Source organism: Salvia miltiorrhiza, chromosome 2 (assembly GCF_028751815.1).
Source record: "Salvia miltiorrhiza cultivar Shanhuang (shh) chromosome 2, IMPLAD_Smil_shh, whole genome shotgun sequence".
NCBI lineage: Eukaryota > Viridiplantae > Streptophyta > Magnoliopsida > Lamiales > Lamiaceae > Salvia > Salvia miltiorrhiza.
The window spans coordinates 65,175,628-65,240,539 of record NC_080388.1 but is presented as its reverse complement, the minus strand read 5'-3'; the positions used below and the strand labels follow the sequence as shown (position 1 = coordinate 65,240,539).

Below are 64,912 nucleotides of genomic sequence, written 5' to 3'. Positions count from 1 at the left end.
GTAAACGAAGTCCAAATGACTTGAAATTTTACCGATGTTCTCAAGACTCATGTAGAGACTTGGTATAAAATTTTCAAAGTTTTTTTTTTTAACATTGAAAAACCGTCGATCACAGTAGGTCAGTAAGCCTACGAAATTCACCAAAATCTCATCTCAAACTCTTAAAATACTCAACTCAACATTCCTTCAAGGAAACTCATTAAAGCTCATTTTAAACACATATAACACTCACAAACATTCAAGCACAATATAATGCTCATCATACTCAAATCTTGACTCTCTTCTTACATCATAACCTCAAATCTCTAGTAAAACGTTTCAATGAACGCATCATTAAAATTCTCTTTTCATTTTCATGCACAAAATTACTCAATTATTCAAACATGATCTCATTCATCATATAAATCATTATACACATATAGATTCCCTTTTATCATGTACTAAACTCTAATGAAACTTCATGTATCATCATAAAACTCTTAATAAAACATGACAAACTTTCACATAATGGTCATAAAGCAATTAGACCTCATTTTATCAATCATCGACTTCTCAAAATATGAAAACTCAAAAACTCATACAAACTAAACTAAGTCAAAAAAAAATTCTTAGCCAACAAAAGACTTACTCAAACATAATTATACACTAATATCATGTTCAAATACATATATCTTAAGCCAAAATAACTTAAATAACACATAGGCAAAAAGTCCTAATTTTTATTAAACTAAACTCTTTTGAAAATATCACTAATCATGTATAACTTATTGATCAAATCATAGTTCTAACATCCTAGGTTACCAATTAGCACAAATCAACATCATAAAACAAGATCACATATAGATACATATGTATGTCATCTTCTTCCTCAAACTAACACTTTTCATTTTTCATTTCTCAACCTCAAATTTTAATCTCATCCATCATTAATCATCTAGATCATCTCATAAACTCAAATCCATCATCAATACATCAATTGATTCATAGGATCTCAACATCCCAATTTTAGGTAAACTAACCTAATAGAAAAATCTATATCTCATGGCTAATCATCAAGATATTCATATATATTAACTCAATAATCATCAATCATCATATAAATCATCGACTCACAATTTCCCAATTTTTTTGTAAACTAAACTCAATCGACTTTCACATCTCAAAGCATATACTTTCACAACACACATCAATCATCAACAAACACCACATAGATCTCATTTTTTTTTCCCCCCAAATCAAGGAAAGAAAAAAAAAAAATTTTTTTTGAAGGGTAAAGACCCATTTTTTGAAAATTTTAAGAACAAGGGAGAGGTGATTTTCTTTCTTCATACAACATCATTCAAGCAAGATTTATGGAATACATGACCACTTACCCAAATTTCTCACCAAAACTCACATTTTCTCACTCTAGCTTGGAAGCCTTTCTTCAATGATTCTCTTGAATATAAGTAGCTAGGATGTGTTTATGGAAGATTTTAGAGTGGATTGAGGTGTTTTGTAAAATTTTTGGAAGCTCCGAAGGTCTCTTCAATGGAGGAAAATGGAGGAAAGTGAGAGAAAGAGGGAGAGAGGTGTTGGTCGAAAATGATGAGTGAGTAGTGAGAGAGGATTTTGCAAGATTGTAAATGATCTTGTGATCTTTAAAGAGGATTTTGTAATCTTAAGGAAATATTGGCAATTAATGCCTTGATCTCTCTCTCTCTAATCTCTACACTCTCTCAATAATCTCTACACTTGGCAAATTGTGGTATTTAGTCACATGGTAGGGAAATTAAAGTAATAGTGTGAGAAGGGTGATCAAAAATAAATCACAAAAACTATGGAAATGTACTAATTAATAAAATACCAATACATAATTATTCATGTGACCACATAAAATAATTATAGCACTAATATTAGTGCACTCACTCAATTATAATATTCCTCTCATAGGAAAAATAATTTTAAAATAAAATATATGCTTGGAAATATTTTCATTAACCGGCATTCTTTGATTTCTCGGTAAAAATAAACTGCACTTGCTTTAGAAACTTAATTAAAATTTCAAGTGCTAATATCCTCAAATAAAAATCATAATAACTTGCTCACAATGACATACGTAACAAAACTCACATAATCAATCAGTCACGTAATTTCACATAATATCACGTCAAAGCAGTCGGCAAACACAGACAAACTAGACGTCTCTCCGACCGATTTTTTTTTTTTTTTTTTATCAAGGTTTTTCACTCTTTCTTTCTCGACTCTATTTCCAACTCATTATTCCTATTTTCTTAATAGGACAGTCAATCTCTCTGACATCTCAGTACTCTCAATAGTGTTAAGACACTATCTCACAATATAGGGAAAAGTACGGGGTGTTACATGTACTATCAAATTTAGATAAAATTCATGACTTCATGCATAATTTAAAATTCATGTGGCTCATATAAATACACTTAACTCACCAATTATAACTTATGCACCACATTTATAAAAATTTCCTTTAACTAAGCACATTAAAACACATATATAACGATTAAATCACATCAGATAAATCAAACCAGTTTTTATTATTAATGGATGCCGAACCCTAATTATTAATAATTAAGCCCTTAATCAGGAATTAAAAGTCGAGGTATGACATACTATCCACTTTAAAAGAAATTTCGTCACGAAATTTGTACCACAGAAAATAATTCTGGGTACTTCTCATTCATGCTAGAATCGAGTTCCCACATCGCCTTTTCTTGATCATAGTGCTTCCAAAGAACTATTACTAAGGGTATCGACTTATTCCTTAGTACTTTAACTTTCCGATCTAGAATAGATTCGGGTCTCTCCTCATATCAATTGGATTCCTAATTCCAATTTATATACACGAGATTTACTTGAGAATAAGTTCCCTCGTCCTTTTGCGGCGGTTCATTACTCCTACCTCATTCCTAGGGCTCATCTACGGAGTATCCTATTTTCCAAAGACCAAAATGGTCATCAACCCATTTCTTGTTACCTATCACATGCATAACACTTTCTTATGAATCTATCTTAAAACTATCATAGACCAATTAACTTAAGTCCTCGTACTCGAACACTATATTACGGTCTTAGCTTGAACTCTGAATTTCTATCATAATGAGTGGTCGATATCATTTATAGGACAAAGACTAATAATCTCAACTAATTACAATGAGACACAATTATACGAAGCCATAATTTGGGTAGTATACTACATCGGTAGACTAACACTTCTTGGTCTTATCAAACAAGGGAATCTATTATGACAACTCACGAGTTGCAAGGCTCAAACTCAACACAACATCAAAGCAAGGTGTTGTAGAAATTGTTCAAGAGAATCAAAAGAATGACCAGAGGGTATGAAATGATTAACTACTAGGTCGAACAAAATGACCTCGAGTAAGAACCCATCTGGCTTTTCAACCGAAAGTTGAAACACATGGGTTTTCAACCCAAAAGACGTCTACTGAGATTTGGATCATGTGGACTGGCCAGGTCCAACATCATCACCTCCCAGTCACACGGGAAACATCGTCCCGAACTTGGAGGGCCATGAACATACTATACATAACAAAACATAAGTTCATTATGACAATTAAACTTATCTTAAGGTTACCTATCCTATTGATCTCAAACCCCAAACCTCTCTTAAGACATATACACACAGACATACGTACACAGGCAAAACACTCTATTCATAAAATCTATCCTGTAGCAAAAGTCGATTTGATATTCCGTCGTACTTGAACATTTGAACGTAGAGACTATGGTTCAACCTTTTATGCAACGTTTACCTTGAATTCGTCGTGTATCGTCATTCTGTGTTTTTCCTTTACCTCGTACATATCTTTCCATTCCTCTTTGTAGTTCAAAAGAATCATTGTTTTCTTGAGGGAGCTGAAATGCTCTAAGTTCTCTTTCATTCTTCTACATCATCACCTTAAGAATCTAGATTGTAGAGATATCCTACTAATCTAGTAGTCTATGTTCTTTTAAAATTGTGATCATGCTACTTATAGCAATCTATGTTCTCCGGGAAAACATATGTCAATTTTTTTTTTTCATTCGTCTGATCATAACATCATAGATTACGAAAATATGCCATGAAAGGCAAAACATTCAACATTTCATCATAACCTGCTCTTCACATAAACATATTCATGAAGCATTTTAGAACATTAACATCTTTAAAACATTGAAACTGCAGTTACCTTCTTTCCTTGATTGAGCACGATGCAATGGAGTGTTGAGCGGTGCCATATGAAGCCATGTAAGTATAAAGAATCAAACTAAACTCGACTCTTTAGAATAAGGTTTCTAGGGCCAGAGCGAACGAACCGCTCTGATACCACTCTGTCACAGCCCACTTCCCAATGACGGGTTAACAGGGGTTATGACTTGGGGTGAACAATAAGAAATGGAAATGGACAATTACTTAACATTAAAGTATATGAAAATATCACTTATAGATAAAAAGCTAGGATCATATATGATCATTTGGATACTTATAAAACATACACATAAAAGAGAACTGATTAAGGTGGGTTACCCAATAACACGTGTAACAACTTCATAACATAGAGTTATCCTAATCAAAGTGTTTTGCAGCGGAAAACGTGTGAGATATACATATGAAGATGTATACTCAAGGTTACATTTCTTGAAATGTCAAAGGAACACCCGCTCAACATCATTCCATTCCATCAACTGCTCAACCTGCACATTTAGAAATACATGCAGGGCTGAGTATAAAGATACTCAGTGGGCATAGCCGAAAATACAACATGCATACATATATAAATTGAACTGCCATAACAGTAACACACAGGGGTTTTCTTAAATGACCTGCGCTTACTAAAATATTTCTTTCATTTTCATAAAGTCGATCGGCCGATCATTTTCCTTCATATGATCCATATCTGTTCCTTTCTGTCACGCGCCGGGAAGGAGGCCTCCTTACCACGGACGCCAAGACCGGTCGCAAGCGACTCGCGGTCTCCATAAGTGTACACGTTAACCCTAGCTAGCGACCTTTGTCTAGCATAGGATCCCAATTGGATTTCCTTTAAAGTTGGCGAACCAACACAGATAGGATACATATAAAAACATAAACATTTTTGGCAGTCAATCATTTCATAAACATTTCATTTCATTTCATAAACATTTCATATCATTTCATAAAGAGCCATTTATCATTTGAACTTTTCATAAAACTGAAATTAACAGTTAAAACATATCATGCATATATATTCGTATATGAGGCCTACGTCACGCAGGGGATCTCTATATACGTAATAATAAAATAATGTCCACCTGATTAGGCAAAGCCTGTCGTTTATCCTTATCTCTGAATCGGAATAGCAATGCTAATCCTCCTGTTGCTCAAAGCCTACAAGAAATCTATTCTCAATAGGTCTCCTTGAATTCTAATCTTAAGTCATGGTGTAGTGCTTAATATTCTATGATTCACTTAGCCGGGTTTTCAAAATTTAATGAATAAATAATTGAAAACATTTTCTCTTGAGTTAAGAACACCAACAATATTCTTACTCATCTTTTAATAATTGGAATTATAAATAAAACCAATTAAATCATAAATATTCTTATTGCAAAATATAATGCAATTTCATGACATGCTTAGCATATAAGTAATTACTTAAAATATGCACTTCATAATAATAATATTATTATGCTAATTATCTTTAAAATAATTAATCAAACTTAATAAGTCTAATTAATTAAAATAGTGTATCTCCTTTAAATAAAAATCTGCATAAATCCAATTAAATAAATTAATAAAGGCCCAACAGATTTAAAAATTAAAAGCCCAGCTGAAACAAAAATAAATAAAATCTCGGCCCATGACTCGAGCCCACTACTAATTAAATCGGCCCACTCTCTAACAAAATTTTCAGCCCAACACTAATTAAAAACCCGGCCCAAATTTAAAACCCAACTCCTAACCCAAACCTAAAGCCCAACATCCCACCCCCTTTTCTTCCCTACTCCCTCTCTCGGTCACACTCACAACACAAACGCAGACACATCTAGCGGCTGCGCCGCCCAGCCTCCTTCTTCCTCGTTCTCTTTTCCGGCGTCGACGGATAAGCCGCCACCGCCGCCTGGACTCCCTCTGATCTCTCTCTAACTCACAACCATGGTCAAGACTCACACACCCACAAATCAGTCCGACTGCTCGCCTCTCTCGACTGATCCGCCGCCGCCTGCTCCAACCCCGGCGAATTCACGGCTGGAAGGCTGCCGTCTCTCTCTCTCCCTCGAATCTCCTCCGGTCTCCCCCTGCCGCTGTCAAGCCGCGGCCGCGTCTCCGGCGAAGGGCGTCATCTCTGGTCACTTCTCCCTTGAATCCCCCTTGGCGACGACGAGCGCCGCCGCCTCCCTCGGTCTCTCTCTCGGCGACAGCAGCAGCCGGAGCCACCGTCGCCGACACCCTCAGCAATACCCAGCCCAGACCACCTCTCTCTCTCCAGCTGTGGCCGGGCAGCAGCGGCACCACCATCGCCGCCCTCAAATTCCCAGCGAGTAGCAGCCACCAAGCTGCCACCACCGCCGCCCATTTCCCTTATGTTCTCCCTCGTCTCCGGCAGTGGCTAACCACCACCACCGACCGCATCTCCTTCCCCACTCTTCACCGTGGCTAGGCAGCAACGGCAGAGCCGCAGCGCCTAGCCTCCCTCTCGACTCCATTTTTCAAAAATACATCAAAATTGGCATGCTTCATATATGTATCTATATGCACATAAATTGTATGTCTGAACACTTGGTGATTTTAAGAAATTGTTGTTCTTTATGAATGTGTATACATATGCACCGAAATGATGAGATGAAAGTATGTGAAGGTTTGATGTGTTACAATTGCAGTGTCATAACTGAATGAGCAAGTATAAAATAGATAGAGAGATTCAAAGATGAAACCTCTGGTTTGAGTTGCTGAAATCTGAGTTTTGTGGCAATTTGATCCATTCGCAATATGGCTGAGCTCTGCACTTGGATTTCTTTGGGTTTGTTGGAACTAGAGAGTAACTTGAGGGAGAAATGAGATTGATCGAAGATGCTAAGTGAGGGAAAAGATAGATCCTTTATTGAAGTGAAATGACTTTGTAGAGAAAGGTATGGTGATGAATGAGGTGTATGGTATGATTGCAGAGAATGGTATGATTGAAAGGTATGGTGGTGAATGAGGTGTCTCAACAAAAAGCTATAAAGTTGTGGCATATGGTGGCTGATGGAGTAGGTGGGTGTAGGAGTAGATGGGAGTAATAAAATAAAATAAAATAAAAATCTTCCGGGTTGTACTATGAAAACTGTAATAATCGTTCAGTGTTCGTTAAATAAAATAGTTCGTGTAAATGATCGATGCTCAATTAAATAAATATGTAATGTATATAAATTTAATAACTAAATTTACAAATGTTTTTGTAAATCATTTGTGTTGGAATTAAAAATAAATTCTTTTTCTCATTCCGGCGTGAATCATCTTAAATCTAAGTTCAAAATAAATTCTAAATTTAACTCAGGGAAACGGGGTATTACACTACCATAATTTTTTTTTGAAACAGTTTCTTAACGGATTTTATCTGATTACCAGTTGCGCTATAAGAGGGGATATTAGATTCCAAAAGTATATGCTATTTATGAATCGTTCATTTGATTTTCAGTTTGGTCCTTCAACAAACTGAAAATCTATTTAGTGTATATTCACGTTAAATTTCACGATAATTTTTTTTTTGAGATCCTTAAATTTCACGATAATTATTGCTACTCTCTTAATCCAAAATCAAAATCACTAGACCACTCAATTGATTTGTCATAAAATAACAATGTATGTACATTTTTTTTTAAATTATTGGAATCAAATCGGATCCGAACCATTAAAATTATTTCGACTCCAAGTTAGAATCGACTCATTAATTATTGGAATCAAATTGAATCCAAACCTTGGTGAAAAAAGTAAAGAAGAGAATCGACAGTTGGAAGAACTCAAAGTTGTCTTTGGCTGGTAGAGCCACCTTGGTGAAGGCGGTACTGCAAGCTATCCCTATTTATCAGCTCTCCTTTTCGATTATTCCAAAATCCACGGTGAGAACTTTAAATTCCCTATTCTGTAAATTTCTTTGGGGCGGGAATGAGAACAATGGATACATTTCGTGGGTTAAATGGAGTGAGCTCTGTCTTAGTAAAAAATAGGGGAGGTTGGGCTTCAAGAATATTGAATGGGTTAATCTGGCTTTGGTGGTAAAATGGATATGGAGATATTGGGAGGGCAGAGGCTTATTGTGGGCTAGGGTGGTGAGATCCTTATATGGAGAAATTGAATGGGGGGGGGGGAGGTTTTAGTCTTAGGGGGAACAGAGGGATGAAGACTGGCTGGTGGTCAAAGATAATTACCGTGGGTGGGAGGGCCACAGAGAACTGGTTCTTGGAGAATCTCAAACGGAGGTTAGGAAACGGGCTAGATACTAAGTTTTGGGACCATACATGGGCAAGCTTGGAACCACTTAAACTTTCATTCCCTAGACTTTATCGACTAAGCGAAAATAGGGATGTTAGTGTCGGCGAGTGGGGGAGATGGGTCGATGGGACATGGGTGTGAGAGATGAAGTGGATGAGGGAGTTACTGGATAGGGAGGTGGAGGCGGTTAATCAATTAACGACGTTTATTTCCCATTGTGTCCCGTGTGCAGGTGTTGAAGATGGCTGGATTTGGAGTGCGTCCCCGGACGGCAGGTATGCCACAAAATCAGCATACGCAGCTATCAAATCAAAACGGTGTGAGAACCATAGTCAGAGTCCAGTCGCGGAGTCAATGACGTCGATGTGGAAAACTTTTGCGCCACAACTTGAGGAAGAAGAACATTAATCTGGGAGACGAGGAGCACGAGTGTGAAGATTGCCACTCTCACGATGAGTCGACAGACCATCTGTTCCTTTCTTGTTCAAAGGCGCAGAAGATATGGGACGAGATCCAGAAATGGACGGGAATTAGCATGGCTCGACCTCATTCGGCCGTTATGCACTGGAAGATGTTTAGCTACTATGGCAAAGAGAATTAGAAGATTAGGAACCTCCTCAAGGCAATTTGGGTTGGCTGTATTTGGTTACTGTGGAAGAAACGGAACGAGAAGAGATTCGAAGGAAAGGATTGGGAATTCAAAAACCTGGTCTTGGAGATAAAAGCTAGAATGTGGTGTTAGAGCGAAATTTTTGGAATCTTAGATAAAGAGATGGAGTTCACCATGTGATGCTTAGATGATTTAGTTATGCGAGTTCTGTAAGAACACTTTTACCTCTGGTACCTTGGATTAATGAATTTTGCTTGACCAAAAAAAAAAAAAATCGAATCCAAACCATTAAGTTATAAAATGAAATGGCTCGAGTGGATTAATTACCATGAGTATTATGTGGATAATATCCAAAAGCCAAAATTAAGCAACGGAGAAGTCAGAACACAAATGTTAAACCCTTCTTTAATTCAAAGCCCAAAATTTCATCGCCGCTGGCTCGCCTCAGCCGCTCATCGTTGACGCCGCTGCTGAGTCTCCTTCATTTTAGTTAATTCTCTGTAAATTAAAACCTTGCCCACGGGAGGGCTTGTTCTTTGATGTCAGGGTCTTGAATCAGCTTTTGGAATAATTTGAATGAACTACAAAAGTCAAAAAGAAGATTCATGAATGTAAAGAAATTGTTCGATTTATTTTCTAAATGTAGGCGTGTTTCATCATCGAAGATAAACATAATGACTATAGAAACAATATAGTTAACCTTGCAATAATGTTTTCAAGTGGGATAATTTCGAAAGAAGGTTATTTGAGGTTTTACAAATTACAAATTTAGCTGCATTTGTTTTGGTTTCCGAATTTAATAACAAATTAAAAAATTACCGATCAGGTGACCAGACCCAAAACAAGCGAGTCAGATCCAGTCTGGACCGGGCAAGTTTCGAGTCTAGACAGGTCGGATTTAGAATTAAAATCGTTACTTTTTTAGCTTAACGGATAATCAACTGTTTGTATCGATCCAACTAAAACCCATTAAGATACCTATATATATCCAAGTTTTTACCAAAACAAAAAAATACATGTTGTGCAGTGTAACTGTATAAGTAACACATCTTTCATTGAAATTAAGCGTGTGCATGGAAGTATCTGCACATTTATTATACAGCATACATGCTCAATTAATCAATTATTTCCGCTGGAGAAGATATTTGGGAAGTCGTGCAATATTTTACTTCAATTAATTTCGATACTTAGCACTAATTTATCTGTTGAGAAAGATTTCATTTCATTTTTCTAATGGATTTTCCAGGAATGAAAAGATTTGCTAACAAAGAGTTGACGTTAACCAGAATTGCAAATGTTATCACCCCAAAAATAAATTAGTTATTTAATATTTTAATTTATATTCGACATTTTGACTTTAATTAAAATAAGAATTATAATGCACTCACCGAGAACATTATCAGGTGACGGCGGATATATAGGAATAGAATTAGATGAAAATGAAATTGATTTAGGAATGAAATGGTGATGGAAATGAAATGAATGAAATATAGAATTCCTATGATTCGTAGATGCAAGGACTGAATGGATAAAAATGAAATACTCCCTCCGTCCACGAAATGAGTACCCATTTGTGGACGGCACGGGTTTTAAGAAATGTATGGAGTGTAGTATGAATAGTTTAAGGGTCTCACTTTTTTAGTGTATTAATTAAAGAGATGTGTGGGGTACACTTGCCAAAAAGGGAAATAGGTACTCATTTCGTGGACGAACGAAAAAGGAAATATGGATACTCATTTCATGGACAGAGGGAGTATAATAAATACAATAAAGTCCCCAAGGGGACACCAAGCGGTGCGGCCTCCTGTGTGTGAACAGTGAGGTCCCGGGTTCAAACCTCACTGCTCCCCCTCCCCAACTCCCCCAAGTCAAAAAAATAATAATAACAATAATAATAGATATTATTATTATTAAACTAAATAATTAGTATAATAACTAATTATCATTTATTATTATAATAAATATTAATAAAATAAAATAATAATAATAATATTATTATTAGTAATAAATTATTATTTTTTTTTTTTGTTTTTATTATTAATTATCATTTATTATATTATTTTACTATTAGTATTATTTATTTATTTATCATTATTATTACTTTTATTTTATTAATTTTTATATTATTATTACAATTATTTTTATACTATTTATTATTATTATTATTATTATTATTATTATTATTATTATTATTATTATTATTATGTGAGATTAAATTTGTCAAAATAAAAAGTAAATAAATAAAGCTTCATTAAAAAAGAAATGAAAATTTTATTTTTGAGTAATTCCATATACATGGTAATATACAATACTATGGGGGAGGGAATGAATGATTAATCTCATATTCATGGAAATAAGCATTCCATTGAGAGTGATGATTCTAGTTACAAAATCCGTATCAACCATAGGATTATGAATGAAAACAGGAACAATCATTCAATTCTCATTCCATTCTTACATACTAGACATACCCTTAATAGTGTGCGTGTGTTGGCCAAGTGGTAAGGGGTTATATGCCTAAGGCCAAAGGTCTTGGTTCGAGTCCCCTGTGGCACGGCTTATTTTTCTTTATTTAATATTGTAAGTTCATAAAAAAAAAAAGACATACCCTTAATATGTCATCTCCCAAAATAATTATTTATTGGTGTATATTTTTTTTTTTGACAAATTTTTTGTGTTTTTACTTGTTTGGACCCGGCAAGAATGCCCCATACAAATATGATTTGATTAAAAATATAGTATTAAAAAAAACTCTCGACTCCTTCAATCATTGACGAGCATTTTAATTTAGTCTATCGAGATTTGAAAATTTAATATAAATTCAAGTATTCAATAGTATAAGGGATGGATGCATTTTTTTTTCGCCTCGAGCCTATAGAATGTTACAAGCGAGTCTGTTTTCACACCTAACACCAGCACTAGAAATCTCAAGCCAAAAAGTAAAGACAAGGTCTTGGTGTGTATACTGCTGCCTCGCCTCTTTTTATTAATTAATTTTGATTAATGAATTTAATTGAAATTAGTAAGGTTTTATTGAAGATTAATAAATCGCAACCCATAAGTTATTAGCCTGTTTTTAAAAAAATTCTATATATTATGATTTATTAATTATTTCCATCATATATTCTTTCAGTTTGACACTTTTACTCTATTTAACTCACAATTCTTTTTATAGTTTATAAGCTCAACTATCCAAATATTTTAATAATTTATATAAACTTTTAAAATATTATATTTTATAAATTATTTAAACTTATAAACATAATGTTTACCCAAACACTCTTTAATTTGTAAACAACACCGTTTTCAACACAACTAGACAATGTGTTCGCATGGATCAATTACCACAATATACCTTTCGCTCTTGGATGAAAAGTACAATATCTAATTTGTTCTATATGCTAAGGTGGAATCTTAACTTTTCAAACTAGTATTTTGCCCGTGCGATGCACGGGTATTATATTTTTTTAGATATTATAATTTTTATATTTTTTATTTTATATTAGTATTAAATTATATATTATATAAAAATAATGTGATTGTGATGAATTAATATTATTTTTTGAAGTGGTATAAATTTAGGAATATATCTTTGTAAGTGACATGAAATCACCAATCATATACTATATCAATAGTTTGAAGTGAAATTAATTAAACGATGAGTTGCGATCATATTTATTAAGCTTCACTATTATGTACACATCATTTATTTTATACACTTATTTTAAAATTTAATAATAATTATGCAAACAATAATTTATTATTGAAATCCATAAAATTAAACATATTTTGTTGTTGATTTTATCATAGCCATTAAAAATAATGTATTTACAATTTTTTCAATGAACACATGATCTGCTTTTATATATAAATGTAGCTTTCTGATTAGACGGTTGCACTCGCGTTCAAACTCTGACCCGCACTCAAATACAAACCCGCTTCCTGATTCGAACCTTGTAAATGACACTATTCAGTTATACAAATGACACTGTCTGTAATTGACTCTATTCGATTATACAAATGACACCACGTATAATTGACATTATAATATTGTAAATGACACTTCCTGTCATTGACATCATAAAATTGTAAATGACACTATAATGTTTCAAAATGTTATAGTGTAATTTGTATAACTGAATAATGTCAATTATAGGCAGTGACATTTGTATAACTGAATAGTGTCATTTACATAATTTGAATCAAAATGCAGGTTAAAGTCTGAGTGCGGGTGTAACCCGATTCTACAGTGCACCCAATAGCACCTAAGTTTTTGTGTTCTGTTTAATTGTTTACCTATTTTTATAAACGAAAAATTAGTGTTGCTGATTATTTTGTTTCAAAATCTAAACAATTTAACAATTATCATCTAATTTCATGAAGAAAATGCATACTACCTAAAAAAATACTCTATCTTAACTATTTTTTTCCATGTCATCGTTTTCAATTTTAGGGTGAAATTGATTTTTTATTTTTTTAATCTTTTAACCTATATAAATAATTAAATATTTTTTAATTTTATTTATGTCTCAGTGAACATATTTTCAACTAACTTCCTATCCATATAATCATTTTACACAAAAACAATTTTTTATATATTTTGACGATAATTATTAAGTTTAGAATAAATTAATGTGGTTTAAGAACCTAATGTTATTAGTGTATTATATGAGAGATTATTTTTTACCAAAAAAATATCATTATACTTTTGTAGTATTGATTCTCATGAAATCCAATATTTAAAGATAAATATAAATGCTAATTCAATTGAGCATTTATATCGAAAATGAGAACAAATTATAGTCGCAATTTAATAGATCAGAAATAGAACTTGCTAGTATAAATAAAAATCAGCATTAATTATGTAAATAAATGTTGAAATTAATATTGAATTGTGTAAATTAATTAATTAGGGTTACAATTAATGCTACACTTTGGGCGGGAAAATAGTATAGGCATATTGGTTCCACTTTTATATATATATAGATTTGAATATCATGTAGAACCTTGCAACTATATTTAATATTAGTATATATGTTTTGTTTTTGAGAAGGAGATCGATGGAGTTTGAACCTTGGACATCGAGGTTTACAAACAAGAATTCACATTGTTTATATGTGTGAGTTGGCTTAGCGGTAGATGATTAATGCTCAATGCCTGAAGTCTACTGTGGTGCGATCGGTGTTTTATCAACAATTGCTTGTGTAGGCGGGGTCTTTAAAAAAAAGGTACGATTGAAAGGTCCCATGTATGAAGGGGAATATACTTTTAAACTTTTGCTGATATATCGAAATTTAATTTGAGAAAAAAATAAAACCATTCTCTATTTTCTAAAATTAAATTTGAGTTCCGCTCTTCCTCTAAAAAGAAAAACGAGGAGTGACCTGTATTAAGTAAGAAAGCGGCGAATCAATTGTGTTATATATTGGTATTGGTTCACTCCGAGTTGTCGCTTGACAAAATGGAACTTTGTTTCATTTATGTGTTTATGGATTGAATCATTTATGCCAACGAAATGAATGTGGAGCTCGTTCCGAAGGGCTTCTACGGGACTGGGTTTAAGTGTTGCTTTCCGGGGCTGAGGCACTTTCTTCGCTTGCTTCGCCACAAAGATCAAAGCAGAAATATAAGAGAGCAAACACGAGGATAAGAATAAGAAATTCGTTTTCTCTTATTTTGATAGAGGGGGAACAATGGACAACCCTCCTAAAACTAGGAATTGTTGAAACTTTAGACTCGTACTTTCAAGCACCTCCAAATTTTGGTAGATTGTGGTTAACCAATTTAGATTAAGTGGGTCGGCTTCAACCAATTGATCTAACAAAACCATAGTCGGCGTATTTTGGACTCTTGAAGGCCCCGTTGACTCACTTCCCGTATTAGTCGGGGTCTTGAAACTTTGTCAAATCTGCGGTTGGTTCAGTTTGTCTATTAGCTGAGTCATTTTACTAAGCTTGGCTGCGTCAACATAGGGCGCTTCTTATGCCTCGACGGTGGGGCCTTATGGGGAACCCAACATCAATATAGCAGAGTGTGGCCAACCAGGTTTTTAGGGTCACCATTACTTGACTTAGAAAGGCAAACACCTTTGACAAGGGGAAAACACGAAAGGACTAGAAATTGGATCTTGATCTATTTAAGATTCTTTCTTTTAACCGTAATAAATTATTGTCTCTTCTTTCTTTTCTGAACTTCCTGCCAGCAGCTGCAGTAAAATTGAGGAAGGGGAAGGCAAGTGTTCTTCAGAATTATCGGGTGTAAAGGGCATGTAATGTTGAAAGTGAAAGTCGTCATTCCAATAGGGATGGAGAAGGTCTTATAATGCTTCTAACCCTAGCCCAAGAATGAAGTTATCACGCTGGCTAACGAGCAATAGGGAAATCGAGCTAAATATTCGAAAATTAATAAATTTTCTTGTGTAATGTATATATATATATATATAAAAAAGAGTTCGCATCGTTTAGTTATTTTATTAGGTACATGTTTTGCTAATAATGAACCTTTTATAATATTGTTATTGTTACTTGTTAATTTATTAAAAAAAAAAAAAACGTTTATATAGATGGGTAATGGATGCACGCATGCATAGCGCGTGAGTGGTAGTGGAATTAATGAGGCACACGTGATGTCTAGGCTCCACACCCAACCCAACAGCTGTATTTATTCGCAGATCCCACCCCCCCTTCCCCTCCCCCTGCATAAATACACACCACACCACTCCATTCCTCAAACCAACATCTCCCTTTTCTCCATACCAAAACTAAAAAAAAAAAAAATATGGCACCGAAAATGGTGACCAGTTTTCGGCGCTCCCTTTCCTTCCCGAACCCGCCGTCCTCACACAATGCATCTAAACCCCGGAATGCCCTCCACGTGAGATCCACCAGTCTCCCGTGCCGCTCGCACCCCATTATTTCCCAGCTCCAAGACGAGATCTCCGAGCTGCACTCCTGGTCCGCCGCCTCCCGCACCTCCGCCTGGCTCTGCGACGGCCTCCGCCGCCTCAAGTCCGTCCACGAGTCCCTCGATGATCTCCTCCACCTCCCCCAGACGCGCGACTCCCTCCGCGGAGGGGACTACTCCAATCTCATCGACAAGCTTCTCGAAGACTTCCTCCGCTTCGTCGACGTCTACGGAACCTTCCAGACGCTTCTCCTCCGCCTCAAGGAGGAGCACTCGGCCTCGCAGATCGCCGTCCGGAGGAAGGACAACGCGGGAGTGGCCGCGCACTCCAAGAATCTCAACAAAATCGCCAAGGACATCAAAAAGCTCTCCTCCAATTTCGTCTCCGTTGGGAAATCAGCGGCCGCGGCGGCTCCGGCTCGGGCGCCGTACGATGAGGAGGCGGAGCTGGTGGACGTCATCCACGGCGTCGTAGAGGCGACGGTGACGGTATCCAACGCGCTGTTCGGCGGGATTTCGAGCTCGGCGGCGTTCCGGAAGCCGTCGTGCATGGGGCTGAGTTTTGGGAGGAAAACGAAAAACGTGAAAGTTGAGGGGGGGATTCGCGAATTCCAAGAGTTGAATTTGGAGAATTTGAGGAAGAAGGCGGAGGAAGAGGTGAAGAGTGCGTTCAAGAAAATGCATGAAATGGAAGATCGGATTTTGGAGATTGAAGAATGTGGGGAGAGGGCATTTCGGAGCTTGATTAACACTAGGGTTTCATTGCTTAATGTACTCACACAATAACCTAAACTTTTTAGAAAAAGAAAAAAGAAAACAACAGGAAACCAAAATTTACAGTTCTATTTATTGTTTTCATATATATTTTTTATTTTGATATTTTGAAGTTTGATATTTACACTGTATAGTTACGATTTACACAGATGGTGATTCAGATTTTGCCTAATTACTTTAGTACAAAGAATTATTTAATTTATTCAATATTTACGTACCTGTTCTTACGTCACTGTTAATTAATGATGATTGCATCTACTTTGTTCAGTTAAAACACATTTGGTTGAAGATTCGATCTTCAATATAAAAACAATATGTTTAGTCCTGAGCCCTAATCGGCGTATCAGAGTCCAAATTTCTACTTGCGTCGATTAGACTAGAATTGCATATACACGTGTAATCAAACAAAGAATTAATTACGAGTATTCATTTTCGGTGGATTATTTAATGAAAATTCTATATATAGAACATGTACATGACTACATGTAGTGCACTCCCTCTCATATAATAATATTTTATTAATTTAACTAATAAACAATCATGTGACTATATAGAATTTTTTGAATTTAATATATATATATATATATATATATATATATATATATCAAAAAGTAATTTAAAAAGATTCTATCTTATATCAAAATAAATAAAATTTATATATATGTAATTACTAATTATATTCATAAAATTTCTTGCGGAAAAAAAAAATAATTATTGGAAAATTAATGGTCGATGACGTTGACAAATGGCGTAGTTATAATGTTGAACCAATTAGTCATTAAAAGTTTGTACCCACTTGATTCAAAAATTTAAATTCTTGGGGCGCTAGCTAATGCAAATTAAATGAGGCAACCCCAACTGCAAGTAAAATGTACAGCTAATATGCTAGAGCTACATTTATTCAGTCTAGTACTAATATTAATTTAAAGTAACCAATATTTATTTATATACTCCTATATATGTTTTTTTTAAAGAAGAAGAAGAAGAGGCGGTTGTTACGATTATTAAAAGATCCCATGGCCATATCATATATAATGCAAGTGGACGCGTTAGGGAAATATTTGGGGCAAGAGGTATATAATTCCAACTTCCACGTTAAAAAACACGGTCTGAACATGTGAACTGGATTGGTGAGGAGCAGCAATAATAAAAGAAAAGGGGAAAAACAAAAAGTGATTAAGATGAACGTGCATATGATTAGATTCAAATAATTGAAGAAAATACCAATACTAACACAGATGGATTTGCAGGAAAATGTTGTAATGAAGCAATCATTCCAGCATTGCAATGTCGATAATGCTTTCTCAAAAGGGGTCACGATGAACTGGAGTTTTGGATTCTAGGGTAAGCAAACTTGCAAGTTGCAAGATTAACTTATTTTGAGGGTTAGTGCTTATCCTGTTTTTGGTTAATTAAACAGAACTCAATAATTTGGGAATGTATTCCTTATTCTTCAAGTGTGTTTGTATTTCTGTATGGAGATGGACGGAATAATACTAGTTGTATATGTTTCGCATACCAATATTTACTGGTTTTGTTTTCATTTACAGAGATCTGGATGTGTTTTACCATACACTCCTAATGTTATGAGCTCAAATGGCAGGAGCTCTTCGAGTGAGCTCTGACTCCAAGATCAGAGGGATAAAAGCATAAAGAGAGAGAGAGATAGGAGGGTATCACTGAATATTCATTTCATAATCCCAAGGAAAACAAGGTAACGTCCTATATATGGCCAACGGCCTTCTGGTAAAAAGCAACTAGGATACTGAAAGAGGAGACAACATACTCAGGTTTCTAACAAACTAGGGACCACTGAAATATCTTAATCTAACCAACCACATAGTCTTTCAACCTAATGGGCTGGTGCAGCGTTCGTTTGGGCCTCCCCTCTTCTTGGCGCTCCTCTTGTTGGGCTGTCGGGTCAGGTCCAGCATTCGTAACACTCCCTCCCGCTTCAGTAATCACCTTGTCCTCAAGGTGAAATTGAGGGTAAGCACTGCAGAAGTCTTCCAAGTCCTCCCAAGTGGCGCTCTCCGGCGGTTCTCCCACCCATTGGACTAGAACTTGAGTGCACGGTCCCTTCTTGCCCAAGAGCTGACGGTGAGAGCAGATGGCCAATGGGGCAGCAATCGGTTGAGAGTTATGTGACTCTGGGGGAAGATCACAAACGATCTCAGAGCTGTCACCTTTGAATGGCTTGAGTGCGGAGACGTGAAACACAGGGTGGATACGGCTGGTGGGGGGCAGCTCAAGGCGGTACGCCACTGGACCAACTTGTTCCGAGATGGTGAAGGGTCCATAGTATCGACGGCCTAGCTTCGGCGATACACGCCCTGATACAGAGACTTGCCGGTATGGCTGGAGACGCACCAGGACCTCGTCGCCGACATTAAACTCCAATTCACGTCGCTTACGATCACTGTTCTGCTTCATCCGATATTGTGACTGGTGCAGCGTGAGTTTCAATTGTTTCAAGAGCTGATCGCGCTCGATAAGAAGGTCTTCTACAGCCTGAATCTTCGACGCTCCCCTGACATACGGCGGAATAGAGGGTGGTAGGCGACCATACAACGCTTGAAATGGCGTCATGCGGATGCTGGAACAATAAGATGTGTTGTAGGAAAACTCTGTCCAACTCAAGTAGTTGGCCCAAGTCGTTGGCTTCAAGTGAGCGAAGGCTCGAAGATACTGCTCCAGGCCCCTGTTAATCACCTCCGTCTGCCCATCCGTCTGAGGATGATAGGCGGAACTGTGGTGCAGTGAAGTACCCGATAGTTGGAACAGCTTGTGCCAAAACTTACTCAAGAATAGAGGGTCACGATCGGAGATAATGGACGCTGGAAACCCGTGGTGCTTGACGACCATTTCCATAAAGACGGCTGCCACGGAGGCAGCTGTGAAGTGAGCTGGTAGCGGACTGAAATGGGCCGACTTGGTGAGACGATCAACCACGACGAAAATGGCCGTGTAGTGGCGGCTTGGAGGCAACCCCGTTATGAAGTCCATAGTGAGATCTTCCCATACTTGGTTTGGTGCCGGAAGAGGTTGGAGTAGCCCGGCTGGCGGTTGGGTGGAGTATTTAGTCTGTTGGCATGTGAGACACGCCGCGACATAGGTCTCTACTGCTGCGCGCATTCGGGGCCAAAAAAATGTAGTGGCTAAACGAACAAGCGTGCGTTTAACACCGCCATGTCCAGCTGTGGGCGTGGCATGTGCTTCATAGAGGAGACGAGGAATGAGGGCAGAATCCTGGCTGATGCAGAGGCGGTTGCGGAACAGTAGCAGGCCATTTCTAACAGCATAATTAGAGTTCAGTTTCTGGGCCACAAATTGTTGGTGAAGTGAGATGAGGTCCGGTTTGGTAGAGTTCTCTTGGCGAAGGATGTCACTAAGCTCCGCTATGGGCATACTTGCAATAGTCAGCGCAAGTAGCTGCGGGGCAGAGCCGTTTTGCTCCTCTGGTAGTCGCGAAAGGGCATCGGCAGCGCGATTGGAGGCGCCCGAGCGATATTCAATTCGGAAATGAAAACCCAGCAATTTACTTACATAGTGTTGTTGCTCCGGGGTTTGAATTGTTTGCTGCAGGAGCTCCCTAATACTCTTGTGGTCAGTCCGAACCACAAAGAACCGCCCCAGCAAGTATTGCCTCCACTTTCTCACGGATTCGGTGATGGCGTAGAGCTCTTTCGTGTATGTAGATGCGGCTTGCAACCGAGGGCCCAATTTCTTGCTGAAGAAAGCAATAGGGTGCTCTGCTTGCATGAGCACGGCTCCAATGCCCACATTGGAAGCGTCAGTTTCCACGATGAATTCCAAGTCAAAATTCGGAAGGTGAAGGACCGGTACAGAGGTCATTGCCGCTTTAAGAGACTCAAATGCCGCCTGCGCCATAGAAGACCAAAGGAAGGTATCCTTACGAAGGAGATCCGTGAGAGGAGCTGCAATCCCGGCATAGCCTCGCACAAAACGCCGGTAATACCCCGTTAGCCCAAGGAATGCTCGGAGTTGTCTCACCGTAGTGGGTGTAGGCCACGATTCCATAGCTGAAAGTTTGCTAGGATCAGCCTTTACACACCCTGCTGTCAAAACATGTCCCATGTAGTCTACGGAGGATTGGCCGAATATACATTTAGAGAGCTTCAAACAATACTGATTGGTGGTCAAACAGTTAAAAACCACTTGAAGATGTAAGAGGTGAGTCTCCATAGATGCACTATAAACCAAGATATCATCGAAGAACACGACAACAAAGCGGTGAAGGTAAGGAGCAAAAATCTGATTCATAACAGATTGAAAGGTAGAAGGAGCATTACATAGGCCGAAAGGCATTACCAGAAATTCGTAATGGCCGTCGGCCGTGCGGAACGCTGTCTTATGAATGTCCTTACTGTAAACACGAATTTGATGGTAGCCGGAATGCAAATCCAATTTAGAGAAGACCCGAGCACTGCCCAAGTCATCAAATAGTTCAGGGCGCGGTAATCGACGCAAAAACGATAGGTACCGTCCTTCTTGCGAACGAGAAGCACCGGCGAGGAGAATGGGCTACGGCTTGGACGAATGGTGCCTTGAGCAAGCATATCCCCAACCAACTTTGCCATTTCCAGTTTTTGGAATTGCGGGTACCTGTAGGGCCGCACGTTGACCGGTGCCGAGTTGGGCAAAAGATGGATTCGGTGGTCAATGGAGCGGTGGGGGGGTAACCCTGTTGGCGGCAGAAACAATTTCTGATATTGTTGCAAGAGATGGTGGAGCTCTTTTGGGCTGGAAGATGGGGGAAAGGTTGGATCTGGGCTGCTGTCCGTAGCATTGTTGGGCTTGGGCTCCATGCCTAACATTGTGTGGGCCTCCTCATCACAAGAATTGGGCCTTATACAGATTTCAAAAATCTGGTCGACGTGTCCTTCAGCCACAAGGGTTTGCAACTGAGCAAAAGAAACTACCGGGGTTTCCGGCGCCGGGTCGCCGCGAAGCAGCACTCGTTGCCCTTCATAATCAAACTCCATAAATTGCTCGACATAATGATGCGTAACCGGTCCCAGATGTTGTAGCCACTGAATCCCCAAAACGATAGCTGGGCCCTTAACGTCGAGGAGGTGGAGATCGATTATGAACGTGTGGCCTTGAATTCGGAGTGGCACTGCTGGGCAAATATGTCGACACACCAAGAAATCGCCATTGCCAACATAGACTCGGAAGGGCGGAACGTCACGGATTGGCAATTTAAAGGAAGTTGCAATGGATGGTTGGAGGAAATTGTGGGTACTTCCACTATCCACGAGCACCCGAAGTTGATTGCCGTTTATGGATCCGGTGAGTTGCAGGGATCTGGGGGAAGAAGTCCCGGAGAGGGAGTGCAGACTAGAAACGTCAGCCACTGTGGTGTCGTCATTCACTTCATAGAGAGGGGTCTCCAGCGGGTCCATCTCACATTCGTCCTCTGTGCCGACAAGGAGGAGAAATTTGCTGCGACAACGGTGGCCAGAGGACCATTTCTGGTCGCAGTTGTAACAGAGGCCGCGATCCCGTTTGTCTTTGATTTCCGAAGGGCTCAAACGTTTGATGGGAAGCTGTGGGGGAGGTAATGGTAGCAGTGGTGGGCGAGGTGGGCGAGTGGTTGAGGTGGTGGCAGAGTGTGGTGTGGTGGAAGGTGGGGTCGAGAGGGGTGGTGGGCTTGAGGCCGGTGGGGTAGAGTTTAGAGGAGTAACTTTAATGGGCCACCGAGAGGGTGGTCGAGAGTCGAGCCTGGCTTCCTCGATGCGAGCCTCAAACGCTCGGGCAAGCGCAAAAGCTTCCATGAGGGACGTGGGTTTAGAGATGCTGAGCTCACGACGTATCTCTGCCTTCAATCCCGTGACAAAGAAGCTGATTAAGAGATGTTCTGGGATACCACAAACTTGGTTCATCAGATCTTCAAACTCAGTCTGAAAATCAGCCACAGAACTAGACTGTGTGAGCTTGGAGAGGGCTCCTTGTGGGTCTGCAAATAGCGAAGAGCTGAAGCGCTCCTTGAGAGCCGAGAGAAATGCCGGCCAAGTCGACAAAAGATTATTGGCTTTGGCCCACTGAAACCATGCCGCTGCTTTACCCTCCATATGGAAGGAGACGATGCGGAGGCGAATCTCGTCGGGAGTACCATGGAAATCAAAGAATTCCTCAATGCGGAAGATCCACCCATGGGGTCAGATCCATCGAACCGTGGAATATCCATCTTCATGGAGCGTAACAGTGGTGAGATATCAGTGAAATGTGGGGGAGGATCGGTGGTTGGGGGTGGCCGTTGGATTTTGAGCGCTGCAAAGCGAGTGTCAACAGAAGACATGAATTCCTTGACCTGGGCATTGGTAGCGAGGATTTGACTCTCGAGGTGAGCACGTAGAGAGTCGATGGCTGAGAGGATATCAGAACCAGACATGGTAAAGACTCAATGAAAGCACCAGTTGTTATGAGCTCAAATGGCAGGAGCTCTTCGAGTGAGCTCTGACTCCAAGATCAGAGGGATAAAAGCATAAAGAGAGAGAGAGATAGGAGGGTATCACTGAATATTCATTTCATAATCCCAAGGAAAACAAGGTAACGTCCTATATATGGCCAACGGCCTTCTGGTAAAAAGCAACTAGGATACTGAAAGAGGAGACAACATACTCAGGTTTCTAACAAACTAGGGACCACTGAAATATCTTAATCTAACCAACCACATAGTCTTTCAACCTAATGGGCTGGTGCAACGTTCGTTTGGGCCTCCCCTCTTCTTGGCGCTCCTCTTGTTGGGCTGTCGGGTCAGGTCCAGCATTCGTAACACCTAACTCCTTGGAGGATATTTTTATTTATTAAATGTATAAATATCTACGGAACCTATTGACAATCAAATGAGAACCTCCGTAATATGAGTATCTTGTTGTAATTATGAATATGTTGGATTATTTTGTGAAAAGTCTAATAATAATAATAATACGGGTTGATGATACATGAATAAAATTATTTGTGTTTAATTTAATCTGTTTCTAAGTTTTTTTTGGGCATATATATATATATATATATATATATATATATATTGAATTACAATTAAATATCTTCAGTCGATAAAATCCAGGGTTATCAATCTTAATGGGCTGTCTTTTCTGCAAGGGTTAACGTTATGTTTATTGGTATGTTATTTCTATCTTGGGACCCTTTGTTTATTTTTTAAAAAGTCGTTGAAACGTAAGTCTCTTTATCTCTCTCTATAAGGAGAATCATGCATTCAAATTATAATTTTCACGCTTAAATTTCAACATTAATTTTTATTAAAAATATTAAAAAAACTTATAATTCTGTAGCAATTAAAAGAACAATGACATTGATTATAATTTAATCAGAGAGCACTATAATTGCTCTTTAATTTTATACTTTAATTTTATCTGTTGAAAATACTATGCCAAATTTTTCCTCCACCTCACCGTCTGCTCTTTTATAGATATAGATTGCTACGATTAGTTTATAGGTTTTTAATTTTTTTTTCCTTTTTCCACTATTTATATACACAAATACTCCTCTGCAACCGGTTTTCAGAATGACACTACTTTATTCGGTAAATGACACTTGAATATTTCCGAATGACACTTCTTCAACATACAAATGACACTTGAAGATCTTCAAGTGTCATTTGTATGTTGAAGAAGTGTCATTCAGAAACCAGTTGCACGGTGCAACCGATTGCACGAGAAAGTGCCTCATTTATATATACCCCCTTTCTACTTCATTCAAATCACTTCAAAAAAATTCTCTCTACCTCAAGAAAAATCTCTACAAAAATGTTTTCTTCACAATCATCTTCTTCATCAAGCGGTAGAGATGAGCAACGTGCTCAACATTTCTCCCAACTCGTGCAACAATTTTACCAAATTGTTGAAGCTATTGGTGAACCGGAGCAGGAAACCCCTCGTCCTCGAAGAAGGCGTACATTAATCGGGACCGTGAAGCAAGAGCACAACGTACGCGGATTATTTTGCAGAAAATCCGGTCTACACCGAATCCATTTTTCGGCGTCGATTTCGTATGCGGCATGCATTGTTTTTGCGCATCGTCAACGCCATGCAGTTCGATCCGTACTTCCAACAACGCACGGATGCACTTGGCAGACTCGACTTCACACCGTTGCAGAAATGCACTTTTGCTATTCTTCAAGTAGCAAATGGAGGTGCAGCTGACCAGTACGACGAGTATCTACAGATTGTGGATTCTACCTCGTTGGAGTGCTTCCGCAGATTTTATCGAGTCATCAACCAACTTTTCGGCGCGGAATACTTGAGGAGGCCAACTTCCGCCGACTGCCAAAGGCTTCTAGCACTGCACGAGGAGAAACACGGCTTCTCAGGAATACTAGGCAGCCTCGATTACATGCCTCGATTGAATTTTATTTTTAATGAAAATTTGGAATTTTAAAATAGAAGTGTAGAATTGGAATTAAATGGAAATGAGTTGCATTGGAGATGTGAGGTGCTTAAGTGGAGACCACCATTTAAGCACCCCCTTAAGCACCTCCTATTAGAGATGCTCTTAGAAACTCGTTGCACAAGCTCACGATTTAATTGTAGTTCGAGGAAAAGAAAGATGTAGAATTGAAAAGATAACAAATCTCCACCACTAATATAAAGTTGAGCAATATATTTGGTTTTGTGATTGACATAGATATTTTATAGTTAAATTAATACTCCCTCCGTCCCAACGAAAGCGGTGCGTATTTCTTTTTCGAGTCCTCCCAACGAAAGTGGTGAATTTCCTATTTTGGTAATAATTTTACACTACAAACAATATGGCCCTACACACCTTTACACACTTTTACACTACAATCTTATTCTCTTTAAATCTCGTACCGAAAAGAAGCGCACCGCTTTCATTAGGACGGTGAGAGTATTTTGATAAAGTTAATACTATATAATTATTTATATGCATGACATGGTTTGATTTCATAAATTCATTTTTTGCATTTGATTTTTAAAAATTACTTTATTTTGTAAAATTTTATTTATTTAAATTTTTAAAGTAGTTTTGTATGAACTTAAAAATGTTATTTTTGACGTACGATTAGATGAAAAGTTCTAAAAAATATCAAAATTTCATAATTGTACTTAGTGAAGAAATGTTTAGACTTGTCACAAAAAAATCAAGTAAAGCAATCAATATCTAAAAGTATTTAGGTTCATTCACTTTATTTAAGCATAAAATTCTTATATTTATAAAAGCTGACATTTTTATACACATTTAATAAGGTGTCAATATATAAAAATATCCACTTTCATATAGCAAAAATAAATTTTAGCCACTAGAATAAAAACATAAAATTTTAGCCACTTTTTATGCGAAAAGACTGAAATACCCCTTTATATAAATGGGTGAAAAGACTGAAATCTTAATCCCTATCTCTTCTCGTCTCTTCTCTTCTCGCTCTCTCTCCGCTCTCGCTCTCGCTCTCTCTTCTTTACCCGGTGCTGCCGCTGCCGCCTGCTGATTTTCCGACGAATGATCCGCTGATAGAAACTCAATCCAAAGGCGATGGATTCTGGAAAGGATGATGTGCTGCTTTGTGTTGCTGCGGTTTGTTGGATGCTTGTTTCTGAGGAGGATTATGCAGTCAGATGCTTCCTGGATTGTTTGCTGAACTCCGTGGAATTGAGCGAAATAGTTGTCAATTGTGGGCTTCACTGTCGATTTTGAGGTTAGGAGAATCGTGGAAGAGAATCCCCATTTAGTTTCAACCACTTTTCAAAACCCCCAAAACGCAACCGCCCCCCAAAATCGCCGCCGCGATGTCGTCGTCGCAGCAGATCGAGTCCCACCGCGAGAACGCCGAGGTGTACACCGGCAACGCCGGGTGCAAGCAGAAGTCGAAGGAGCTGCTGGAGACTAGTAACTTCTCGCAATTACTAGGAATAGGTAATCAAACTTATGGTTTGTTTATATAGGTAGATGTAAAAGATGTGTTGCTGATGAGAGTATTTAATTGATATTCAAACAGATTGAATGACATTAACTGTTGATTGTGAATGTGAGAATTTGAGTGTTTTTCCTTCCTCTAATTATGTATTTGGGGATTGTGTTGGTGGAAATGTTTGGACATCCAAGTTTCTTGCGTTGAATATCGAGATTATCATATTGGAGAGAATCAACACATATTGGAAGCTTTCTCATTATGTATATTGTTCAATGCACCGCCTTCGCTTGGTTCCGCTTCGATGAGAAGATCTCCGCCAGAAGCTATCACTTGTTGCCGGAACTGAGGATGATGAAGCCATTTCTCCGGTGATGCTAATTATGTCGAATTATGTAATTTTTTTAGTCTATAATTTTAGTTTGAGATTACTACTTATTTGATTTTTGGAGAGGTTGTGTGTGGTATACGAGGAATTAATTGAGAAAGATCATTGCTGCTTGTGTTGTTTGTGGATTGATGCTTTGTTATCTGTACAATTTTTTAGTTTTATTTTTTTGTGAATAATAATTCTCATTTGCTTATGTTTTAAATATCTGATTTCTCTCTCTTTAAGTTTTGAAATAGATTTTAATATCTCTCTCTCATCTGGTGATTCTTTTAGGATTAGAAGTTCATTTTTCAATACTTAGAGAAATATAAAATTGATTAATGTTCTTGAATTCACGACCACATATATGAATTCACAACTTAATATTCTTGAATTTACGACCACATCTATAAATTCACAACTTAATATTCTTGAATTCACAACCAGATCTATTAATTCACAACTAAAACTTGAATTCACAATTAAAATAAATTCTAGTTTTAGTTGTGAATTCAAACTTTAAAAACTCAAATTCACAACTACTTGAATTCACAACCAAAATAAATTCTAGTTGTGAATTAAATTCAGGTTGTGAATTCGACTGATTGTGAATTCACAACCAACATAAATCTGGTTGTGAATTAAATTTTTGGTTGTGAATTCGACTGGTTGTGAATTAAATTTTGGCTGTGAATTCGACTAGTTGTGAATTCACAAACAAAAAATTCTGGTTGTGAATTCTCAATTCACAACCAGTGTGAATTCACAACCAAAAATTTTTGGTTGTGAATTCACACTGGTTGTGAATTGCGGGATTTTTTAAAGGGGTGATGTAAAGTGGCCATTTTTTTAATTTTTAATGTGGAAGGGTATTTTGGTAACAGTGGCCATTTTTTTATGTTTTTATTTTAGTGGACAATTTTTAAGTTTACTATTTCAAAGTGGCCATTTTAAAAATCCACTCTTTAATAAAAGTCATTTTCACTTATTAACACGTAGTTTCCATTTGGCCTACTTGATTTAGCATGTATTTCCTCCGTCCATAAAAGTGGTCACTTTAATTATTTCTTTTTCATCCATCTCCAAAACATATTTCTAAGCTATTTTTGAAAACAATTCTACTAAGTATTACTTGTACAATTTCCACATATATACTTTTATACATTGTCACTAATGGATTCACCCATTTTGTTTTAATCGATCCATTAGTCACTATCATCACTTTTTTTTTCTTCATTTGTGGGACCCTTCTCCACTTATTAAATAGTACAAAATTATTAAATTTGTGTTGCTTTCCTTTATGAAGATGTTTCAAGAGAGGAGAAAGTATTTATTTTTGTAATTAATTTTTACTATATATGATGAATATGGGGCATACACTTCTAAATATTGTACCGAATACAACTAGATCAAGCGAGGTGAGATAAAGTGAATATTTATTTATACTGACGAGGGAAAAAAAACAAAAAAAACGGGCGAAGATAGTGAAACCCCTAATGTTTCCCCACCATTGCCGCCTACTCCTCAAGGAAAAAAAGACAACAACAACGATAGGATAACCGAGCTTAGAGCACTCCCAGCAGATCACCTAAATGCATCACTAACTCTAAATTTATGCTAAAACAATTGAAAATGAGATAAAAAATGCATTCAGCAGATCCCCTAAATTGGATGGAGCCCACAAAAAATTTTACACCTACTTAAATTCAATCTTAAATTTACACTCACCCTAAATTTATTTTAAGCTTATAATTAGTAGGGCCCACACATAATTATTATTTTTATGTAGAAAATAGGAGATCTGGTGTATGCATTTATAAAATCGAGATCCTAAAATTAAATAGGGAAGCTTTAGGGAGAAATATAGGAGCATAATTTTGGGATTTCTGCTGGGAGTGCTCTTAGGAAGCAATCTCTGGGAGGGGGTCACAATTTGATTAATTAAACCATAGACCAAATCAAACTTGTGTGGTTTGGTTTGGTTTATATTTCTGAAAAAATATGGTTTACGGTTTAGGTTTGATTGTTTAAAATTATTGTAACCGTAAACCGTATTATTATTATTATTATTATTATTATTATTATTATTATTATTATTATTATTATTATTATTATTATTATTGAATACTTTAGAAGTTTGATCTTTTTATTATGTTAAAACAGGAAAATAAAAAATATAAACAAACCGTAAACTAATATGCATCAAATCATATTAATACAATTTGGTTTGATTTGGTTTTGATATTAACGCAATTTAATTTAATTTTTAAAATTTATCAAATCGTATTTTAGTATTTGGTTGGTAGCAAATTGCACAAAACCAAACTGCGTCCCTGGTCTCTGGAGAGTGGAGACGTAAAGGAAGCGGTAATTTTTCAGCGAGTTTAATAGAAATAAAGCTATGGGGATATCTCCGGCCGAGGTATTTGGAAATTTTCGATTTTTTTGTAGTCCCTTCGTCATCAGTATTAGCATTTTTGTTTCGATTTAAATCGCCTATTAGAAGGGTATTATGTATGGGTGTTTTCATCTTTAATCGTTCTATTGTGTTTATTCGTGGAATTGAATGGAAATGTTGTGATAAATTCTTGATGAAGATGTTTCGATTTTTCTCTTCTCTGGATTTTGTTTTGAAAGCTTGATATTCTGAGAGACAAGACAATACATAACGTACGATTGGTGAAATTGAAGGGAAATTCTTGTGATTAATTACTGTTAAAGTTCAAATGTTAAAGACTTTTATTTTAGGTGTTGTTTTGCAGATTCGACAATTGTTTTGGAGCTGCCCCTTGATGTGGGAAAAGATTTTGCATCATTGATCTTATTTCTTCATACAATTAAGTAGATACTCGTCCAAATATTGCACTTCAAATCTGAATTCGGAGTTTGTACTCCAAAATTCACTCAGAATTTCGTCCAAAAACACATCTACCATCAGTAATCATTGTTGCGATTAGCAAGTGTGTTTGCAAAGCATGGCTCCATCTTCTTGGCACTAGCCTATATTTGTAAATGCCCACCCGTTTTGGTGTCGGCGCGTGTGTGACTCAACAATTCCCGATTCCCCTCCCTTTCCAACAATGGATCGTTCAATGATGTTTGCCGCTGCTAATGGCTTGCTTAATTCTTCTACAGTCTGTTAAACTATGAAATAGAGAGCATAAGAGATGAAGATTTAGCTAAGGGAAGATTAAGTTCTTCCACAGATCTTTATTGATATTTATACAAAGTGTGAGTACACATCATAGACTCTCATGTACACGCATGTATGGTATAATTACATTTCAACTAATAACAGTTTTTCCCAACTGATTTGAGCTAACCTAACAGCCTTCTAACTACTCTCTATTCAATACAGTCAGAGCCTCAAACTCTTTACATCTGCAATCCCATCACTCGTGACTAGGCTGAGAATCCACACCCGAATATGCGGGGTTTGGTTTTTTAGGTAAATCAGGGATTGACTTTATCAAAATCAGCAAGGTTGTTCGAATCCTGATACACTCTTGGAACAGGAACATGTTTGATTACGGTTTATGCAGCAATGTTCGCAGAGCTCAGATGGCAATCTCCATGAAACTTGGTGGATTTGATCACTACAAAAAAAGCGGTGATTACCGACGGCTAAATGCCGTCGGTAAAAAAAGACGGCCGCCGGTAAATAGTGTTACCGGCGGCGATAACGGCGGCAAACTCCCGCCGCTAAACGGTTCGTCGGCAACGACAATAACGGCGGCGAACATCCGCCGTCGGTAGTTAACGGCGGCGATGCCGCCGGAATTGTCGCCGTTAAACGGCGGAGCCTAGCCGGAGAATTAGCGGCGGCAGACACCGCCGCTAGTTACCGAGGGCTATTTTGCCGTCGGTATAGAGAGCCACCGGAGTCCGGCTGACCCTGCCGGAAAACTACCGACGGCGATTACCGCCGCTAACTAGCGGCGGCGAATCGCCGTCGGTAAAAATCTACCGCCGGCCGGTGGTTCACGCCGGAGGATGGCCGGGTATTTACCGAGGGGAAATTGCCGTCGGTAACTACCGACGGCGTTTTGCCCACGGTAATGTTTTTTATTTTATTTTATTATTTTATTTTATTTATTTATTTATTTATTTTATTGTATATTGTATATCCACAATTTATTTCCGTATTTATACGGTATTGCATACTTTAGACGAACTTCCCAGTCGGCGACCCGACTTCCCAGTGGGTCACCCATCTTGCTTGTGCTATGTGTCAAGCACGCTTAACTTTGAAATTCTTTTCGAGTGATCACCAGTACAGAACACTCGTATTATTGATATATCTACATCTATTAATTCATTTAAATGCTATATACTCACTCATATAATTATAATCTTTGAATATGTGGAGATAATACCTTAAATATGTTGTTAATTAGTGAGCGAGTTCGTTTCGGTCCTTATTTTTATCGTCGGTAAAATATTTAATTAATATTTAATAATTAATTAATTAATTAATTAATTTTTTTTTTTTTTAACATTAATACACCAAAAGTGTTTTAATTTGGTTATTATAATGTGATTTGAATTTATTTGTTTATGTTAAATGCAATCATCATCATCATTGCCATAAATATATAAAACATTTATAGTTTTAATAATTAAAGCACTTGAAATATATAGTTCAATAAAACATAAATTTGAAAAGAAAGTGCAAATGTAATTTTGTTTGAAAACATAAACATAAGTCTAAGCATCATCATCATCATCGGCATCAGGGTGTGGAGGTGGCGGAGCATTATACATCCTCATAAACGCCTCCAATTGAGCCACGCGGTCCTGCATCTGTTGGCGTTCTGCTTGCTCTGCCGCCATGCGCTCCTCTATCTGTTGGCGTTGTGCTTGCTCTGCCGCCAATCGCTCCTCCAGCGTGGAGATCCGTGTCTCATAAAGCTGCTGAGACACCGCAGAAGTGCCCGTGCTGCGGATAGACCCCCTACTAGCCTGACTCTGCCCGGCACTCCCGACGCCGTAGATCCGTGACCTATCAATTTGCACCACCTCCAAATACACCTCGTCTAGCCGCTCCTGTCGTCCTGTGGCAGCGGCCAGTCGATGAACCTCGGCCTAATACATACATAACAATGCATAATTGTTAGAAAATAAATACATTCACTAAATATTTGAATAAACTTAAACACTTACGTCAATTCTAGCATCTCTCTCCGACGTATAACTTCCGTCGGCGTACGTGTGGAGGCGGAGGAAGGTGGCATAGTTCGGTGCATCCTGGGGAGTACCAGGATCCAAGCTCTGTATATGCATTTATATAAGATAAATAAGTTATATTAGTCAATATATTAATTTAATTTATATACTTAATTATTTGTTAATTACATACCATATACTGCTGCAGGATACGAGTCGACTGGGACCCGCCCACGTGCCTACTGATCCCTGTACCCTCCCCATCGGGCTCGGACATCCGGTTGGCACGAGCTCGAGTTGAAACAGCCTCAACCTCGGGCTGATGCCAGTAATCCCGGAGTCCAGTCCAGAAATCGGGAGTCATCCAGACGGGCCTAGACATCTCTCTCCCTTGGCTGATACACTGCTTGAGAGTTGTCTTGTAGTCGCTCATCATGTCGGAGTACCTTTTGCGGGCTTTTGTCTCCCACATGATCCTCACGTCATGCTCATCATCGGGCTGCCACGTAAACTCTTTCTGTTGAAAGAAAGAGAATTAATTTAATATCAAACATTTTAACAATTTAATATGATATATTTATATGTATTATAAATTTAATTGTACCTGTAATTCATCAAAAAATTTATCCTTCATCGTCGGGGGCGTCAACTTCCATGTGTACCCGCCTGGGTTTTCAAACATCTTAAATGTGCACGTGCAAGCTTTGGACAGGCCAGTGGGCTCCAACAAAACACTGTGTACAAGTAATTTTGTCACTTAATCATGGTGTACGAGAAACAGTAATTTTAACTAATGTACTTACCCAGTCTCAGGATGCCTCTGAAATACCGTCCTCCCATCAGGTGCCTTAACCTCTCTCTCTCTGATAGCGGCAGCTGTAGGGCCCCTAGGCCTTCTAGCCCGTGAACTACTAGAAGCATTGGGAGTCTCGGGAGTCCCAGAAATATGCGTCCCAGACCCATCAGATGTATCTGCTGTAGCTTCTGGCGCATTAACGCCAGATCGCCTCCCAAATCCCAACAAACCTCGAGAGGTAGACATGATGCCTGTTGCATACAATTAAATTAACAAATATATAGCGAAACGTAACATTAACAGTAACTAACAAACATAACAAATTTGCAATCAAATTCAACCAAAATGTGCATTTACATTTATTCATAAGCATCACTACTATCATCATCACTATCGTTAGATGTCAACGGGGAATCATCGTCTTCTGCTTCATCGTCATCTTCAATCTCAACGACTCCACCGAGGGGATGAAGGAGAAGTGGTTGTTCAATGCCTACACTTGTGTGAGTAGGCATAATAGTAACCACTTCTTCTTGAAATGGTTGATCTAATGTTGATGTAGATGCTGCAGTAGACACTTCAACCTTAGATCTTGCGTTGACTTTGCATGCTGACCACCAATTTTTCTTTGATTGGTTCGTACTGGGATAGGGACAGTAAAACACTTGAACTACTTGACTCGCCAAAACAAAGGGATCATACTTCTTATATCTTCGTGTGTGGTTCAGTGAAACTAACTTGAAGTCTGTATCAATAGAAGTTCCCTGAGCCGACAAGTCAAACCATTCACAGTTGAACAAGACTGTCTGCTTAATTGGATACCCCGGATACTCCAGCACGCAAACCTCTTGCAGACGCCCATAAAAGTCTAGCACATCTCTATCACTACCATAGACCGAACCTTTTATGCAAACGCCACTGTTCACAGTCGCACTCTCTCTATCATGATCAGTTGTGTGAAACCTGTAGCCATTCACGAAATAGCCGGAGTATGTTTCAATCTCCCTTAATGGTCCAGCTGCAAGCGACCTAATATAAGGGTTCAACTCGTCGTTACAAGGACGACAAACCTGTTTCACACAAATATCATTTAAGTTTGCTAGCCAATTTTAGAGTAAGTAAATGTATATTTAACATAAATTTATCGTCTCTTACGTAATGGTTAAACCACAGAATAAACTCGTTGTGAAACGCGACTTCAAACTCTGCATCAGTCATGTAAGGATTTGCATATCGTTTTTCCTCCTTGAAGATCCTTGGATACAAAGAATCAAATAAATATGTTAACACCTATATATGATGAACACTTCTTATACGTAAATTGAACGAGAATACTCACTTGCTATATGTCTCTGCAACCTCTGCACAATTGCTCAAAATATACATGTGTGCAGAACACTTGCTATCGTCTCTTACGTAATGTTAAGATCCTTTGATTCAAGATTTGTATTCCTGATCTTTGTTCTGGTGGACCAACATTGCATGTCTTATTCCTCAAGAATGAAGTTTTGTTTCTCCTAAACACATGGTTAGGAGGTAAGAACTTCCGATGATTATCAAACCACGATTGTTTTCCACTCATCGGCAAAGTGAATGCTTCTGTATTCTCCATGCAATGTGGACATGCCAATTTCCCAGCTGTACCCCACCCAGACAACATAGCGTACGCTGGAAAATCACTGATAGTCCATATCAGAGCTGCTCGCATCTGGAAATTTTGCTTCAACGATATGTCGTAAGTGTTCACACCAACCTCCCACAGAGATTTTAACTCGTGTATCAATGGCTGTAAGAATACGTCCAACTTCATCTTTGGGTTTGATGGGCCAGGCACGAGGACTGTGAGAAACATGAATTGTTCTTTCATGCACAACCACGGAGGCAGGTTATACGGCGTGACAATAACTGGCCAAGAAGAATATTGACGCCCTGATTGTGCAAATGGGGCAAAACCATCTGTAGAGAGGCCCAACCTCACATTTCTAATCTCATCGGCGAATCCAGGAAAGACTGAATTCAAATGTTTCCATGCCGGAGAGTCGGCCGGGTGGCGCATTATCCCATCGTCTGTGGAGGTCGCATGCCACCGCATATGTTCAGCAGTTGCAGGAGATGCAAACAATCTCTGCAATCGGGGCATCAAGGGAAAATAGTGCATCTGTTTAGCGGGCACTTGTTTCTTTCTGCGACTCCCAGATGCACGCAAGCTGTCCTTATATCGTGATTGGTCACAGAACATACAACTATGTAGCTCACTAGTTTCCCCCCAATACAACATGCAGTTATTAACACAGCAATCGATCTTCTCTACTGGCAAACCCAAACCACGTAGATTTCTTTTCGTACTATAGAAGTCTTCTGGACAGTTGTTACCCTCTGGTAAAGCAGCTTTCATCATCGAAGACATCTGATTGTAAGTCCTCTCTGACATGTGGCTTTCAGTCTTTATGCTCATGAATTGAGTCATCCAACTTAATTGTGAGTACGTGTCACATCCTGCGTACAATGGAGTATCCGCTGCATCCAACATGTTATAAATCTGTTGAGCGTCATTATTGGGCGGCTGCTCCAGATTTGGAGGATCTTGATAATTGCTAGGTCCAGCATGGTCATGCACCATCATTTCGTAGTTATTGTATAATCCATCATCCTCATTCATTATAGCATGTTCTCTCGGCATAGACAGCGGTGCTTCCCCGTGACAAACCCAAACTTTGTAATTCAGGACAAATCCACGCCTACTAACATATTTTCTGACCGTAGGTACATCTAAATACGCTTGATTCTTGCACTTCTTACACGGGCACCTAATGTTACCTTGTCCATCTGTGTACGCCGTTTGATTGAACGCCCACTCAAGGAAAAACTCAAGCCCCGTTTCAAATGCGGTACGATCATTGTATCTCGCGTACATCCACGTACGATTATCACTCATTCTTGCAAATTCTAATTGAAAAAAACAAATAAAATATAATAAATTACTTGAAATCTAACAAAATTTCGACAGCATAACCCCACTATCCTAACTACCAAGTGCTCGACTCTACCAGCAACTATAGTGACCATAGTGGTCCTAATTTACTAAGCCTATACTAGGTCTACCCGGCCCCCCAATATCGAAGCAATAATACAATACAAATAAAAGCAATAAAAATCATGGTAATTAAATTAAAAATAATCATTTGTTGGGAGAAGATCCTTAAGAAATAATCAATTTCTATCCCAAAGGGAGAAGATCCTTAAGAAATTGATTAAATCTATCCCACAATATTATCCAACATATATAAATTATTCTAACAAACAACTTAAACTAAATTATATTGATTAAAATTAATAAAATTTAAAATTAATCATGCTCATAATTTAAAACTAAACTAACAACATATACTAATTGATTAATATAATTTAAAATTAATCATGCTTCAATTGATATAATTTAAAATTATTCATGCTACATATAATTTATTTATAAACAAAGCCAATTATAAATTAATTATTAAACTATATATAACAAATAAATCTATTTAATTAACATATAAATACATAAATAATTAAATAAATAATTAAACAAGAGAGCGTACGGTGGTGGTTTCCGGCAGGTGTCGTGAAGAAAGCGGCGAAACGAAATCGTCGAACTAAAATAAATTAATAATATAAGTCAAAATTTAAAAATTATATATATATATATATATATATATATATAGAGAGAGAGAGAGAGAAAGAGAGTTACCTGGGCGGCTGGGCACGGCGGCGGTCGGCGGCGGGGTTCGGCGGCGGCTGTCGGCGGCGGTGGTCGGCTGGTGGAAGCAGCAGGCAGCAGCAGCAGGGGCGAAGCGGCGGGGGGGGTGGGGGGATTGTTCTGCGCAAAAGTGAAAAAAAGAGGTTACGCGTGCCCTAATATTGGTCATTACCGACGGCAAGTGCCGTCGCTAGATAGCGACGGCGTAAACGCCGTCGGTAATTGTGTTAATTTAATGTTTTATTATATATTCGAAACTTACCGGCGGCGTCGCCGTCGCTAGTTAACGGCGGCAAGTTTGCCGTCGGTAACGGGCCGGTAATTTCGAAAGCACGGGTCGTCTGGAATGCCGCCGCCGTGCCGCCGTTAATTACCGACGGCAAAATTGCCGCCGGTAATTTTAGCCGGTAATTACGCGTTTTTTTGTAGTGGATGTTGAAACAGACTGTTTTAGCATATTGTCTGCTCCTAGCTACTCCTAGTCCTGCTGGATATGAGGAGTTGTCTGTTTTGAGGGATCATATTTCCTATGTTTTTCTTATATCACACGGCAACATCAAAGTGTTTTTATTTGGATGACCAAGGAATATCAAGTCCAGAAATCTTGGACTAAGGAGGATGAGATGCTCATATTGCGAAGATTCCACAAAAAAATTGTTAATTTTCAAAAATGGTGACATCTTGATGTTGTGGAATGAGAATTTCCTCTCCAACAACACCAAAATGACTCAAGAAATCGCTGTCTTTGATGCAGGGAACTGGTTGTCTATTCGATGCTTCTCACTGCAAGCCTTTTCTCGAATGGAGGATGTAATCTCATTCTAATTGTTTGTTTGCTAATCACTACAAATTGTTGCGCCACACACTTACATCATTGTTTTGCTAACACAACATCAGCTGTGAATTACTCTTTTCTTTAAATACATTTGGGAAGTTCTCTCATATATAGTTTAGTTGCTTGTTCGATCTTTTTTCTCTATTCATGAAAAGATAATAGTAAAACAACGTTCCATTGATTTCAAACATATTTTGAAGGGCAAGGCTGCACAGTGGTATAAAAAAATTTCCATGGGTAAAACTTCACTTGCATAATTACTTTTCAAATTTAGGGTTCAAGCTACTTTGCGAGTTGGATTAGCCTTGATACATAAAAATAGTAAAATTAATCTCTTATTTACTTGAATAGATTAAAATTTTGAAATAGCTCAATGCACTTGATTGTTTCATCATTTTTGCTACTTTTGTTTGTTTTATATCACAATGAAAACGTGGGATTAGAGAAATACTAATTTTAAAGATAAAAATATTCAATTATACATCTTATCAATCATGTAAAATAAAATGTCTCATTAAAATTAAAATTATTTAATCATGCAAATATTACGTCATATTAGAATTAAAATCTGAGCTAATTGTTTACACTAATAATATTCTTGTCCAAGTTTAAATATTCTTAATTTTCTTGTATTTTTTTTTAATCGATTTATCTACACATACTTTGCATTTTGCTATCTTGAATTTCCCGGAGGTGCTGACAGATAGCTAGGCGTCTAAAGTAACTTACTTATTCATCCACGTGTCTCTTTTCATGTAAACGATTGGGCAACCCTTTTTCTGACTCGGGGCAACTTAGGATTAAAAAAGTATAAAATTGCCCCAACAAAAAAAACACACACAGAGATCGGTTCTTAATTTACAAAACAATCAAATAAAATCGATTAAATATTAAAGAATAATTAGCGTTCCTCGATTTTCTTCATTGGAAGCGCGCAGAGAATTTAGTAGGAGAGTTTGTTCAAAAGTGTACCATCTATATAATATACTCCCTCTGTCCCGCCCAAGATGCTACATATTTATTTTTGAGTCGTCCCAACGAAAGTGCTACATTTTTATATTTGACAAAAATAAGGAATTTTAAATACTTAATTAACACTAATTAAGTATTTTCTTATTACTTTCTCTCTCCTACTTTATCACTTTATTATTACACACTTAAAACATTAATCTACATCTCCTTAAATCCCGTGCCGAAAAGCAAATGTAGCGTCTTGGCCGGGACGGAGGGAGTATAAAAGAACAATTTTTTCCCCTCATCTTTTCCTTCTTTTTTTCTCTTTTTTCTTCCACTAATTTTTTTTATCTCTTTTTATCTCTATTTTTTTAATATAATTTAATTTTTTTCTAAACATCCTCATATTTAATTTATGCATAAATATTTAATATGCATATTATATATAAGTTCATGAAAAAATATTTAATATGGTATAAAAATCAACAAAAATGAATTTAAAACGAATAAATTATGAAAACTTTAAAATATTATATTCTCTCTCTCTCTTTGTTAAAATTTTACTACAACTCTTTGATTATGTTTGTGTATGAAAATATTTATTTATTTATTATGACGTATAATATTCTATAATTATAATAAAAATGTGTAATGTTAATTTTTATTATCAAATAATGTAGGAAGGTTTTAACGAGACTCGTCCCATAGTTGGCGTCTCTGTGCCTTCATGGGTTTGTTCTTCCTTTGTTTTCTCTTTTATAAAATGCCGCTTTTAATAAAATAATTATCAAATAATGTAGAGGAATTGATGTGTTTATTTTATTTTAAAAATATATTTTACATTTATTTATATTTTTATTCCATTTAATATTTATACTTATTTATTTAAACATGTCGTTTAATTTCGATGTTCGCCGTGCATAGCTGATGGCACAGATGTACTAATTTTTCAATAAATAAGAGAGGTATTTATAAACTACTCCCTCCGTCCCAATAATATTGTCCCATTTCTTTTGGGCATGGAGATTAAGGAGTGTAAAATTAGTGTTGTAAAGTAGAAGGTCCCACATGTTTAAGAAAAATTAAATATAGGTTAATTATCCTTATTTCTCACAAAACATGTCTTTCTCTCTCTCGTCACTCTCCCTCAACATACAACGCCGCACCGCCGGCGACACCATGTATAACTCCGGCGACGGCAACATCATCCTCAGCCTTAATAAGATTTCTACTTTTACAAATTTAAGAAACACACCATCATTCTTCGCAGCCTTAAAGAAACACACAAATTAAAGAAATACACCGCCTCAGATTCAGCGCAGCGGAGCGACGCCGCCACCGCCGCGCAGATCTCAGATTCAGAGCGGCGGCAGCCCTATGGCTGTACAGTCGCCGGAATCGAAGGGGTGGTGGAATTTTGGGATCTCCGGTCGACAGCAGCGAGAGGCCACTGACACCCCTACTCAACTCAACAAGAGCAACACCTACCCAACTCGACTTGACTCAATTAGGACTTAGATCTGTGTAGATCGGCGAATTTACAGAAGGGGAATGGGGGAGACGGCGTCGGCGGGAACAGAGGGGGAAGGGAGAGGCGGCGCCGGCGAAACATAGTGGGAAGGGGGGAGGCGGCGCCGAGGTTTCTAGGAGAAGGGAGAAGTCGCAGTATAGAGATTAGAGATAGAGCCGAGTAGTATAATGGGGGGAGGGATTTGTTTAATTGGATTAACTAAAATTATTTTTAATTAGAAATTACTCAACTCTTAAAATTTGCCTAAAAAGAAAATGAGACAAGATTATTGGGACAAACCAAAAAAAAAAGTGGACAAGATTATTGGGACGAATGGAGTACAATATACGAGGACATATATCAAATTTTAGTATTGTGCGTCTCAACAAATCCTAATTAAAATGTGGGTTAAGCTAAGCCCAAATAGATCCATTCTTATCTAGCCCATAACCATTTCACATTGTGGAAAATGATTTAGCCAGCAAGTAGAAGCTCTCTGACTCCAACATTCAATGTATATACCAAAATATATAAGGGAGAAAGACACAAGTAACCAAAATGAGATAGTTTGTGACTTATATAGCCACCACTTATAAAAGATGACTTTAGGGGTCAAAAACCATTGAAAGTACATTGTTACCCTTACTAATTGGTGAATAAAAATAAAGAGAAAATAAATTTATTTCACCCACCAACCTCTTCTCATTCTCTCTCTCTCTTCTTCATTCCCATTCTCTCTCTCTTTCTCCATTAATGAACTCAAAGCTTGCATATCTTCTTCTTCCTTCATTCTTTGATTTTCGCAGGTTGTCTTGGACCGTACAACTGAATTTAATGTGATAGTAAATGTTAATGTAAGGTAGGTTGGTGAAGAAATAGATGAAAAGTGAGTGTAGGGTTCTTCTTACTCATTCTTTTCTTTCTTTTGGGTGAAAACCCACGAAAATTAATTTGTTGTAAAAAATTCGTGATTTTTTTATCTGAAAACACTTGGGTTGGGCGAAATTCTTTGGGCATTCTGATTGTATTTAGGTTTGTATGTTAAATTCATAGCAAATGTATCAATTGTATGTTTTATTTTCTGATTTTTGTGAGAATATTGCAGTACACAGTAGCCTCTGCGTAAATGACACAGTTAAGACTATATTGATATCAAAATCATGATTTGTTGTTTTGTAATGATAAAATTTAGTTTTTTCACGTCTAATACCACATTGAGTGTGAAAAATATAAAATAAATGCTTGATTTTGAGGACACAGCTGGGAGACATGAAGGTGTTCTTAGCTACACTGTTGAGCTCAATTATGCATGGGTGTTTATGTTGACTGTGTAGTATTTGTAAATGACATTTATTATTTTGTAATGATAAAATTTAGTTTTTTCACGTCTAAGACCACATTAAGTGTAAAAAATATAAAATAAAAATTAATGCTTGATTTGAGGACACAGCTAGGAGATATTAATGTGTTCTTAGCTACACAGTTGTGTTTTACAATGACACAGACAACATAAACACCTGTGTACAATTGAGCTTAACTGTGTAGTTATAAATACAGTTGTAAAACATCAACTATGTATAAAGTCAATCATCCGTGTAAATAATATGCACAATTGACTATAATAATAAAATTAATTAATTAATTAATTAATTATTATTGAATTTATTCAATATTTAATTATACAATTATACAGTTGTTGATGTGGAGTAATATATGCAGAGCAGATGAATGGGCTTGGACAAAGGAATCACTCGGGTCAGAGGAATCGCGAAGGCCAGAGGAATGCTCCACTCACAGACAGTCAACGGCAGAAATGACCGCTTTACCCGGGAAGCATCAGAGCAGAGGAATCATACGTTTGCAGAGGAATCCAATACTCTCTGATACACACGGCTCTCTGTCTCTTGGATACTTGTTTTTAATGAAACACGTGTAAATTATTAAGATGTTATTATATGTTCAATATGTTTGAGCGAGTGATGAATATGAACACAATTAACTCATTTTATTAAATATAAAGTTTACTAATACATTTGAATACTTAATTTCACTTAATTGCATCTCATTACTAAAATATGTCCCGTTTAAAGGGTAGTTAGCCCACAACTGTGTATGCATTCGACTGTGTACTGTTATTGTGCATTGTCATTGTGCATCGTAAAACTATTCATTTTGACCGATTTGAGGGTGTTTGGACAATGGAAATTAAGAAATTGAACCTGCTAAGTTTATTTCAATGGTTAAAAAATCAAATTGGATACTTGTTTTTAATGAAACACGTGTAAATTACTAAGATGCTATTACATGCACAATAACATATACACTTAAGTTACATGTGATATATGTTCAATATGTTTGAGCGAGTGATGAATATGAACACAATTAACTCATTTTATTGAATATAATGTTTACTAATACATTTGAATACTTAATTTCACTTAATTGCATATCAATTACTGAAATATGCCCCATTTAAAGAGTAATTAGCCCACAACTGTGGTCTGCGTATGCATTCGATTGTGTACTGTAATTGTGCACCGTATAACTATTCCTTTTGGCCGATTTGAGGGTGTTTGGGCAATGAAAATTAAGAAATTGAAACCTGCTAAGTTCATTTCAATGGTTAACAAATCAAATTGGATACTTGTTTTTAATGAAACACGTGTAAATTACTAAGATGCTATTATATGCGCACTAACATATACACTTATTAGACTTAAGTTACATGTGATATATGTTCAATATGTTTGAGCGAGTAATGGATATGAACACAATTAACTCATTTTATTGAATATAATATTTACTTAAACATTTGAATACTTAATTTCACTTATTGCTTTATAATTTGTTGGTTAACTTGCTTATTTTTCAACATATTTGTTATTTACACAATTGAATACTCATACATATTTGAGAAAATAAATACACAGTTGATATAATAAGTGCACAATTGATAAAATTCAAATAGTGCACAATTGATATAATAAGTGCACAAATGAAGAATTGGTGAAACGCCAAAGTCGCAGAGTTGACGGGTCTTTCCATTGAAGAAGCAATGGGTAAATTCTTGGTTCATGATCTTGTCCACAAAGAATTAGAAGAAGTTGCTGAGAAGCTTTTGTTTAATGCTCTAAGAGGTGACACTCTTCTGTCTAAAAGAAGTGCATATAAATTAGTAAATGTATTCAATTGTTGATAGTTGATTGTGTATAGAAAACTGGACTGTGCATACAATTTTCAACCGTGCAGAACAATTAAAATCAACCGTGTACAAATTAGTCAACTTTGTACATATATATAATCACGTAATAATTATGATTTTTATGCGCTTGAAATTCATTCAAAAATAACGTGCTTAATTAGTAATTTAATTAACTAGATAAATTAATAAAATTAAATATTAATTAATTTTAATAAGAAATAATTAAGCTAATTATTTACACATTTGATTTTGATCAAACGTGTACAAATAGAATCAACTGTGCACGTATTATAGTCAATGGTGCGCAAAATAAAAATTAAGTAGTATTATTAATTAGTAAATTAATTAACTAGCTAAATTAACAAAATTAAATATTAATTAATTTTTAATAAGAAATAATTTAAATTTTAATTCATAAATAATATGTAAACTATGTATATAGTTCAACTGTGCACAATATTTAATTATGCAATTGTATAATTGTATAATTAAATGTTGAATAAATTCAATAATAATTAATTAATTAATTAATTAGATTATTATACAACTGTGTACGTATTATAATCAATTGTGTATATTGTATATTATTTAATTTAATTTAATTAATATTGTATATTATTTACACAGTTGATTGACTTTGTACGTAGTTGATGTTTTACAACTGTGTCGTTGTGGATGCAATTGTATTTCTAACTACACAGTTGAGCTCAATTGTGCATAGGTGTTTATGTTGACTGTGTTATTGTAAAACATAACTGTGTAGCTAAGAACATCTTCATATCTCCCAGTTGTGTCCTCAAAATCAAGCATTTATTTTTATTTTATATTTTTCACACTTAATGTGGTATTAGACGTGAAAAAACTAAATTTTATCATTACAAAACAATAAATGTCATTTACAAATACAACACAATCAACATAAACACCCATGCACAATTGAGCTCAACAGTGTAGCTAAGAACACCTTCATATCTCTCAGTTGTGTCCTCAAAATCAAGCATTTATTTTATATTTTTCACACTCAATGTCGTCTTAGACGTGAAAAAACTAAATTTTATCATTACAAAACAACAAATCATGATTTTGATATCAATATAGTCTTCACTGTGTCATTTACGCAGAGGCTACTGTGTACTGCAATATTCTCACAAAAATCAGAAAATAAAACATACAATTGATACATTTACTATGAATTTAACATACAAACCTAAATACAATCAGAATGCCCAAAGAATTTCGCTCAACCCAAGTGTTTTCAGATAAAAAAAATCACGAATTTTTTACATTAAATTTTCGTGGGTTTTCACCCAAAAGAAAGAAAAGAATGAGGAAGAAGAACCCTACACCCACTTTTCATCCATTTCTTCACCAACCTACCTTAGATTAACATTTACTATCACATTAAATTCAGCTGTACGGTCCAAGAAAACCTGCGAAAATCAAAGAATGAAGGAAGAAGAAGATATACAAGCTTTGAGTTCATTAATGGAGAAAGAGAGAGAAAATGAGAATGAAGAAGAGAGAGAGAATGAGAAAAGGTTGGTGGGTGAAATAAATTTATTTTCTTTTTATTTTTATTCACCAATTAGTAAGGGTAACAATGTACTTTCAATGACTTTTGACCCCTAAAGTCATCTTTTATAAGTGATGGCTATATAAGTCACAAACTATCTCATTTTGGCTAAGGAAGGGAATTCTCACAATATATAACGTGGCCACCTTTTTATTAAATGACGATTTTATAAAAAATGAAAAGAAAAAACCAAAAAAAAAAAAAAAAAAAAACCCTTGAAAGCACAGAAGGAGCAGACTAAGGGCCGAACCTCATTAAAACCTTTTCACTGAAAACCCAGTGGGAAAAACCGTGAAAAGGAAAAAGAGTACTCGTCTAAACACAAAACGAAAGTAGGGAAGAGCGGAGGGGAAAGTTTCCGGAACTCCGGCCTAACCATCGTCCCCAAACTATCCCGGCTCTCACCCCACGGGAAAAAAAAAAAAAAAAAACTAAACGGGCGGTTAGAACCAAACAGCCACCCATCAGCCCCAACTACCGTTTCTGACGCAGATGGCTATGCGAAGCCATGTCAAGACGAACCGCAGCCCTAATCTCCTCAATCTCGTGCGGCCACCACCCTTCCGAACGTTGTTGGTTAGCCATTATATCGGCCGCCTTGTTTCCTTCTCTAAAGATGTGAGAAACCTGCAGCGAGAAAGCATCTAACATCTTTAAAATCCTATTCCAAGCCGCCTTAAAACGCCAAGGCACATTCAAAGAACGAGAATTAAGAATGAGTATCACGTAGGTGGAATCGGCTTCAATCCAAAGTCTGTGCCATCCACGATTGTGAGCAATTTGAATCGCCGAGATAACTGCCAGTAGCTCTGCTTCAAAGGCAAAACCCGAGCCACCTTTGAAGTGAAAACAACCACGCACCACATTCCAGTTATCTCTAAACACCCCACCTGCAGCAATAGTTCCCGGAGTTCCCGTCGCTGAACCATCAGTATTCACTTTGATCCACGGCGCCACCGGTGGCCACCAATGTACCTCCACAAACTCCGGAGGAGGAGCACTCCTGGTATTAACACCCACTGCCCGGAGAATCAGATAATCCGACCAAGAATTCCACATGTAGCCTAATTTAGCAAAGTTATTATCAATCTCTTTGAAAGCAACTTTCACAGTGTGGATGACACGACGTGCTTCGAACTTTTGATTATCAAAGATACAATTGTTTCTCTGCATCCAAATGGCCCAGATGACCGTGATGATACCCGTTTTCCAGAAATTACCAATGAGGGGACTAAGTTTATACTGCCAAGCTGCCACCAAAAAACTATGAATATCACTCTCTTGCAACCCTTGCATGAAATTGAACCACCCAAGGAACGTAACCCAAATATTCTTCACACGCTCACAATTCCAGAAAAGGTGATCCTGAGACTCACTTCCTTTTAAGCAAAGCAAACAAACGTTAGGCGTGATCATACCGTAGCGGATAAGGCGATCATAAGTCGGCATTCTATTATGAAGAAGACGCCAACAGATCAAGGAACGTCGAATCGGAATAAAAGATTCCCAAAGCCAAGAACCCCAAGACACCTTCGGAAAATGATGACAATGCTTGTTGAAGGCCAGCGCAGTAGTGACATTCCCGTGCAACGAGGGTTTCCAGAAACGCACATCTCCGTCAGTGCCCAGAGGAGTGAGCAAAATATCACACACTATCTCAGGAAAAGCATTAACAAAGGCTTGCGTGAAATGCCAGACCCCATCATAGAAGTAATCTGCCACCGATTGAGTAAGAAACGGAAGCATGAAATGTGGAATACCACATTTATTCAAAAGATTATACCCAAGCCAGTCGTCATACCAGAACGAAGTAGAAGCGCCATCACCAATATACGAGTACGAATCCGCCACCAAACCATCAATTTCCTCACGTAAGCTCATCCAGATAGTAGAAGCAGCCACCAGAGATTTACTACGCCCAAATCGATCGAGATATCTATCTCTAATTAAATCATATCCGAACTCACGCCCACCAACCACCTTCCACGCCATTTTCATGAGATAGCTCTTATTCATGAGGTCGAATGACCTTACCCCGAGACCGCCCTCCTCCTTAATCGAGCAGACCCTCTTCCAACTCACAGAACAAGACGGCGTCTGCTTGATGTTGCCAGTCCAAAGAAAATTACGACAGCACGCATCGAGCTCCTTAATAAGAGCTGTCGGCCATCTATAAACCATCATGGAGTGCATCAGGGAGCTTTGGATAACCGACCTGATCAGGCAAATCCTCCCAGCCATCGACAACTGTAATCCCTTCCATCTCGCGAACTTGTTGATCACACGATCATGTATCGGTCGAAGATATGAAGCACGCACACGGCCCTTAAAGATATGAACCCCAAGGTAAGTAATCGGAAAATTGCCCTGAGAAAACCTCATTATGCTCTGTATAGCCCTGCAGGTCTGAGAAGGAACTTTGCTAGTAAAAAAAATTTGCGACTTATTCTGGCTCACAATTTGATCAGAAATTTGACCATAATACTCCATAATTTTCTGAATGGTATGAGCGTTCGTGACCGTGGCATGACAGAAAACCAGAATATCATCTGCATATAAAAGATGAGTGGGAAAAATAATTCCCTGTCTCATTTGCATCGGTGTAAGGGTGCCTGCGCTAACACAATTTGCAAAGAGCCTACCAAGAACATCCTCGGCGATTCCAAAAAGAATCGGAGAAAGAGGATCGCCCTGACGAACACCCCTTGAACACGCAAAATAGCCTTTAAGCTGACCATTGTACAGAATAGAAATCCTAGCCGAATGAAGCAGAATCTCAATCCAACTAATGAACTTTGGATCATAGCCAGCAACACGAAGAACGTTAAGCAGGAAGTCCCAGTTAAGAGTATCAAAAGCTTTATTGATGTCAATCTTGCAAGCCATGTTTTGACCACGGCTCGTACGATGCATACAGTTCACGCCTTCCGACCCAATCAGAATACAATCGTGAATGGAACGGCCGCTAATAAAACCAAACTGATGATGGGAAACATAAACAGCAGCAACCTGACTCAGTCTAGACGCCAACACCTTAGTAATAATCTTGTAAAGAAAGTTGGACAAAACAATCGGTCTCAGATCCGAGACCGAATTGACGACATCTTTCTTAGGGATCAACACCAAGGTATTAGAATTACAGCCTTGAGGAAGATAAGAATTCCTGAAGAAAGCTTGAACAGCACACCAAATATCCACTTTAATAATCGACCAACAATGCTGAAAGAACATACCCGAGAAACCATCCGGCCCTGGCGAGCTGTTCGGCTCCATCTGAAAAACCACAGCAGAAATTTCCTCTTCATCCGGCAAGCGAATGAGCAAATTATTATAACGATTTTCAACCATCTCCTCAATCACCGCCTCCACCGCCGTAATATCAGTATTAGTATGGCTGCTAGTCGAAAACAAAGAAGAGAAAAAATCCACGATATGATCTCCAATAGCCGTCTGATCATAATTCATAACACCATTGATCTCCATGTGAGAAACGATGTGAGGTTTACGACGAAACCTAAGCATTGCATGAAAGAACTTTGTGTTCCTGTCTCCGTCTTGAAGCCAAGACACCCGACTTTTTTGCTGTAAAAGCGAGCTCTGCCTGGAAAGCACAACGTTGATCTTAGCTTGGGCCTCCACTTCTTTATCAAAGAGATCCTCCGTGTAACCATCCCTGGCAATCTGATCTTGAATCTCCAAAAGCTCTTGTTGAGTATTCATGATACAAGAATCCACATTTCCAAAAACATTCCGATTCCACTCGCGAAGAACCTGCCGAAGACGCTTTAATTTATGCATAACTTTAAAAATCGGGCAACCAATCTCGGTATCCATATGCCAGGATCCTTCCACCGTATTGAGAAAATCCGGATGTAAGGTCCACATGTTAAGGAACTTAAAGAAACGATGGCGAGGAGGAGCATCCACCATGCAATGAAGAACAAGCGGCGAATGATCCGAGGTAATACGTGGAAGAGCTTGAACAAAAACTGAACTCCAGAGATTCGCAAAAGAGTCAGCATAAATCGCTCTATCCAGACGAGACTCCACATGGGTTGGCATAAATGTACGACCAGACCACGTATAATGCAGACCAACCGTAGGCGCCTCAATGAAACCGGAGGCTTCAATGAAATCACAGAACTCCGCACAAGAAGTAGAGTTAGGCATACAGTCACTACTTCTTTCATGGGCGCCTTTCACCGCATTAAAATCGCCAATAAAGACAACATTACCATCAATATGATCCAGAAGATCCAACCACAAACGACGTCTGCCAGCATACGTGTTAACGCCATGCACCACCGCGATTTTAAAATTCCACGTCGACCATCTGCAGTTCATGATAACCACCTGCTCCGAGGAGAAAATCACATCATGAGTAACAGAAGGATGAGAAAAAACCCAAATATTCGAACTCATGTTGTGTCTTGAATTTTGAAAACAAGGAATAAGATTCAGAGAACGCCAAAATCTAGAATAAGTCTTCTTGAGATTCGTCTTAGGCTCAATAATCCCAACAATCACAGGGGAGAAGGAGTCGCAATGCTCCTTTAAAACTCGTTTGGACTCGTCCGTAAGGCCCCGGACATTCCATACGAGGACATTCATCATAAAGACTGAGAATTCGTGTTCGGGTTTTCACCCGATTCCACTTCAGCTGCCCAACTCTTGGCCGCCACATTATTCAGGGCTCTATCATTCTTCGAGCTCCCTGACGTAATAATGAAATCTCGAGGTTTATCTCCTGCTTCCCAAGCTTTGTAAAGTTTATTTTTGATGAAATCTTCAGCCTGTTGGTTAGGTTGCTGATTAGGTTGCTGCTCTACCGAGTTCCAGAGACGACTCTTGATACTATCTTCCCCACGAATCATCGGTTTCTTTGCCTCCAAATCTTTCGGCGGTCTTCCCCTTTTTTTCACCTGCGCTTCCGCCTCAAAATTCCTGAAAGTTTCCACTATCCGCTGAGCTTTGATAGCGCTTTCCATCATCTTTTCCTATTTTTCACAATTTTTATCCTGATTGACCGAACTTTCAAAAATGACGATCTGTTGTGAATCTGCTTCCGCCCGTGTATTGCCACCATCCAACTGCCCATCAGACTCGTCTCCCGAATCTATCTCTTTCGTAACCGGCACAGTGATCGCCTGTAAGATATCTGGACCCGATGTCAATCTATCTCCACTGACATCCTCAAAATCAACATTCCTATCAGTTAAAGCCAACGACTGATTGTGGTTCTTTGTTCCCCGCGGTGTCTGAATCTGCTCTTCTTCAACAGCAACCTGTTCCCAAACCACCAACTGATTTATAATCTGCTCTTCTTCGACAGCCACCTGTTCCAAAACCCCAAACTGATTTTCAGTGACAATCTGCGGTCTGTGAGCTTGGGCAGTCCTATTCTGGTCCCAAGATTTTGGTTTCCAGTTAGGTGCCCTAACATCGTTGGCAGCTCCCTTGTTAATTATTTCATTGTCTTTACCCAGCGACATGTCTTTGTCCTTCCCATTCCTGCTGTCCTCCTTGGATTTGTTCTTCATTCTATTACAGTTATCAATAGAATGTCCAGTGATCTTACACTTAGAGCAGAAGGCCGGGAGTTGTTCGAATTCAAATTCGACGTGAAATGAACGTTCTTCCCCGTCAACCAGCAAAGCCTCCGGAAGAGGACGCGAGAGATCAATTTCCAACAAAATTCGAGCATAATGTCCAGCAGCACCACGTGCAGAAGCCCCATCAACTTTAATAGGTGATCCCATAGCCCTTCCAATACCCGTAATGACATCCAGAGTCCAAAATTCTAAGGGCAAATAATAAATGCGCATCCAAACTTCACAAAGTGAGGAAATTTCTTTATAGGGATCGAAGAATCTTACCCATTCGCGTAATCGCATGGTTCCGAAAGGTAGCTCCCAAGAAGTGCTTTTCTGAACTAACGCCTTGTCTTCAGCGGTATTAAATTTAATAGTGTAGAAGCTCTTTCCCATGGGGATGATTTGCCAATCATTGTCAATATTCCAAGCCACCTGAAGATCACGTTTAAGATCCGTGAGAAGACGCGGCTTCTCTCCTTTCCTAAGAAGAAGACGACCAATTAAAGCATGCTCAAATTGATTTATCTTGGGCAGCAGATGTTCTTTTGGCACCCTAAGCGTGGGTATTTCACCAGAGAAGTCCGGTTGCAGCGAAGTGAAGCGATGAACAAGCACATCCGGCGTACGTTCAATTTGTCGGGGTCTCCTCAGAAGCGAAGCAAAAGAAGTGATGCTCGGCCGATGAAGCTCCGTCGCCGAGGCATTCTTAGTATTGTTTCCCTTTATCAAATCCGGAACCCTAGTATTGGATGTAGTGTTTTTATGATCCTGTGAATTTCCATAAGTTCTACCAGCAAAAGACGTCGTCGTTGATTCCTCAGCCACACCCTTTGTAGATTCAGCAGCAAATTGCTCTTTGTCATGACCTTCTCGATGGCTATGATTAGAGAAGTTATTGGAAACTTGCGGCAGATTCAGCCCTGCCTTATCAACCATTATCGTCAAGTGTTGTTGGTTGATGGTTGGCGTCGATGACTTGCTCGGCGACATTGGCGGCATCGGTTGGTGGACGTTGGACGGCGTGCCGTTGATCTCATCCAAGAACTGCATTTTCCTGAAGGGAGCGGACCTTCTCCAGTGGCAGAGGTGGCGAACTCGGGCCACCAGAAGATTGGCCACCAGAAAAACCAAAAGTCAACACTCACCAGATCGGGTAATCAATCTCTCCCTCCGACGGGATCCGACGCGACAAAGGGGGCGGCGCAGGCGGAGACGGAGTGAGCACAGATCGAACAACAACCCTCTCTGCGCCGCCGTCCAGAGTTTTTGCGGTCGCCGGATCCAGCTGCCCGCCTCAATCGAGGGCGAGCAGCGTCTGCAACAGAAGTCTGGAATCTGCACGGAAGGCGGCAGCGGACGGAGGTGCCGAGGGTGAAGGAGTGGGCGACCGAGATGCAGCGCTGGGGAAGCTCCGATACGCGCAACCGGAGAAACGGGCAGCAGCGGTGACTGCGATATCACCGGACGAGCCGCGCTGCAGCTGCTGCTGTATTTGTTCGACCAGAACCGACGCTGCTGATGGTCTGCACCGGACGCCTGATCTTCGCCGGTAGTCGGTGGCGGCGGCAGACCGGAGAGGAAAGGTCAATATCCGCGGCTCCTCATCAAAGATTAGCTACAGTATTGTAGAGAGAGAAAAACGAAACCCTATCAAACTCCATATAACGTGGCCACCTATTACTATTGTTTTTGAATCAAAACTATTTAAACTCTAGGCCATCTCGGAGGCTCCACGAAAACAGGTTAATCATAGACCTGCTCGTTGACTGACTTTATTTCCTTTTTTGGTTATAAAAGTTAAACCATATTTATAGAAATAATTAAATAATTATCGAATTTTCCATTTTCTTAGGAAAGACTGTTGGCTTTATTTTAGTAAACTTCTCACATGACTGTGTCCTTGAACTTTGACCATATTGAAAATAATTAAATTGCCATATTGTTGCATAGAAGAGAATAAATAATAAGTTATTCGAATAAATAACACATGTTCATATTTATAAAATATATTTCAAAACACATGTATATAGCATGGAACCTGAAAGAAGAAAAAACATATATATACATATCCTTCATTCTAATGCATATTGACTAATACCTTCGTTCCATTATTAATGACACATATTTTATTTTGAGATATCCCCCTTGCACCTCCCCCTCCCACTACCATCCGCCAACGTCACCATCTTTAATTTTGATAATTTGTCAATTTTCTTTTTAGTTTCAGCGAGAAGAGTAAATGAAAAATTAACAATACTAATTTTCAAAAATAATTTTCTCTAATTTTGTTCTCTTTAATCTTCTTGCCGAAAAAGCACAGATCATAAATAATGGGACGAGGGGAGTATAAGATTACCATAGCTTTGATTTGTTTAAAATCCATTAAATCTCATTTGGTCAAAATATTCCAAATATTATTGCAAAGTGGAGTATATTTTGAGAAGAATTAGTTTTTTAAGCTTGAATTAGTCTTTTAATTAAGGTTTAAGCTTTTTTCGTCTCATACATACGAGTGTACATCATTTTTGATGTAACAAGTTTTAATCAATGATAGTTGAGGTGTATTACGAGTTTAGGAAAATGACCTATTTTTATTGTAGATCATGTATTGTAAAATTGTGAGTAAGTTGATAAAGGTGGGGTAAAATAAGAGATTTTTTATTGTAGATCATGTATTGTAAAATTTGTATCAGGACGATGTTAATCATAGGAAATATAAACACTTGTGCTTATGCATGAAAAGGGTCAATCCAAAAAGGATTAAGTACCACTTTTCCCTCAACATTGACACCCCTATCTCCTTAAACACCCTAACGTCAGGATGAGTATTGTTTACTATCTCAACGTGTGAAAATTGAAACAAATCGTCCCCCACGTTTTAACAGTCGTCCCAGGCACAACTCTAACGGGGTTAAGCACCGTTAAAACGTAGGGGCAATTTGCTTTAGTTTTGACACTTTGAGGTAGTAATTAAATAGCGTCAACCCTGACGTTAGAGTATTAAAAGCGATAGGAATAAGGGTGTCAACGTTGGGGGAGAAATGGTACATAACCTATCCAAAAAAGACGATATTTAGGTGTGTATTTATTTTATTTTATACTCCCTCCGTCCCATAATAAGTGGCCACATTTCCTTTTTCGTCTGTCCCACTATAAGTGGCTGCTTTCTAAAAATGGAAATAATTTAACTTAATTAAGATCATTAATTAAGTTACTAATTAAACCCTAAATTATGTTTAAAATAAACATATACACCTTATACACACACAAACACACACATAGAGAGCAGCCGCCCCTCTCTCTTCTTCTCCGGCGGGATGCCACCCCCATCGCCGCCGCCGCCGCCACCTCTCGCCTCTCCGGCCGCCGCCGCCTTTCGCCCATTCGGCCGTCGCCGCCTCTCTACCTCTCTCTCTCGTGATATCTCTCTCCCTCTCTCTCACCGTCGCATCCTTGGGCGATTTGGGGGATTCGAAGCTCGCCGCCCAAATGCGTGAGGTCGTGCGCCGATTTGGGGACTAGGGTTCGCCTGCGCCGATTTGAGGTCGTCGTCCTCCCTCTCTCCCTCTATTCTCTTTCAGATCTAGCCGATTTGGGGGCAAGATCTGGTTTTTGATTTCTGGTGGTGGTGGTTGTTGTTGGCGGCGGTGGTGGTGCTGCTGTCGGCCAGGAGAGAGAAGGGAGGTGAGGGCGACGCCGGGCACGGGAGGGCGACGCCTCTCCTGTCGGCCAGGAGAGAGAAGGGCGGTGGTGGTGCTGCTGTCGGCTTGGCGCGGCGAGGAGAGGCGAGAGATAAGGGAGAGGGAGAGAGGTCGACGGGGAACGGGAGATGAGGGAGGAGGAAGAGGTCCAAGGTGAAAGGAGAGAGGGGAGGCAGAGCCGCCGGCCTCCGGTCGTCTCACTGAGCGGCGTGTTGCTGCAACATCCTCCCGCCGTCGATTCTCCGTTGTTTGGCCGGAGACTGAGCAGCGATAGCTCCCCGGTTGACTCCACTGCCTCTCCGGCGTTACCGGAGCCCGAATCCTCTGTGAGGGGCGAGCCTCGGCGGAGATTGATGTTCGAGCCGCTCGAATCCTCTGTGATCCTTCCTTTTCGTGTGTCTGATTTGTTTTTTTCGTGCTTACAGTGGGGATTGATTGAATACATTGTTGGTTGTTGGTGTGAATGTTGCTGAAATGATGAATGATCTGTTGATTTTGGTGCATTTCTGAGAAATTTGGCGTTGATGTTGGTTGTGTGTCTGAATCTGTGATGAAACCCTTTTTTTGGTTGAGATTAAAAATTTAATTACCTTCCACAAAATACATTAAATGGTAGGGGACCACACTTAATCTCCACTATCTATCACTTTCTTAATCTCCGTGCCGAAAAGAATATGGCCACTTATTATGGGACGGAGGGAGTATTATATTCTGAATTAGTATTAAACACGATGAAGTCTTTTCCATTCGAGATGTATGCTTAATGAAATGACTTTTCTTTGAATATATAGCTATAAAATCGTTCATAAATTTTCTAAATATATTATTAGTTACTACGTTTCTATCCAACATTCTAGAATTAGGTTAGGCCTTCTTATATTTCACATCATTATCAATTAATTAAACACAGCCGAAAATAAACTCTTACATCAGATTAGCAAAGAAGGAGATTGAATAATATAATATTATATAAATTTTGCGATCATATTCAAATTCTATCAAAACTTCATTTTGAGGGTCCGAAGAAGATATTTAAATTTAGCGGTGATTAGCTCTGAAGAAGATATCAAAACTTACATCATTATCAACCATCTAATCATTCAAATTTTTTAAATATTTAATTAATCTCTTTTTTTTTACATCATTAATATTCCACTCATTCCAACCGTATATATTTTTGATAGTTTATCAACGACTATTCGACTATTTAACCACAATATTTTATAATTATTTTATTATACTTTTAACTATAATATTTTAAATTGTGTTAAAAATAAATTAAAATAAAAAAATTTGTAAAAAATCTAAAATGACAAAAAAATAAAAATTCAAAACATGAAAAAAAAACTAGAGGAGGACAAGATGTCTCACTTCCACCCTAGGTGCAAGAGATTGAGCTTAATTCATTTATGTTTTGCAGATGATATGCTCTTGTTTACTAGGGGAGATGAGAGCTTAATAAGAAAGTTGTTATAAGCCTTTGGAAAGTTTTCTAAGGTATCTGGTTTAAAAGCTAATTAGACTAAGAGTTCTATATATTTTGGAGGGGTGAATTACAAGTTGTTATTCTTGAAGCTTCTGGTAGGATAAATGGTCAGCTTCCCTTTAAATATCTTGAAGTGCCTCTCTTATCAAAGAAGCGCAGTCAATTGTGCAATGCCAACCATTAATACAGAAGATTCTAGGAAGAATAGATTGTTGGGCAACAAAGTTTCTTTCTTATGCAGGGAGAATACAACTCATCAAATTAGTCTTGACTAGCATTCAATCCTATTGGAATCAAATATTTCTACTTCCTCAGAAAGTCATCAAGCTATTATAAGCAGCTTGTAGGAACTTTCTGTGGTCTGAAAAATCCGATACTACTAAAAGAGTTCTAGTGGCGTGGAAACACTTGTGTCAGTCTAAAACAACTGGAGGATGAAATCTCGCTAGGGCTGCCATGGGCTAATCGAGCCCGACGGTTCGGCCCAGAACCGGCCAGGAAGTCAACGGTTTCGGCCCGAATCGTTGACTTTCGGACCGATTCCGGGCCAAACCGCCAAACTGGAAAGGCTGGTTTAGATTCATGGAAATCTCGACCCTGAACCGACGGTTCTGGTCGAATTTTTAATTTTTTTTAAATTCAAATTCATATCCTACATTTTTCAATGTGGAATAATTTAAACTAAATGTAGCTTCACTATTTATATTGTACTACACATGGTAGAGAATCTTACATTTTTCAATATGAGATAATTTGAACTTAATGTAGCTTCACTATTTATAGTGTACTACACATGGTAGATAATTTTACATTTTTCAATGTGTTATAATTTCAACTTAATGTAGCTTCACTATTTATAGTGTACTACACATTGTAAAGAATCCTACATTTTTCAATGTGGGATCACTCATGACTCAACTTAACTTATAAATATATAACTTATAAGGTCTAGGGATCAAACCCCACCGCTCCCCTCCCCCAAATGTAAAAAAAAAACTTATATAATAACTTATAAATATATGTTGTATTTTTTAAATTTTGCGTATATATATACTTAACTTTAACAATTTTGAAATTACTCAACTTAAAAATCTTAAATAATATAATAATCTACAGCTGTTAAAATTTTAATAACTTACAAGTGTTGAAAAATACAACATATATTTATTTTGTTGTTATATTATTTAAGTTGAGTGATCTCACATTGAAAAATATAGGATTATTTACAATGTGTAGTACACTATAAATAGTGAAGTTATATTAAGTTGAAATTATCCCGCATTGAAAAATGTAACATTCTCTACCATGTGTAGTACACTATAAATAATGAAACTACATTAAGTTGAAATTATCTCACATTGTAAAATGCAGGATTCTTTACAATGTGTAGTACACTATAAATAGTGAAGCTACATTAAGTTGAAACTATCCCATATTGAAAAATATAGGATTCTCTACAATGTGTAGTACACTATAAATAAAGAAGTTACATTTGATTAAAATTAAAATATTATTTAAATTGAGTAATATCAAATTTTTTCAACACTTGTAAAGAAAAAAAATCTGAAATTTCATTACAAATCATTTAATTTCATAAAAAAGAATACAAAAAAAGAGGAAAAGTCTGAAAATCGCCGATTTTTGGCGGGCCGGTTCAAGGTCTGAATACCGGCCCTTCAAATTTTAGGCGGGCCGGTTCACGTTCATGAAATTTTCGAACTTGAACCGCCGGTTCGGCCCCAGAACCGGCGGTTCCTGAACCGATGGCAGCCCTAAATCTCGCTGATATCAGATGGTGGAACAAGGCTGCAATTAGCAAACAATTCTGGAAAGTTGCTTAGAAAAAAGATTGTTTGTGGATAAAATGGGTTCATGAGTATTACATGAAAGGACAGAGCTGCATTACTTGTGTCATTCCAAACCAAGCTTCAAGGATTATTCGAAAAATATTGGGAGCCGGGACCTACTTTTCTCAACTCAATTCAAGTAATTGCAGCCTAACTCAGTCTACATTCTCTGTTTGAAGAATGTATGTGGCAATGATGGGTGATGCCCCAAAGGTGGGGTGACAAATGATGCTTACAAGGAATATTGCACCACCCAAGTTTATATTTATAACTTATTTGGCTATTTTAAGAAGACTATCTACTGTGGAAAAGCTGGAGAAAATTGGAATTTATTGTGATAAAGAGTGTTCTTTGTGCATGATTGAGAATGAAACTATTGATCACTTATTTTTCAAGTGCTATTTTTCTGCAAATATTTGGAAGCAACTTGCTGGATGGAGTGGAGTTCATGAACAGGTGTTAGATTGGCAAGGGGAGCTGAGCTTCATGGAGACACAATGCAGAACTAAGTCTGTAAGGAACGAAATGCAAGGAAATTTGGGGATAATGTGTGTACGGTTGAGCAAGTGGTTATACAGTGCCAACTACACATAGTTACAATGAGACAAATGATAGGAAAGTGATGAGATATTTGAAGAATTAGACTCAGTTAGTAGTCTTTGCTTTGTTAGCTTGTAAAGTTTTGCGACATTGCTCAATGATAATAAAACCCCCTCTATTTACCAAAAAAAAAACTACAACTATGAGAGTGTGACGTATAGCGCCAACCATGAACGGTCTCTCTCCATTATTTTTATTATTACGAACATGATGATCGATATATATGGCAAAAGATCGCTATTATACGTAGTCTGATGAATAAAATATTGAACTCCGATTGTCAATAAATATTGCGATTTTTCTAACAAGTATTTCGGTAAAAATACTAGTTGCAACATTTTACTTTATGAGTTAATATGCAAAAACATCCCTAATGTTACCACCTCAACTACACTTAAGCCCCTAACCTAACATTGATAGCAACTAAAACCCAAAAGTTCATTAAGTACTACAATTAAACCCATAAGCAAAATTTCTTTCCCAAAATTAAGAAATTTATTTTTTTAATTTATACTTCATTCATCCATGAAAGAACTTCCTAGGAGGGAGTGACACGAGTTTTAAGAAAAAATATTGTTGAGTGTATTGAGAGTGGATAAAAGGTAGTTGAGTGTATTGGGAGTGGTGAAAATGTGTTATAATTAATATTGAGAGTTGTGAAAAGTGAAAAGTAAGAGGATTATAAGTGGTGGGGTATAGTCCAAAAATAGGTAGAAAGTTCTTTTGGGCGTCCCAAAAAGAAAATATAAGAAGATCTTTCGTGGACGGAGAGAGTATAATAATATAAAAGGGGAGTTTTCTCCCTCCATTTTTTTCCACCATTTTTTCTCTCTCTTCTCTCATCAATTTTTTCATATAAATAAATATTTTCATACACAGACATAAATAAAAGAATTGTAAAATTTTAACAAACAGAAAGAAAATATAATATTTTAAAATTTTAATAACTTATTTGTTTTAAATTTATTTTTAATAATTTTTATACCATATTAAATATTTTATTACAAACTTAAACATAAGATGCTTATTAAATATTTCTTCATAAATTAAATTTGATATTATTTAGAAAAGTATTAAAATTGTAAAAGAAAAAAAAGATGAAAAATAATGAAAAAATTGATGGGAGAAGAGAGAGAAAAAATGGTGGGAAAAAATGGAGGGAGAAAACTCTTCTTTTATATATTATATAAATAAAAAATGAATTTCTTAATTTTGTGAAAGAAATTGTTTGTTTATGGGTTTAATTGTAGTACTTAATGAACTTTAGGGTGTTAGTTGCTATAAACGTTACGTTAGGGGCTTAAGTGTAATTGAGATTGTAACGTTAGGGGTGATTTTGCATATTAACCCTTACTTTATTGTGTTTTCATAATCGACCAATTAAATTTCCTGTAATTAAATTAATATTAGACTTATTATTTAAGTGACCTAGCTGATGTCAATTCTAGATCGAGACCCTTGAGCAAAATGAGTTTTAAGTTAAATCCATCCCAAATTTATCTCTTATAATTTGTTTTTCATGTATGATGATTAAAGTAGCAGTCGTTCAAAACATGTTTGCTATAGAGATTTTGTTTAGCGACAAAATAAAAATATTACTCCCTTCGTCTCATTGTACTTGAGATCTTTTTTTTTGACACAAAAATTAAGAAAAATGTATTTTATTTATAGGTGAAAAAGTGAAAATATGTTTAAAGGATAAAATCTTTACCAAAAAAGAAAAAAATATCACTAATAATGGAACGCCTTAAATAGAAAGAGTTTCAAATACAGTGTGATGAGGAGAGTATTAAATCATGCACAGCCAAATATATATCCCATAGATAAGCCATAAATATGCTACATTAAATATGATCAACCAAATATAGCAAAGAGACCAAAGCATATTTGCTGAAAGCTGACCAGAGAACTGCAAATAGTGTGATAATGAAAACTAAATAGAAAAAAAAGCAGTAGAAGTAATCAAAACTAAAATCCCAACACTCCCCAAGATTTTACTTTCACCAAAGTTTTAAACTTTTGAGATCCCTTTTTCTCCTCATAACACGCACGAACGAATTCTTTAATCTTTATTGCTAAAAGAAACCGCATTTAAAAATAAAAATTCTGCAAATCCCAACAATTTAATCCTCTGTAATTTAAGCCATGTGATGTGTGATTGATTTTCTGAGCTAGAGATTGCTGTCAATCACTTGTCTTTCGGACTATTTATAGCTTCGCGTGTGCAGGTGAGTCAACTCAACCGAGTCGCCATGGGCTGCTGCGTATCTAAAGGGTATCCTCCGCGCGCGGCGGACAAGGATCAGCAGCAGCTGCAGCTGCAGCACGGCCACCGTCGCTCCTCCTCCGTGAATGGAGCGGCCACCGGCGGATTCGCGGAGTTCTCGCTGGCGGAGCTGAAGGCCGCCACCAGCAACTTCAGCTCCGACAAAATCGTCTCGGAGAGTGGCGAGAAAGCGCCCAATGTCGTCTACGAAGGCCGCCTTCAGAACCAGCGCTGGATCGCTGTGAAGAAGTTTACAAAAATGGCGTGGCCTGATCCTAAACAGTTTGCCGTGTGTATCGTATTTTATGTTTAATTTGATCGGCATATAATGAAGTGGGAACTAGGTTTTAAGTTTATGAACTGTTTGATATGGCTCAATTGATGTGTAGGAGGAAGCGAAGGAAGTGGGGAAGCTGAGGCATAAGAGGCTGGCTAATCTGATAGGTTATTGTTGCGATGGGGATGAGAGGCTGCTCGTTGCTGAATTTATGCCAAATGAGACTCTCGCTAAGCATTTATTTCACTGTAAGGTTCTGTTGTTGAATTTAAGTGAACTTAAATCTGTAGTTAGTTTGTCTTTGTTTGGCATTACTCATTTTCGTGAAACTTAGACCACCTCTTTTTCGGTGTGATTCTGTAGGATATAGAAGAGTTGGTAGATTGTTTGATGCTATTATCTGTTTAAAGCATGTTATGTTCAAATTTTTTATGTGAGCCTGTCCGTGCTCTAGATCACTTTAACTCTTTTATTTGTTGGAATTATGAGTGTCTTCAGGATGAATCATGGGTGGGAACTAAGGGTGCAGAATTTGTTGCTTGTTCGAGTACGGTTGTCCCTTTGCTGCGAGAATTACTGATGTAAAAATGTGACATAAGACTTGGGTCATGCACGAGAACAATTTTATTATGGGCATAGGAAAAATACGGAATATCTGTAATCTGTAGTAAGTTATCTACTAATTTTCTAAGTGCATGACATGGAGTTGAGTACCTAGGCTAACCTTAATGAACTTGACAAACTTAAAGAGTTCCTAAGGCCTTTCAAGAAGTTTCTCGTTGCCTTTAATAATGTTGGCAATGTCCAAATCTGGAACGTGTTAAATAGTTTTTTAAGGATGGTTGTGATTCTACTGTTAGTCAGAGATAGCCATTTTTGGATCAGATGGTAACCATTTGATTGCCCAGGGAAAAAAATAGCTGCTCAAGAAACTTCTTGTACTGCTAAATCATCATAGTTCCTTTGTCTCATTATGGTCCTTTGGAGTCTGAGTTATACATATATATATATTTCCAGTCATGCAACATGGGATTTTGACAAAGTCATATTATTGTCTTGTTATCCTTGGCAGCATCTGCCTGCTACAGACCTTGCTACCTATAATGCTGTATATTAGTCCATAGTAGATACCTTCTTCGTGTTTATTCTTGATGAAAAGGGGATACACAAGGATAGGCTTGTCTCTTCTCTTTTATTGAGCATTTTCATATAAACATTAAATCAAATTTATGATGCCCTTTATTTATCTTTGAATTCTGTCGTAAGTTTTCTTCTCTACCATCTGCAGGGGAGAATCAAACCCCTGAGTGGGCCATGCGTTTGAGAGTTGCTCTATATATTGCTGAAGCACTTGATTATTGCACCAGGGAAGGTCGCCCTCTCTACCATGACTTAAATGCTTACAGGGTTCTCTTTGACGAGGTTAATTATTTTAAGCATCTGAAGCATTTTTTGTTCTATATCTAAGCTAGGGTTTTTGATCTTGCTATATGCATATTTTGCATGCAGTTGGGCCTAGGTTTTATGTATATATAAAATTATATTGGGAATATTTGTTGATGAGGTTAGTTTTGGCAGAATGGAGATCCACGACTTTCCTGTTTCGGATTGATGAAGAATAGCAGGGATGGTAAAAGTTATAGCACAAATCTTGCGTATACACCTCCTGAATATCTAAGAAATGGTAAGTTATGTGCGCATAATCTTTCCTTACATACTTATCTGAAAATAGATTTCCAACTCCAAGATAAACTGCCCATTATCCTCCATGTGGCTCTCTATGAAATAGACATTGTAGCCAAATGTATCTTTCAATAAACGAGATAGGCTTTACTGAGATAAAAAGCTAAAAAGGCTTAATTACCCTGATGGACTTTGTGCTTGACTTTAAGATGAATTTATTGACACGTACCGTAGTAATCTCCAGGTAAATATGTTATGAGTTGATGACAAATTGAGCGAACTTACATAAATAGAAAAGGCATATAAATACTATTGTATTGTTGGTGTGACAAATTCTGGAAACAGAGGGTTTTATAAATTTAAATACACTAAAATTCACTCTATCTAGGGTAAAGATGGAATGTAGATCCTATGACTCTTTTTGTATCGACATTTATAATTTATATCTGGCAAAGAATTTCTCCCACAAGCAAACCAGCAGTCTACCTCACTCTCGGTTAGGAAGATAAACTAATCTAATAGTAACATGCATTCCTAATAAATGAAAAGCATCGCGAACAAACGTATATTTAAGCTGGTATAGATGCAGATTAAAGAGACAAGGTTCATGTATAACTGCAAGCAAGAGTATAAGCTTGCTGGAAACTTATGAGGAGTCCATATGCCAGCATATGGTTAGAAAGCCTAAAACTCTCTAACTCAGTCTTATCTCGGTAATTACAGTGAGCAATAATGCGATGCTATTGTTTTAACTCAGCCTTATCCTAGTTTTTGAAGTTCTTTACGTCATAAATCAACTCTATAATTTTTGCATTGTGGATCATGATTTAATCTTTGTTAAAGTTGGTGTGACTTAGTGCTGCACGGATGACCATCAGCCAAATCTTTAAGCTTTTGAGAAATCTGTCTGAGCTTAGTTTACTTGCATCATTACATGTTAGCAGGGGAAAATAAGGTTTTATTAAGAAACCAGTACAAAGGCTACATACAGCAGTTATTAACTATCAGTGCTAACTTAGGTTTTCTGATCAAGTAGAGATCATATTTCTGATCAAGTGAATTGTCCTAATATTGAGTTGGTAAAATAGTTCTAAATTGATACTTTTAACTGAGCACCTTTGCTTTTCCTGATTTTGGTTGTCTTCTGTTATTACATTTTTTCTCTATTGTTTCTTTCTCTCAACAAGAGTATTAGCATGTGATGGGAATCTCTTGCAGGGAGAGTCACCCAGGAAAGTGTTGTTTTCAGCTTTGGAACTGTCCTTCTGGATCTTCTTAGTGGAAAGCATATTCCTCCAAGTCATGTACGTATTTGCATTTTGCTATTTGTGAGTTTTGGTAACTTCTTGTTTGGAAGCTACAGTATCTTTCCTAAGTTTACTTCAGTATTCATTTATGTACATGCATCAACTAGTTCAATAGTTGCCGAAAGCAAGTTATTCAATGTTGTGAGTAGTTTGATTATTTATCTAAAAATTTGAATTATTAATTCACTTGGCTAAATAATGCATCTGTGATTGAAATTCTCCTCCACCAACCACGACGAAGCAATTTTATTGAATCTTTACAGTTGAAAACATTTATAGAAATACATGAATTCATTTCTCTCAACAAATATTTGATCACTTATTTATTCTGACATATTTTTTCTATCTCACTATTATAACAATGTTCTTTTGAACACATTTCCGAGATGATCAGAATATATTCCCGTTAAAAGATACGTCAATGAATTAGTGGCTTAGGCGTGTAACTTGACCCTCTCAATATTTCTTATCAAGTTTTAAATGACCTCAGTTGCAAGTTCCTTATTTTCTTTTCCATATAATTTCTATCTTGATTTATGCTGTTTTGAGGAGCTTATAAGCTCCTTCAAAGTGTTTGACAAAATAAGCTCTTAAACAGTTTATAAGCTTCAAAAATAAGCTCCCAAAAAAATAAGTTTCTCTACCCCAAATTATTTTTTTATAATCTCATATGCAACAATATTTTTACAAATATTTTTCAATCATAATTTATTATTTTCATCATATATCGTTCAAGTTCATTTTTCTTCGATTTTCTCTCTCTAAAAAAATATTTTCTCTCTCTAGCAAAAAAATCCTCTCTCTAGCTTATAAGCTCAATTATCCAAACACTTTGACAACTTATAAGCTCTTAAAAATTACATCTTATAAGCTCTTGAAACATCTTATAAGCTCCAAGAGCTTATAAGCTCTTTAAAATAAGCTTAGCCAAACACCCTCTAAGACAGGAATTGGTTTTGTTTTGCCATGCCTTTCAATTTGTCAGTAGTTTTTCTTGCATTATATGTTTAATCACTTATTCATTGAATTATTGGCTCAAGTGAGAATGTATGTTGATCGGCATTTCTTTATTTCAGGCTATTTTGTCACTGTCATGGTTGTGCTGCACACGTGTTACCCTGCTTATATTGTTTTCTCGTGATAGTGTTCATACTAAATATGTTTCTTCATTTCAGGCACTTGATATGATACGGGGGAAGAATATTCTTCTTCTAATGGATTCCCATTTAGAGGGAAATTTTTCAACTGAAGAGGCCACTGTTGTTTTTGATCTTGCTTCGCAGTGTTTGCAGTATGAGCCAAGGGAGAGGCCAAAGACAAAAGATCTTGTTTCTACACT

At 37.6% G+C, this 64,912-nt stretch overlaps 3 protein-coding genes and 2 long non-coding RNA genes across 5 annotated transcripts in view; 4 read left to right on the top strand and 1 right to left on the bottom strand.

Annotated features, from left to right (window-relative positions):
- Window positions 1–4,415: 4,415 nt before the first annotated feature.
- LOC131013028 (uncharacterized) lies at window positions 4,416–7,392 on the bottom strand. The gene is made up of 3 exons (XR_009097562.1): window positions 6,934–7,392; window positions 5,311–5,386; window positions 4,416–4,713 (listed from the first exon to the last, which is right to left on the bottom strand). It is a non-coding gene; the product is annotated as an uncharacterized LOC131013028 (long non-coding RNA).
- An 8,385-nt stretch (window positions 7,393–15,777) lies between these two features.
- Window positions 15,778–16,959, top strand: LOC131013007 (uncharacterized). Its single transcript, XM_057941009.1, has one exon. It carries the CDS (start codon window positions 15,858–15,860, stop codon window positions 16,767–16,769), a length of 912 nt encoding a protein of 303 aa, XP_057796992.1. The 5' UTR covers window positions 15,778–15,857; the 3' UTR covers window positions 16,770–16,959.
- A 7,835-nt stretch (window positions 16,960–24,794) lies between these two features.
- LOC131009893 (uncharacterized) lies at window positions 24,795–25,181 on the top strand. Its single transcript, XM_057937295.1, has one exon. The coding sequence runs from the start codon at window positions 24,795–24,797 to the stop codon at window positions 25,179–25,181; it is 387 nt and encodes a 128-aa protein (XP_057793278.1).
- Window positions 25,182–26,150: 969 nt separating this feature from the next.
- Window positions 26,151–27,260, top strand: LOC131013031 (uncharacterized). The gene is made up of 2 exons (XR_009097565.1): window positions 26,151–26,672; window positions 26,862–27,260. It is a non-coding gene; the product is annotated as an uncharacterized LOC131013031 (long non-coding RNA).
- A 32,621-nt stretch (window positions 27,261–59,881) lies between these two features.
- LOC131012998 (serine/threonine-protein kinase BSK1-like) overlaps window positions 59,882–64,912 on the top strand; it is a 6,627-nt gene continuing 1,596 nt past the window's right edge. The window contains exons 1-6 of the mRNA XM_057940997.1: window positions 59,882–60,595; window positions 60,696–60,831; window positions 61,872–62,005; window positions 62,162–62,267; window positions 63,485–63,570; window positions 64,749–64,912. The exon at window positions 64,749–64,912 is cut by the window's right edge and continues 25 nt beyond it. Coding sequence (XP_057796980.1) covers window positions 60,293–60,595; window positions 60,696–60,831; window positions 61,872–62,005; window positions 62,162–62,267; window positions 63,485–63,570; window positions 64,749–64,912 — 929 coding nt within the window. The 5' untranslated portion in view covers window positions 59,882–60,292. The remainder of the gene's footprint in view (window positions 60,596–60,695; window positions 60,832–61,871; window positions 62,006–62,161; window positions 62,268–63,484; window positions 63,571–64,748) is intronic.

Coding starts and splice junctions, on each gene's coding strand:
- LOC131013007 (XM_057941009.1), top strand. CDS start 15,858: ATGGCACCGAAAATGGTGACCAGTTTTCGGCGCTCCCTTTCCTTCCCG.
- LOC131009893 (XM_057937295.1), top strand. CDS start 24,795: ATGCGGCATGCATTGTTTTTGCGCATCGTCAACGCCATGCAGTTCGAT.